This window comes from Lygodium microphyllum, chromosome 12 (genome assembly GCF_053477565.2).
Source record: "Lygodium microphyllum isolate KBCC chromosome 12, Lygodium_microphyllum_v1.1.10, whole genome shotgun sequence".
Classification (NCBI taxonomy): Eukaryota; Viridiplantae; Streptophyta; class Polypodiopsida; order Schizaeales; family Lygodiaceae; genus Lygodium; species Lygodium microphyllum.
Window position 1 is genome coordinate 48,301,754 of NC_141146.1, and position 72,089 is coordinate 48,373,842.

The following is a 72,089-nucleotide window of genomic DNA, read 5'->3' on the forward strand; positions in this document are numbered from 1 at the left end:
AAAGCAGCATTATTCATGCAGTCATACCCCACAATAAAATGGAATTGCAGAAAGGAAAAATAGGCATATTGGAGAGGTATCTCGTGCCATGCTCAATGAAAAAGACATGCCAGATTTTTATTGGGCTGAGGCAGTTGCTACAGCAGTCTACATAATGAACAGAACTCCCACTGCAGCAATACATGGGATGACTCCAGAGGAGAGGTATACTGGTAGGAAACCAGATATTTCTCATTTGAAATTTTTTGGTTGCATTGCCTATGTTCATGTGCCAGATGAGTTGAGATCCAAGTTGGATCCAAAAGCTGAGAAGTGCATCTTTATTGGTTACTCTTTGCAGCAGAAAGGGTATAGATGCTATAACCCTTCTACTCGTAAGTTTACAGTGAGCAGAGATGTTGTTTTTGATGAGATGAGTAGCTGGTATAAACCAGTAAATGTGATTGATAATGTAGATGCACAAAATGGTAATGCTGCACAGAATTCACAGCAGCAGTCACAAGATATTAGTGGACCTGGAGCGTCCTCTAGCAGTGGTTCACATTCTTCGCCATGGACAGGCAGATTGAGATCAGGAGAATCTTCTCAAAGCAATGCAAATAATGGTATGCAGGTATCACGAAAAGGAAAAGAGAAGGTAGATCAGCCCATGTTTGATGTGAATGCAGGTCACTCTTATGTGGATGGTGAATCCAGTGGCTCAGAACAGAGCATTGATGATGAGTTGGGTATTCCTTCTATTGTTACACCTGGAGTAAGGAAGACCAGGGATGTTTTGAGAGCACCTAGAAGTGAGCCTACTTTGCGTAGGTCTACCAGAGCTAGGTATCCAATGGATAGGCTGAAATATGATGGATTTACAGCCATTCACTATGCATATATAGTCAAAGTGATACAGGAACTGGAACCCACTTCTTTTGAGCAAGCCATGGGAAAAGAAAAATGGGAGAAAGCTATGGATGAAGAAATGGATGCCTTGGAAGCAAATGCTACATGGGAGTTGGTACCTTTGCCTAAAGATAAGAATGCAATTGGCTGTAAGTAGGTTTATAAGGTGAAGCACAACGCAGATGGTTCTGTGAACAGATACAAGGCAAGATTAGTAGTCAAGGGGTATGCACAAACATATGGCATTGACTATGAAGAAACATTCAGTCCGGTTGCAAGGATGGCAACCGTAAAAGCAGTCATTGCTATGGCTGCATCAAAGGGATGGTCTTTACATCAGATGGACTGTTTTTAGCCTCCACCTTTGTGTGTATTCCCCCATTGTGCAAGCAAGAAAGCTACAAGTGAGACTCCTTCCTTCTCTCCCACAATCTTGACATCCGCCACATTCAATTGAATGATGGAGAGAATTTTCAGACCTCACTCAAAGTTCACAGGTGTCTTCTTTGATGACATTCTAATATTTTCACGGTCTGAAGAAGAGCATAGAAAACATATATCTATTGTTTTTCAAGAGCTTCGCAAGCATAGACTATAGGTCAATGCTAACAAGAGTGAATTTTTTTTTTCTTTCGGAGGCCATATTGTTTCTCACAATTTGGTGAGAATGGATCCTGAGAAGATTCAAGCCATTGTTGAATGGCCTGAACCTACTTCTGTACATGAAGTTAGAAGTTTCTTGGGCCTATGTTCATACTATAGGAGGTTCATACGAGGTTTTGTGTATGTTGCGTCTCCTCTACACGACCTTACTAAGAAGCAAATGCCTTTTTGCTAGGGATCAAGGCAACTACAAGCCTTTGAAAGAATTAAGTTTCTTGTGACTCAAGAACCAGTTCTCATAGTTTCAGATCTTCAAAAAACTTTTGAAGTTCACTGCAATGCTTCTGGGGATTGCATTGGAGCTGTGCTTAACCAAGAGCATCATGCAATAGCATTTGAGAGCCGACGCCTCAAAGGACCATGAGCTACATGCTCCAGTATATGAGAAAGTGCTTGTGGCAGTGGTACATGCTCTTCAAGTATGGAAACACTATTTACTTGGTGCAGATTTTGTTATTAAAACAGATCACCAAAGTCTAAGATACTTCCTCACTCAGAAGAAGCTCTCAGAGAAACAGATGCGCTGGGCAAATTTCTTATCTATGTTTCATTTTCAAATCCTTGACACATCCAAAACTAAGAATGTGGTAGCAGATGCTCTATCACGGCAACCTCAAGTGAATGCAATCACAACTGTTTACCATAACGAGTTCATGGATTTACCCAAAATGTATGCAACTGATTTTGACTTCTCAACTACAAGGGATTAGCTTAACTCAGGTCAGTCAATTACATCTTACTCGATTCGAGATGGTTATTTGTATCATCACCAAGCAATTTTTGTAGCATTACCATTGCGACACAAGGTATGGATGAAGCACATGCATCTCCATATGATGAACATAGGGATATTCTACCCACTACTCAAGCATTAGAAAGATATTTCTTTTGGCCCACTCTTAGAGCTGACATTGAAAGATATGTCCGCGAGTGCAAGATATGCCAAAAATTAAAGTATGACAGGCATAAACCGCTTGGTCTACTGAAGCCATTAACTATTCCCAATGAGCCTTGGGAAAGTATAGCCATGGACTTTATCATGGAGCTTCCTTGCACACAAGCAGGCAATGATGCAATCTGGATTATCATTGATAGATTCAGTAAGCAAGCTCACTTTATACTTGTGCGAAAGACAATCAAAGCCGATCATATGACTAAGCTATTCATTGTTCATATTTTCAAGTATCATGGCATGCCTAAGTCCATTATAAGTGATCGAGATCCCCGCATGACCAACCTCTTTTGGCAAGCTCTCTTTGAGAACCTCGGGACAAAGTTAAAGTTTTCATCCTCTTATCATCCTCAAACAGATGGGTAGAGTGAAAGTGCTAATTCTATTTTTTTGGACCTTTTGAAATCCCATGTCTCTGATAATCAAAGAGAATGGGAAAAGTACTTGCCTTTAGTAGAGTTTGCATATAATAATACGGTGCACTCTAGTATTGGTAAGGCACCCTTTGAGATCATCTATGGTAAGCCTCATTTACAGAGCAGATGAGTTTGTTAGAGACATTGATACAACTTTCACTCAAGTAAAAGCTGCTATCCAAAGGATACAAGAGAAGCATAAACGCGAAGCAGATAAGCATCGTCGTAAGTTAGATCTCAAGTTGGGACAGTATGTTCTTCTTAAGTTTGAGAAGGCTCGCTTGAAGAAGCAGAAAAACACCATATTGGGGAATATGGGAATTTCCCATAAGTTTGGGACACGTGGTCAAATCTTTTGATTTGTTATAACTTGAACACTATAACTCCAAATCGAGCACTCTATAGCTCAATAGATTCCATTTTTCAAGCGCTTTCCAATGATAGGTCACATCATATGGTTTTGAGAAACTTATGGGCATGTTATCCAGGTGCCACCTTTTTAGTATTCAAAAAATGGGAATTGGGAGATTCCCAGACTCGCTAATATTGTGTTGAACAGTCAAAAGGGTAAAGTGGTTAAGCTTTCTAATCGCTATTATGGCCGTTTCAAAATCATAGATAAGATAAATGACGTGACTTTTTGTTTGGATCTACCAAGTCATTGGAACATTCATAATGATTTCCATATAAGTTTGCTATTGCTGCTGAGCCAGCCCGTTCAAAACAGTACTTCTGTCTAGCAGAAACTATTAGCGACATCCCTAGAACAGTATTCGTATTGTGAACCAATGGCCACTTTTTCGGTCGAAGGAAATGCCTGTCCCTATATTGGAGAACCTCCAATGGAACCAATCAAGGAAGATTTACTTGACATAGAAGAAACAGAAGAGTTCCTTGTGCCTGAAAGAATTTTACACCATCAGGACAATACTCTAAGGTCAAGTAAGGTATTACGGAAGTATTTGATTAAGTTTAAGAATTATCCCCCATTGGATGCTCAGTTTATGACTGAGAGAGAGAACTACAAGACTTTCCAGATCTTCTTAAGGACTATGTCTCCCCTCTACAGTTGAGGTCAACTATTTAGAAGCTAGAGGGATGTCATTAAATTGATTGCTTATTACACATTCTCTTTTTAAAAATCCAATTTTAAAATATCTCGCGATAGAAAAACGATCTCTAAAAATGGGCCAAGTGGGTTATCGAAAACAGTGAGATCTATAACTTTCGTGTTGGACGTTTTTTCATCCAAACAATGCACAAAGAGATATCTCAAAATTAGTGCTGTTGCAGAGTGGAACAACCACATCTTGCACGAAGAACAACTCAACTCTCTCTCCAAGAAGAGAAGCTCTTGAAAGCCTATAAAAGAGACGGCTCTCTTTGGGTGTGAGAGAGGGGGTGAAGGAAGCATCACTTTGCATGTATCCAAGAGGAGAAGAGAAGGTGCAAGTGCTGTGGAAGCCCTGCTGGAATCAAGTGTTGCGGAAGCCCTACTGAAATCAAGTGATGCGGAAGCTCTGCTGAAATCAAGTTCCAAGAGGAGAAGAGAAGGTGCAAGTGCTGCAGAAGCTCTGCTGAAATCAAGTTCCAAGAGGAGAGCCCTACACATTGTTGAGAATCAGCAATCACACTCAAACAGCCTCTTTGTATGGAGTCTCAGGGTCAAGGACATGCAGGCTAACTTATCCCATATGCACAATGGTGCCTACTGCAGTTTCCTACTTTCCTATAAAGCATTGTACTTGCTTCCTTTCTTAATGCAATGATAGTACTCTTTTCATTTCAGTAAAGTGTCAATGTCATTGTCCACATACACAAGATTGTGTTTATGAGTCCAAGTCTCAATCTTGGAACCTAATTCACTTGTGTAACAAACAGTGTCCATTCCATCATGAGTCTACACTTCTCCTTCCATCCTCCATAGCTTTCGGTTATGTCATGCTCTAGATCCCGCATTTCTAACATGGTATCAGAGCCCAGTTGGGCATGGCATTGCTTCTCCAGCCTCTCTTGATTCTTCTGAACCTCCATCCAGCTCAGTGTCAGTGTATGACTTCTTTTCTCAACTCTACTCTCACTGAAGCTTCCATGGCAGCCATAGCCAGCAGCACCCTGTCAGATTGAACTGCTTATATCTCACTCCACAGGTCAAATCTCTTGGAGCTTCCTTCTGGAAAAGTATTCCCCAACTCATAAAGCTTCCCTGTATCACATCAATCCAAGACATTGGACCATCTGGAGCTCAGCATTGTGAAAATCCCCAATCTCTGTTCTGTGTCTGCCATAGCCAGACAGGACCTACCTTGCTTGGAGCTTCCATAACTCTTCAACCAGGCAGAATTTCAACACAATTTCTTCTGGAGAAATGTTCCTTGGCTCAGGGCGCAGCTTCCTGTCACTTTAAACACCAACATTGATGATCTACAGCTCCAGCATTGCTCAAATTCGACCTCGCTGTCCAGATCTGCGCCGATTCTGTTCGCGGCACCTGCGCGCTGTATACTGACCACGATGTTGACAATCTCCATGGGGCTTTGGTAGCCCATGACATAAGCTTCCTAGATATGTAAAAATTTTTGAAAATGATGCACTGTAGCTCCTGCAATCAGCAAAAAACCAGGCCCCTGTCTCAGAAACCCTAATTCCACCATAGCCAAAAGCTTCAAAATCTTGACATTTTTCACTGTTTCTCTCACTGAAGTTATCAACAGTGATTTTAATCACTGAGCAATACTCTCTGAAGTTCGTTAAAGTACTGTCACTCAGATCTAAAGGCATCAGCATCAAATCAAGAAGGGGAAGATCACTTGGAGTAAAAGACTTTTGCAGATTTGGTATTCATTGACACTCAGTTAGTGCTTTTTAGCACTTGTGTCTCTCAATCAATTCTTTTGTTGCTCAAATCTAATAAAGTCTGAAGTTGATTTGCTACTGTTCCCGTAAATCTAACATGGGCAAAGACTCGCCAAATGCTCGATTCAAAGGAGTCGGATTCCACACTTGGCAAACCCGCATCAAGCTCATCCTGATGAAGAAGGGTCTCTGGGCCATCACAAATGGCAAAGAGAAGAAACCGCGGGACGCGGACCTTGCAACTACTTGGCAAAAGAATGATGACAGAGCCCAGGCCATTATCAAATTGGAGCTAGATGACAGTTATATCCATCACGTGGATAAGTGTGAGACCTCACAGGATACATGGAAAAGACTTGACACCCTGTTCGGTGCACAATCTAAATCATCAAAGTATGGTCTCCTAATTGAATTCTTCAGGCTTGAAATGAAGTCCAGCACATCACTTGCCACACATCTTAATTACATGGAAGGACTCCTAACCCAACTTGCAGGAATCAACATTAAAATGGATGAAGATGTTTGCATCGGTGTTCTACTTAAGAGCTTGCCTCCTGAATATAATAACGTATCAACAACTTTAATCAACATGCCAAATCCTGAACTTGTTGATATCCAGGCATCACTGTTAGAAGAAGAAAAGAAGCTAAAAACTAAAGAAGAACCAAGTACCTCTAGAGATGAGCATGCATTATATGTTGGCAACAGGTACAAAGGCAAGAAAGATCAGCTCTTTTGTGACTTCTGCAAAAGGACCGGACACACCGAGAAGTTCTGCCACGCAAGAAAGAGATCCCAAAAGGCCTATCTAGTCGCAGTCAAAGAAGAAGAAGAAAATGAAGCAAAGGAAGAAGAAGATGAAGATCACCAGGATCGGAAGGACAAGACTCATCAGTCCTTGTACTCTCATAATTCTGATAGACTGTTTTAATAGCCTTGTATTTTTCCTTGCCCTAATGCTTCCTGCCATAAGCTATGTAAACTCCTTATGTAACTTGGCATTACAGTCACTGTACACTTTGTGAGGCCCCTGTTACAGCCTCTGGATGTCCACCATGTTTATGGTACCCACACTTAGCTTTTTCTGCGACAGCCTCTGGTGTTTTGCTATGTCTGTGGTATACCCACACTTTGCAGGTGGTTCTCATTACAGCCTCTACACACTTTGTGCCTTTCCTAGTTGTGATTGAGGAGGGGTGTTGAGAATCAGCAATCACACTCAAACAGCCTCTTTGTATGGAGTCTCAGGGTCAAGGACATGCAGGCTAACTTATCCCATATGCACAATGGTGCCTACTGCAGTTTCCTACTTTCCTATAAAGCATTGTACTTGCTTCCTTTCTTAATGCAATGATAGTACTCTTTTCATTTCAGTAAAGTGTCAATGTCATTGTCCACATACACAAGATTGTGTTTATGAGTCCAAGTCTCAATCTTGGAACCTAATTCACTTGTGTAACAAACAGTGTCCATTCCATCATGAGTCTACACTTCTCCTTCCATCCTCCATAGCTTCCGGTTATGTCATGCTCTAGATCCCGCATTTCTAACACACATATTGTGTAGGAGAGAAGGAGACTCAAGAAGGATCAAAAGGTGCCAACTTCCAAGTTGTGCAAGTGTTAGCCGGTTCTATACCGTGCAAGGAACCGTGATCTTGTTTCCAAGATCTACAAGTAAGAACTGGCTTATGTGTAACGGAGGAGCTTGCTCCTTGTCAATAATATAACTCCACAAGGGGGGGGGGGGGGGGGGGACTGGCCCATCTATAAGCTAGCAATCAACATGAAATGAGGTGCCAATTCATGTGATTTTGTAATGATAGTGTGAACCATACATGGAACATTTGTTCTTCCATTCATCACGCACCGCCCAACGTTCCACAAGTATGGCCAGTGGCACAAGGTACTAATTTGACCATAGAAGAAAGCCACATATTGGAGAGTGGTGGGTTTGTTTTACAAAAGGCGGCACAAGAGGCGGATATTAATACAAGGGCTTGTGCAGATATCGAAGAGGTGTTTCACAGGCTATAGGAAAAAGGATAGACTCAGCGTTGGCTCTAGATGCAACTGTGAAGGGTCACACAGCGGTGAAGCCCTTGAAGCATGAGGTTTTAAAACTAGAGACAGCTAACTCAAGTGTCATGCACGAGTATTATGTTGTGCACATTGCAAAGAATCCAACATGTGTAATTGCCAAGATTTCATGGACCATGCCGCAAAAGGAAAAGTGTATTTGGCATGCAAGCACCTATACTATGTGTACCTCCGAATGTTTGGGATGGATGCAAATGCCAACATGTTTATACACCAACCCACACTCGATGAAGAAAACTTGCACATTGTATTTGGAAGTAGAAGAACTTTTCCAACACCACCTATACAGTGACCGGCAATGCAATGCCAACACTACCTCTTAGCACAACCGCATTTTATTTTGCTGAGAAAGTCATCGTTATACAATCCAATTGGATGGCAAGCCTTTGGTGACCTTGTTTCTCTTAATTTGATAAGAAAAAGTACTTTTCCTAGAGTTAGCACAATATAAATGTACATTTGGATTGCTTGTATGAATTGGCTTATATCATATTTGTTGGGGAGAGGAGGGGAGGGGAGGGGAGGGAGCTATCAATCCATTGAAATTAAAGTTCTAAAAACACTGAGTGGTTACCCAAGCATTCACATTATGTGTGTAAGAGAGAGAGAGACATATTTAGAATTTAAGAGAAGTGTTTATTACAACATATGCCATAATCTGATGTAAGGCATTATAATACAATGTGGACTAATCGCATGCATGAGAGAAAGAAAGTGAGAGAGAGAGAGAGGGAGATAAACACGGAGAGTGAATATATATATATGAATATGAGAGAGAGAGAGAGAATTAGAGAGCTGCCTTCTGACGCGCGGACGCGTTTTCCTGCACGGCGCCCTGTCTGACGTCGTCGCGTCGCGTCCGTTCTGCCCACGTCTCGCTGCGCCCCGCTTCTCCCTACCCTTCGCCCTCTGCTGCGTGCTGGACGGGACCCGCCATCCACTAGCGTCCCGCTTTCTGCGCGCGCCATCCGCCTGGAGAGAGAGTCGTCGCCTGTTCGCTTTCCCTGCGCCCCGTTGACGCCTGGACCTGCGCCGTCGCCTGCTGCACACCAGGTCGCTTGGACCTGCGTCGTCGCCTGCTGCACACCAGGACGCCTGGACCTGCACCGTCGCCTGCTACACACCAGGTCGCCTGGACCTGTGCCACCTATCCCGACACCCGGTACGCTCTCGCTGTTGTCCCCTCTGCCCTACGTAAGGTCTGCTGCCAGTGGGTGCCTGCAAAGAGCATCTTGTGGTGACGCGCCTGGAGAGAGAGAGAGCGGGAGAGAGAGAGGATCAGTCCTCCTTCGACATCAGATCGTGATACACGATGGTTGGTTTGGATCTGGATTTCATAGACCAAACGGTGGCAGCACTTGGCCCGGATTCTGATGCTGAGGAACTTGAGGATATGGTTCCGTGCAATGAAGAGATGCCCCCTGGTCCCGACATCCAGCCTGCGGGTAAACGTACCAAGCATACTCCGGAAGAGATCGGTGTTTATCAGGATCGTTCCTATGCTCAGGTGGCTTCGGATTCTGTGGACTCTCAGGATGTTGACTGGGAGCATTTGCTGGAATTTGCCAACACTTTGCTAGGCGATTATGTTCAACATAATCAGGAAGTCTTTTCTGACTCTGCACCTGACGATGTTCTGGAAGCCACCGTGGACCCAAAAACTGTCCTATGCTCCTTTTCGGTGTTTTATGATCGCGTTGTGATACTCTTCTTCACTGGTCGAATCCCGCTGCTTTCCCGTATTCGCCAGTGGCTGCACAGTCTGCTACAAGGGGAATGTGTTGAAGAGATTTTTGTTGGGTCCCGAGGTTTTTTTGAGGTCCTGTTGAAATCGGAGACGCACCGTGCTGCTCTCCTGTCTAAACTGCCTTTGTTTTTTGACCGCCGGTTGGTTCATGTGGTTCCATGGCGCCCAATGGCAGATTTTCAGCGTCTACTACAACGTGAATGCCCTGTGTGGGTAGAAGTGGAAAATTGTCCGGCTGTTTATTGGCCACTATTGAAGGATGCTATGGCCGCTGTGGGCACTGTTCTGGTCCCTCCCACTCTCAGGGCTGTGAATCGCAACCGCTTGTGTATGTTATGGGACACTGCAAGAAAAAGGCCTGCTTGGTTACGCCTCAATTGCTCGGGCATGCATCCGTTACACTTTCGTTTGAAATGGGGCAATTTTGCAGGCCATTGCTTTTCCTGTGGACAGTTGGGGCATTTTATGGCCGAATGCCCGGAACAGCAACACACTACAGATGTTGGCCATGTTGCGCTGCCCATGGAAGATATGGTGTGTGATGCTCCATCGCTGGATACTATCCACCAGCCCCAAGTTCTGGCCAAAGGTAAACAACAGGTTTCGGGTCTGGATTCCAGTGCCACTGATTGGGTTGAAGTATGTGCAAAAAAAGGCAACAGGGTTGTTGCTGGCATGGAGAATACTGTGCCTACTACCTCACAAGATTCCATGCGTACATATATGAGCAGGAAGGAAATGTTGTCTTCCGAGCGCTCTGCTCCTGCTATGGTTTCCTCTGCCCCCCGTCCTCAGCCCGCCAGGAAAATGTATTCGGATCGTCCAAAGGGTCCCCCTACTAAGCTAACTTTTGATACCAGAGGCAACGTCATTACCCCGTGGGACCGTCGTTATCCCCGTTCCAACCCCAAGCCAGCAGATATGCCGTCTACTTCCAAATCTGGTCCTCAGAACTCTTTTGCGGTGTTGGCGGATTTCTTAGACGAGGGAGTCCTGGACATTTTCGCCGACAAAGTCAAATCGAGGCAAGCTATGCCTCGTACCTGATTTTGTTTTGAATACACATGAAAATAGCCACGTGGAATGTGCGAGGAATTTGTTCTCGCCACAAGCAACATGCCATGTGGTCTGTATTGTATGAGAATCAGTGGGATGTCCTGTGCGCTGTTGAGCACAAGAGTCACAGTGAAGCCGGAAAAGTTGTGGATTGCCATGGCTTTCGTTTGTTTTATGCAGGGACACAGGCCATGCATTATTCGGGTGTGCTCATGATTGTACATCACAAATATCAGCCTATTCTTATTAAAAATGATGTTCATGGCCGCTTCTTGGTGATTGAAATTTTATCCGAAGGGGAAATCTTATGGTTACTTGGCCTCTATGCTCCGAATGATTCGTTATCTCGTCGGGAGCTTTGGAAGACTTTGCAGACCTCCTTGTCACTTGGTAGACGGGGCTTCTTCATGGGGGATTTCAATATGTGTGTTGATTCTTCCCAGTCCACATCGGAGCATTCGGTAATGGATGCACCGGAAAGTCGTATGTGGCATGAGTTGGCTCTTGCTGTTCTTAAGCAAGATCTTTGGTCCTGGCTCCACCCGTCTTCTACAGGGTTTACTTTCCATTCTGCCCAGTATGCAACAACATGGTCGCGATTGGACCGTATATATATCATGCAGAATGATGATTTTCTTCTCGAGATGCTCGAAATAAAAGTGTTGCAGCAATATGCCTTGTCGGACCATTTCCCCCTGCAGCTCGAGCTGCTTGCACAACCCATTGCACCTTTCAAGCAATTTCTGGAGAGACTCCCTTTGCGTTTCAATTCGTCTTACTTGAAGCATGCAATCTTTCAGGGCTATATGCAGCAATTGATTGACAGATTCTTCTTGGACTTCTCCTCTCAGGGCACTACGTCATTTGAAAGATTGCTCTCTAATGTGCAGCGGGTTGCTCGGCAGTATGGGATCTATCATGCCTCTCTTTGTCGGCAGCGTCGCCAGTCAGCAGAGGACCTGCTGGCTTTGGTTCGTTCTCTGCTGGTGGACACTCCGGATGATGCATTCCTGCTCGCACTGGTCATGCGGGTGGTTGCTCTTATTAAAGAATTCCAGTTGAAATCATATCAGCAGGCCAAACTGCAACATCTGACGGAGACTTTGCAAGATAGTGCATGTCAGAACCATAAGTTCTTTTGAGCTCTCCACGCCTCTCCTGCTCGAGAGAATATGACTAGACTCGAGGATGCAGAAGGCCACCTTATCCTGGATCCGCAGACTATTGTGCGTATGTGCAGGAATTATTTCCGTGACCTTCTCGGTTCCACTTCTCCACCTTCAGCCCAAATTAATCAGGCCCGTTCGGTTTTTTATGACCTGGTCCGCAATCAGCTTCCGCAGGACATGCAAGCTACTATTGAGTCAGATATTTGTGAGGCAGAGGTTATGGATGTCTTGTTACACTTGCCCAAGGATAAAAGTCCGGGTTGGGATGGTCTCACCAATGAGTTCTTTGAAGCTTTTGCTACCCAACTGGCGAAACCATTGCAGGCTTTGTTTCAGCAGGTGTGGGAAACGGGGATCATGCCTTCCTCATGGAAAGAAGGACTTATTAAACTGCTTCCAAAAGTTCCTTCGCCATCTAAGTTGACACAGTGGCACCCAATTTCTTTGATGGGTTCAATGTACAAAATCTTTTCCAAAGTAATGGCGAATCGGCTCCATAAGCGTCCGGCCTTCGTATCAATGCGCTCAAATCAGCCATTCTCAGCTGCACGGAGTCGGATTTGCAGTCCTTGGACTGGCAGGGTCTGGTTGTTCCTCGTGGCTCCATTGTCAGGCACTTTGGGTACCCGTTGGGTGTTGATGTTCCCCCAAAGCAGCTTCTGCAGTGGATTTCTCAGAAAATGGTGGCTAAGTTTATGTATTGGAAGTCTCAAGCCTGGCCCTTCCATGTTCGCCTCAAAGTAGCCCAGACAATTATGTTGCCAATGCTCACATATTTCTTGCCATTGTTGCCCTGGACTGCTACGACTCTGAATGCTCTTACTCAGTCTATTTGTTTCATGCTATGGAAGAAGGACTCATTGCATGCAGGTATTTCCTGGATCTCTTGGTCGCATGCGTGCACCCCCAAACGCATGGGTGGCGGAGCTATTCTAGATGCCCAAACTCACATGCAGGCACTCCGTTGGTCTCTTTTCCGCGCCATGTGCTCGGATCATCATCCATGGGTCGATATAGCCCGTTATTTCCTTGAGGGCCATGGCCTTCTGCATGGCAATACCCAAATACGGAGTTCTTGGTGGCATGTTCTTAATGCTGATTCGCGGTTCTCCAGTTCTTCTTCGTCGCTGCTTACTCATTTGGTATGTTCCTGGAAACAGGTCCTCCAGAAGACTCAGTGGCATCCAGTGGAGGATCGCTTAGCTACTAACTCTTTTCAATTGGAATTGTTGGCAGTCTCGCGTTTACTTTCATGGGAAGGTAAACATGAGCTTAGACCACAATTCAACCGGATGGCATGTTTGGGCTTGTCTTCAGTTTGCAGATGCCACCCTTGCCAGTCGCAATGTGCTTATATCGTTTCGTACAGCCAGGAGGCTTTTCAGGATCCCTCGTGGATACAGGCCTTTATGGGAACAGCTTTTGAGGGTGCTCCAGAGCCGACAGCCCTTTCCTGCCCTTGCTTCGGATCATCCTTGGCAGGATTGGGACCTACAAGGCCGGCTGACTTTAAGCAAAGCTTTTGCTAACCAAGTGTATCATCTTCTGATTAAAGATCATCAATGGCTAGTTACTAAAGCGAATGCTTTATGGGGATTGCGTAAATCCCGGTCATGGTGGAGGGCGACTGTGATGGAGGGCTGGTTGAACAAGACACCCTTCAAATATAAAGTCTTTCTTTGGAGAGTGATGATTGGTGGTCTTCCGCTTGCTTCAGCTCTTTCCAAGCGACGAATCTCCAATGGCAACTGTTTCTTTTGCACCACTACTGTGGAATCCGCCCGCCACAGATTTATTTCTTGCCCCATCGCTAAGAAAGTCTGGTTATTTTTGTCGGCTGTTTGGAAAGGGGTGGTTGGTTTCACCCTGCGCCCCTTTGATTGGGTTTTCGGGCAGCCCAAATACCCCACTCCGGCACAGCCACATATGAAGCTCATGTATCATTTTCTTCGATATTGGGGCTGTTGGCATAACTGGACCATTCGGAATGCTTTTCTTTTTGACTCCGCCTATAATGTTCAGCGGCATATTGCGAGGCTTAAGGGCCTCTTGTATTGGCAGTTAGATCTTCTACAACATTCTGATTTGCTCTCTAGGGAGGACTTACGTCCCTGGCATATGGCAATTTCCTCTGCGTCTTTGCCATGATGTTGTAACTTGTAGTACTTAGAACCTCTTCACATGATGGCTTAGATTGTCGTCATGTATCTTGTAATCAAGTAATCTTGTACTTTCTTCATAATTAATACAATTACCTTTTACGAAAAAAAAAAAAAGAGAGAGAGAGGTACATAGAGTGAAGGTAGTGGTGGCAATGGTGGAGGTGGTGGGGATAATGGTAGTGGTGGTGGAGATGGCGATAGTGGTGGCAGCGGCAGAGATGGTGATAGTGGTGGTGGAGGTAGCCGTGGTGGTGGTGGCAACAGTGGCAGCAATGGCGGTGGCAGTGGTGGTGGTGGAGGTCAAAAAAATTAAGGGGTAGAATACGTGGACTATGTGGAACAAGAAATGGAGGTTGCCTAAAAAAGCTTGCTCAAAAAGCTCGCTTCTCGCACGCACTCATGTTGTTCTAAATAACTACTTCTTCCTAATGTCCATTAATAACACTTAAGATAGAGGTAGTCTAAGCCTTGCAGTTCGATAAAGATGGTCAAGCTTGAATTATTACATGCCTCCTCTTGACAAGTTACCCCCCTGAACCAGACAATCCATCCTTCTTTTAATTTAATGCTCTCAGTCTTCTCATTCATAGCAACACCATTTTGGGGTTGCAATCTTGCTCGCATATTTTGACTCTCTGAATCTACCCCTTCCAAAGCCTGATCTATCAACTGAGGAGTCTCCCTTTGAGCAAGTGCATACAACATGATTCCTTTGAAAAGCTAGGCTCTGAAAGGCGTTGTGATCAAGAAGCCATTTTCTCTGTAGTGCCCTACAGTTTAACGCATACTCTCCTCATCGACGACCATCTCCACCTCGTGTGATGCCATGTGGTATCTCCTCGCTCCCTCTTTGTTGTAGAAACTTTTCTTTTTGCTTCAGGCAGCCTACTCTTCAGCTCTGCAGGTCCCAACTCCAGTTCTCGGAAGTAGAGCCCTCCCAACTGTGTAACTTCCAGTCGGCCTCTAAACTTACTCCTGGCCTCGTAGTGCTCAGGTTGCGATCATTGCTGATCATGAATAGCAATTACTCTAAGGCTTGGACACCTTCCCATTGATACCTCGATGTTAAGGTCGCCTCCCTGGAGGATTCTGCATACGCTGAAAGAGAAACCGAGCCCTGGGGCCGCACTGCAATCAATCCGACCCCACGGGAGCTCCTGGATCAGCTACTGCATGTCTTCCCAGCTAGCAAGGAAGCAACGTGCTGCCACCCGCCTCATCCGGCTCATGTTGTACGAGTTCTGCCTCTTCATTGAACGCATATATGGGCCTTGCGAGCGTGAACTCTACCACCGTGGCAAGCATCGCTGGCCCCGCCCCACGCTCTCTAGCTTTTCACCACACTCTCCCGACGGCGCACAGGATGCCATTGACAATGACGTGGATCCTCCCTCTTTGAAGTTATAACAGTTCGTCCTCTCCGACCACCTAGCTGGTGCCTCGGCCACACTTGTCCACTAGCTCCAAGCTTGCATTCGACAACGTCCCCGATCACCACTTGCGTCAATCCCTCATGCAAGGGCAGCTCTACGCGCACCGAAATGGTCTGTGCAAGCGCCGACACGTACCGGCACTCGCAGACGTGCACTTGCATAGGCACCTCTATCGATTAACAAACATATATAATAAGGTCCGATCATGGCTCGGCTCGTCGAGCCTCGAGGGACTGTGTGTGGATTTTGGGTTTTTGGACTCTCGATACATTTCGCGCTCCCAAGCTTGCCAGGTAGTGGGGCATCCATTGCGGCGGGTTCGAGACTCGCTGGTTGGGTTGTCGGCTATTTTCTTTAATGGTTTCACTCCAGGCATGTTCGTGTTAGACGTATATTTAGTAAACTGTTTTTCATATTTCAAATTGCAAGTACGTAGTTGCCTTACCGGCTGCGAAAGCCATGTTAGGGACGAAGGTTCCATCCTATGCATTTATATAATATCACATTTTCATTTTGTTTTCAATTTCATACAAGAAGAGGTGAAGTTGTATAAGATGAGCACTTTCTTTTTCTCACGTAAATTGATTACATACAATCAAGTTATAAATGACAAATTATAATGATAAGTGAAAATGTTATTTTAATGTATACATTACTATTGACATATAAGTTGGAAAAAGAAAAGAAAATGAGCAAATAACATTAATAATACCTAAGGTGAGGGAAACGCAAGACCTTTTAGAAGATGGGATACTAAAAACTTGCATGGTTGGGGGTTGAACTCCCACTGCGATGATAGAAGTCCATTAATACTATGCTATTAACAAAGCTACCATGCACTTTGATGAAAAATACATGTGAATTATATATATGTATATATATGTATATATATGTATATATATGTATATATATATATATGTACATATGTATGTATGTATGTATGAGTGTATGTGGAGATGCCCACCATAGAGCAATACAAAAATATATCAGTAACCAAGAAAGTGAGTGTGGGATCTACCGTACTGGATACCCTACTACGCAAAAAGCTTGAGAGCTTGAAATTTATCCAAAGCAGTCACGTAGGCCTAATGGATGGCTACAACAACCTGACGCTATGGATAATAACCCCAATGACGAGCATGGTTCGTGCCACCATTAATACTACAAATATCGATGTTAGCATAGCATGATCAATGCCCAAGGCATGCTAAGAAGAAGTACATATGAAGGGCATGTCATTGCACTAGAGGTGAAGCCATAGGCGATGTCATAGGCAATGAGGATGAAACGATCGCACCTGAGCCAAAAGGTGGGCTCTGGTTCTTGATGAAGATGTGGAGAAATAAGACCATCATGTAGTTGGGCAAGGTAAAGACAAGCGCCATCAGCTAGCTGTATGACAATGTGAGGTAGGCCTCTAGTGTGACTAGCCCACAAGCACCTCCAAAAGCTGAAGCCCACCATGCTAACTCTCCCTACCAATGGTGTCAGCTCAGCAAAGGCATTATACACATAAGAAACAACATATAGTGGCCACCTTGTCTTGTGAGGTTGAGTACAAGGTAGCCTTCAGAGTAATAGTGAATGTGTATGGCTATGTAGATTGTTAGCTTATCTACAAATTTCATTGGAGGGTCCTAGTCTATTCTCTCAATGGATGATCAAAGTGCTATTGCAGTAGCAAAGATGGTGATGCTCTAGAGTCTGGCTATCCTAGAAGGTTTCATCCACCTAGGTTGACTATAAGAATGTTGTGAAGGACATGCCAAATCTACTAGCTTGGACCCTACCATGCATCACATGTCCATGTGGTATAACAATGGCATTGGGCGGGGTGCATGGGAAGGGTGGGTTTGACGTGACTTACACATAACAACGAGGATAGATCTGTCATGTTTGTTGTTTTGCTTGACCATGGAGTAAGGCGGGTCTAATGGGCTAGTTTCCTAAAAGTCTTGTCAAAAACTGGCTGTGGTGGACATAGAAAACAATTAAGTCTTAAACTTAGTATTTCAACCTTGGTCATCATCACGAAGCTTACATGTACTTACACAAAAAATCTTGTCCTTTATATGGAAAGGGATGGGAGTTTGAATCACTAGATGAACTTTTCATGCAATTTATATAGATATTTTTATTCTCAAGATGTGATATTCTAGGTCTTTAAATAGACATAGTAGCTTAAGCTTGCATGCTAGTGCATACTTATATGATTGTTATATATAGATATTATTATTCTCAAGATGAGACCTTTGTACATCTCTAAAGAGAAACTAAAATTTTCGTGTTATAATAAGTATGTAGCTGAAGTGTAAACATATTATGTGTCATAATTATACATAATGTTTAATTTCTAATAACTTGACAAACATACATTGTAATTACCTTGTGACCATATTATATATACCTTTAAGTTAACTTTGGATTTTGGGATGATCCAATAAAGTATCGGTTGTGGGCCTAGACCTGAGTAACATATACTCACAACAAACATTCATCACAATTAGGGGTGAGGATAGATTACAATTTTGTGCACATACAACAAGTATTGAATAGATAACCTTTGGTCTAAAATTGTTAATGCTTATAACTTGGCTGTAACCAAAATGTGACAACATTTTTCACACACTATTGAGACACTATTTCTCTATATTTTTATTATTGCCTACTCTTTCGCTGAAGTGGTTGATCTTTGTGATGGCCAAGAATCTAAGCTCGATGGTGCCACACCTATATCCATTCCCTGCAAAATGGTAAATGAGGCTAAGTGAGATTTATCCTCACCCTATAATTAGGGGCATGATGAAGAACCATCCAAGATACCAATGGTATCAATGCAGCTCCACTCCATTGAGACCACTGTGGGTGTTCTCCATGGTTGCACCCTCAGTATGTAGTGAACCATTATAAGCTCCCTTTGGCTTTGACTATAATGGCCACACTGATTTCCAAGTGTTGAGAAGATGATGATTGATGGTGGTAACTATAATTTTCACAAGCTCATGGTGGTCATGTAGTGTTTCTATAGTCTCCACCACATCATGGTTAAGGAGGGGGAAAGTATGTGTGTATGTGCATGCATGTGTGAGTGTGTGTTAGAGAGAGAGAGAGAGAGATACACAAACATGTATAACAAAAGAGAGAGATTCCAAATCCTTGCATGCATTTAATCATGCATAACATCTTGGAATGTATCATTGCATTACATTACGAGTATATATCCTTGCAATACACTATTGGCATGTATCATTCTAACATCATGCACTAGTAAATTCTAGGGTTTCTATAGCTTCCCATAAACATCTACCAAATAAGATTGCATGAGCTCCGTAGGATCATGGATTGTAATATATCCATCAACAATTTATAATCAACCTATAACTACCCATACATATCCATAAAATGATGCATACCATCAGAACAATGAGACTTCAACTCTTTCGTCCATTTTTCAAAAACATGCACTGAAATTTTGTTGTGCTTTATCACCTCGCTACAATTCTAAAACTTGCTCATGATGCTAAACCAACAAAGCATCATAATCAGTTGTTTTCTCCCTCAACTATTAAGCCAAATCATCAGTTTGCATCTTCTCTGTTTTTAGCTACTGCTGTAAACTTTGAAGCTTGGCCGCAATGCCTAAGTGAGCCCGGTACTACCGCAAATACATCATGATTTTTTGCATCAAATTCGTGGTATCTAACATGCTACCAACCTCAAAAGCATCCCCATCCAGCTTTGTCGAAACCAAAGGAGTTTGGGATGCATGCATAGACTCAAAGTCTTTATGCAAAGCCTTCTTGACAATGTCAAGAACATCAATCGAATTATTTGGGGGTTGCTCATCCACTTGAGGTTTACCCCTAAGCTCCCCCTAAGCCAAATCCTACCAAATTTTTGCTTATTTTTCCCTACCTACAAAGTTCAATGCATCCATTTTGACTTGTGCATCCACATGCTCGACATGATCATCATGTATTTGCTTCCTATGATCCTTATCAAAGTCCATTGCAACCTTATTTGCATACGATTCTTGATAACCTGCTTGCTTCAAGACTTGATAAAATAGCAAATTTATATTTATCACCACCAAAAAGATCAATACCATCCCCACTATCCTTTCCATTACAAGTATCTTCTGTCACATTATTAGCATTCCCAATATCCCAAGACATAGTATCAGGAGTCCATGTCAATAAAACATCCATAGTTAAGCCAGGAATTTGCATGAAAGTATACTCATACAAGGTGGCCAAAAAACAACCCATGCGGGATTTATGAAAAACCTTCTTGGTCTTGAGCACTTTTATCTCAGTCATCAACCTATCATACATCACCCCTGCCCAATTCGGCATATCAACATTCTCAGCATAATATATCAATCCATAGGTTTCTCGAGCAATAGAATCCGTCTTGATAAACATCATGAACCTCTCCATAAACCATCACAAATGCATTTTCCGATCATCATCAATGCGCCTCATTACATATACCTTCCATGGACCTGTAACCTCCCCAAATACTTCATGCATTTGCTCATCTGAGCACCTCCACAAAGTTAGATTAACATTCATGGGCAATGCAAAAACATGGCTGACCAAAGCCGTAGTAAGCTCAAGACAACCAGCAATTTTTCCCTGAGATTTCCACATGATGTTAAGTTCCAAAGAAGCATGGACATTAGCTGCCCATGTTTGCCAAGGAAGACATGCAAACTGATACAAACCAATTTTCTCTAGCTACGCCTTGGTGAGGGCATGATGTAGGTCCAAAGCCAAAGTAGAATCCATAAAAGGTGTTGAAGCAACACTCAAACTGAGTACCTGTGGTAACGCTTTTGGTGTTGCTGCCGCTTCATGCTTGTCTGACTCTCTAGTAGATTCATAATCAATATCGTAATCATCCTCCCTGCGTACCCGTTTCTTCATAGACCGCCATTTAGTTGAAGTGTGCCGAGTGTGTGGCATGGCAGAGAGTGCGGGCTGATTTGCAAATGATGATGGAGAGAAAGAAGAAGAAACAACAAAAGAAAGCTTCTTCTCCATTTCAATGCAAGTTAAAAAAATTTGTACCATTTGCCATATCAGAATGGCACACCAAAGACCACTCCTCATAATCACTACATGGCACTATGGCATTAACAAACCATGGTAATATTAAATTGACCTCTGCACAGTAAGGTTGTACCAATATTTTGAGTCTAAGCCTCTTGCAAATCTTTAAGCAAAAATATGCCCTAACCAATATCTTTAAATATCACAAATGGATATACGTAACATAGTTTTAATTTGCTCGAAAACTTACAGAGTTGGGAATTATAAACCACAACCCAATCACCTTCTTGAAATTTTTTTCTTTCAAATATGCCTATTTACCCAAGCTTGCCTCCACTACTGGGTAATTCATGAAATGTAGACAGCTAGAACCCTATCCTCCTCTAGCTTGAGGAGTTATCCTAATCTATGGTGCACTAACTCCTGAGGATCCAATTTCTGTGTAACTGCAATTCTTAAACTTGGTACCACAAATTCCATGGGCACCACAGCCTCTAGACCATACACCAATCTAAAGGGTGTAAGGCATGTTGTCACCTTATATGCAGTTCTGAAGGCCCGTAATGTTGAATCAAGCTTAGAATCCCAATCCTCCCTATTATCCTCCACAATCTTCTTCAAAATTCGAATTGAAATTTTGTTAGAACTTTCAAGTGTCCATTAGCCTGAGGATGATAAGGAGTAGATTTCTTATGTAGGATCATATGTCTGAGAGTCAATTTCAAAAAAATGCTTTCCTCAATCACTGATCAACTCAATTGGACAACCAAACCTGGTCATAATGTTAGAATACAAAAACTTGGCCACACTAGCTGCTTTATTGTCTTTTAATGCATGAGCTTCCACCCACTTTGTAGCATAGTCAGTGCAAACCAAAATATATTTGTTACTTGTCCTTTTTGCTGCTAGTTTAATGGGCCCAACAAAATCAATCCTCCATTTTTGGAATGGCTCAAGTGGTAGTATAGGATGATTCTGCATTCTATCGCTGTCAAGGGGTTGAGCTTCCTTCAAACATTGCAAACACTCCTTAGCATACTGATGAGCATATTTTAACACAGTGGGCCACCATAAACCTACCTGTAGTATTTTATTGTCAGTAATCTCCCCTGAAAAATGACCACCTAATAGTCTGAAATGAGCTTCATGCAAAACTGTGGGTAGCTCAAATTCAAGGACACACCTTCTTAAAACATTATCAACAGCCCTTCTATACTGTGTATTCATAATAACCTGAAATGATCTACTCTTCAATATCAATCTTCTTCTTTGATATGCTAAAAAATGTGCTAGCATAATCCCTAATTTTAGGAAATGCAACAATTGGTCATAATAGGAATCAGGGTCTAGCACCTAAACCTCAAAGAGTTTAGTATCAAGAAGCTGATCAGGAACCCCTACTTCAACCTCATCATTGTCCAATCTACTTAGATAATCAGCTATAGCATGTTCTTTCCTACGGGTATGAACAATCTTGAAATCAAACTCCTGTAACAGCAACATCCATCTTGCCAATCTACCAGTCAATTGAGGTTTATTTATCAAGAATAACAGTGCTTGATGATCCACATGAAAGATGACTTGATTTCCCAACAAATAATGCCTAAATTTCTACACAAAGAAAACCATTCCAAGTGCTTCTCTTTTAGTAACTAAATAGTTCTTTTCAGTACTACTCAATCTTCTACTTGCATAATAAATGGATCTATACAACTGGGTACTTTATCTTGCATAAGTATAGCTCCCACAGCCAAGCCAAGTCAAATGCATCAACAAAAACATGGAAAGGTAAATCCCATGCTAGAGGTCGTAAGATTGGAGCCACAACTAACATCTTTTTAAGAATACTAAAGGTTGTCTCCCAGCTATGCCACTTAACTTGCCCCACAAACCTCATGACTTCTTGCACATTGCTTGAAGCCTTAGCTTTCTAAACAACCACAATCTTTCTTGGATCTATACTCATACCTTCTTCAAGCAAGATATGACCTAACAACACACCCCTTTTTGCTGCAAACACTGACTTGAAGGGATTTAAAGACATGCCAAATGTTCTACATCTCTGAAAACATAATTTGAGGTGTTTCAAATGCTCCCTCTTGTTACCAAACACACAAAAATCATCACTAAATACTTGCATAAAGGTTGATAGATATGGCTCAAATGTCTTATGACCAGCTCCCTGAAACCCAGGAGGTCCATTTTTCAAACCAAAATTCATAACTGTGATAACATATGCTCCCCACTCCGTGATAAAGACTAGGTCTTATCCATATCTTCCGAATGCATCCTGATTTGATTGTACCTTGAAAACCCATTTAGAAAACTGTACATCTCATGGCCTTCCACATCATCCAGAAGAGAATCAATAAAATTAATTGGGAAAGGATCAATAATAGTAGCTGCATTTAATTTCCTATAGTCCACACATGCTCTGATTTTTCCATTCTTCTTTGAAACCGCAACAATAGGAGATAGCCAAGTGACTTCATTAATCAGTTTAATGAAACTAACTCGTAAAATCTTCTCAATTTCTTCCTTAACCTATTTAGCATAGTTAGGGTTCATTCTATACCTCTTCTAAATGATAGGCTTAGCATCTTTCTTTAAGTTTATCATGTGCTGACACACAGCTGGTCCAAATCCTTTTACATCTGTATAATCCCGAGAAAAAACATCATGAAACTCTCTACACATCTTAATAAGATCTTGCTTGAATTTTTCTTCAACAAAAACACTAACCTTAATAGGTTTAGGCTCCCCATGAATATTCAGGTTAACCTCCTGAACCTCATCCTCAACTACCCATGCTGATCTTCTCATTGTATGCTCATATCTCAATTCAACTTGAACAATGGCTTGTTGTCCCTCTTCATCCAATACACCAAAATTGTCCACACCAGTTTGCTGCTTTTTAATTACTTTTTGCTTAAAAACTTCAAAATAACTAATTCTTGGTCCTGAATTAATTTATTCTACTCATCCCCTAACCTATCCTGAAATTCAGGATACTCTTGACCTTCAAGAATGCTTTCAAAAATTTGTCCTAACTGGTCTTCAACTGCAGTTTGGACTGCTTGGTGTTCCAAAGCTTCAATTTATGCATTTTTAAGAGCATCTTGATACTCTTGAATAATACTTTCCACATCTATTTCAAAGACTGGAACCACATAAGAATTTTCTTGAAGAAATAATCCCTCCTCGTCATCTTCTACTTCAACTCTACAAGATTAATAGTTTGAGCTACAACAAGTCTAGAGGAACTCTTCAAGATAACCTTATTAACTATAGATAACCCGATTTCCTTGAGTCCTCTCAAGTTACACACATAATCATTCCCCCAATCCTACTTCAGTTTAGCCAATTTAAACCATGGTGGTCCCAAAAGCATTATATAAAAATCCCTAATCTCTGACATTCTCAACATAACAAAACTCACTCTTTGAACTTCAGACCAGCCACTCGGATTTGTTGATTCCTTAAAATACCCAAGGGCTATAACCTCCTCTGATCTACCATCCTAACCTGAAATGGGCCTGGTAGTAACTACTATTGCTTGGTTACCAAATATGTATGTTCTGGGAGTCTATTAACTCCTGAACCCCCATCCAATAGAACATCATCATGATTTCTTCCTACATACTTGACTTCTTGAATGGTAGGCACCTGGTAATCCACAACTTCTTGTTGGGTTGGTATAGCTGCTTGACATTCAAGAATTGCTTGATCTTGAACTAATGTACTTTGAAGAACTTCATGTTGCTTTTTCCTAATCTTTAAAAGCAGCTTCTCCTTAAACCCTTGTATCAAATCCAAAATTTGTTCCAAGGTGAAATGCAAAGAACACTTTGCTAAAGCTTGAAATAGCTCTTCTGAACCTCCTTGTTGTAATTTACTACCAACTTTACTATCAGGAATTGTTCCTGATGTGATCAGGAAACTGATTCTACTGTACAGGAAAATAATCTTGATGTTCAAGAAGTTACTCATGCAGTTCAAGGCTCTGTATTTGTGGCTTCCCTTCATCATCAATTCATTCAAATTCAAATTATTCAACAAGTTTTTGCAACTTTCTAACCTACTCTGTTGCCTTTTTCCTTATCTTCTCTTGTTCCTGCCAATTAAGCTTCATACCAGCTTGACTTCTAGTTACTACTAAAACCATTGCCTCCTCTTGACAATACTTTACTTCAATAAAATTAAAATAATCACAATGAACATGCATAGTTACATCATTAGTCTTACCTAACACCTCCTTTGCCCCTTCTTGAACCTTTTCTTCCTGAATTTTCATCCATCCAGTAGTACTTGTACCTTTAGGAAATTGCCTTTTCTCATCTTGTTCAGGTTACTCTATAAGGACTGCTGCAACTAGGGAAAGTGGATGTTGTGGATGAGATACTCCTTCAAGTCTTTTGTCATTGCAGGACCTTGCTACTGGCATTCCTCTCTTAGTCCTATGCCTCACCCAAAGTTCACAGTTTGGTCCAACAAAGTGCCCTTGACCTCCACAATAGTGGCATGCTCCTGTTTGGGTAATTGGCTGTTGTGCCTAAAAATTTCCCCAAGGCTATCTTGCCTGCATTCTTCTAGGTCCCTTGAAGGACCTCTGAGGTATGGCATCAGAATAACCTAAATAATTGAAGTTGGTTGAATAGGTCTCAACCTAGGCTGCATCATCGGCATTTGCTGTGCCATCCTAACATTAGGATTATACCAACAAGTCCTAGTCTCATGGCCCTTTCTCTGATATATCTCACAATACTTTTGCTTCTTCTTAGTATCAAAAAGACCCAAATCCTTCAACTTTTGTTTAATTCTCTTATCCAACTTGCTATCCTCCCCCTTTTTCTTATCTTTATCCCTTGCCTTCCTCTTTTTAGTCGTGGATGATCCCGATTTTTTCTTTTTCCTTCTATTGTTCTTTCTGCTAGACTCATCATCATTAGAGTCACTGGAATCATCCTCTAAATATGAGCTATAATCATTATCCTCATTATCACTATCTGTATCTAGATCTAAACCTGAATCTACATCAGAATAATCTGAATTTGACGAATCCTCATCCTTACGGGTCTTTGATCTGGAAGTACCAAGTCTCCTCTCCACTCTCATAGTAGCCCTAATCAATGTATCCAAAGTATCATTTTGACCCATCTCCACATTGGCAATGGGGTTCCTAATCTTACCCCTCATGCCCTTCATAAAATAAGTGATCTACATTTCCACTAAAGGTGCATCATTAGCATCCAGCCTATTTAACAAATTCGTAAACTTCTGGGCATAATCTTCCACCAACATAGTCTTTTGATGAATCTCTTAATCTTCCTTAAAATATGTCTTGGATTTTTGTCCTTACGAAACCTACCTAAAAATGTTGTTAAAACATCACACGTATTGAAAGCTGCCATACCATAACTAGCAAACCAGTCCATTGCCTTTCCCTGCAAGGTGGTAGCAAATTGTTGCTTCTTAACCTGATCCCCATACATCTCATTGAATCCACTAGCTGTCCACCTCATCTCGAATTGTGCCACATGGCAATCAGGGTCTTCCTTCTTCTTGCCTAAAATTTTAGATGATTGGACCTTCAGATTAACAAGCTAATTTGGATTCATTAGGTGTTGCTTTGTTGGCTTCCTTTGAGGTGGTAAAGGATTAAAGCTCTAAAAACCTCTAAGATCGGATCCTAGCACTCCGTAACAAACCATGCTCCCTAGTACTAAATGATATAACCTCTCAAATGCCTGCCTAGGGGGAGTATCTTGTTGCCCTCATCATCTGACAAATTTGGAGAATCTGCTAAAGCAGCATGTGAATGAAATGTTGTCAAGGCACCTGTAGAGATACCTCGTTTCAAAGAAGTCTTCCTTGTAGCAATAAACCGCTCTTCATCGTCTAGCCTGTCTAGGCCTTCTACTCCACTCTTATCATTCAACCCTGTAATTGGTTGTTGCTGTCTCACAAGGGCTTCCCTGAAGTCTCGGGATCGGCTCCTTGTAAGGATAGGATTGGATAAATAAGGGTACTTGTTTGACATAAATAGTGCCCATATAAGGCACCAAATCCAATCTCAATGCAATCAGCATTTCGGCCACCTAATCCAATAACTATTGATTCCAAGCATGTGCCTTAATCAAGGAATGATTTCAAGTCACTAGCAGAATCGCCAAAGTGTTCTAGCTATCCAAAATCAAAGCAGAGAATATACAAACACATGATTGTGCTAGAATACAGAACATAAACACAAACATGATTCATGCACAAACTCCAATAGCCATAACCAGTAACATTTATAATTTCCTAACTTCATACACAAAGACTTAAACACTCAAAGAATATGGCACAGACATTTAGATCAATCAGCAAAGCAGCAACTATCAAGACATAGCGATATCCATTCTCTGTATTCCAAATTCATATGGCTCATAATCTAGAATACAACCGCCTGCATACCAGAATGAGCGCCTCACATACAAGTAACATGTCTCATGACATTTGTGGACACACTTACATAGGCTGTGATCTCCAACGACTATATTCATATATTAAAGTAAGAAACTAAGACAACTATTGGGATTCAAGTTCTAGGGATTTGTGCCCCTAACAAAGAACCAAGTCACACATATACAATTTCAAGAATCTCACATGGAGCTCTACATTAAGAATAAAATTAACTCAAAAATGGGCCTTTTGGCCCCCCTCCCCCCCTTCTCCTTAAAACAAGGAAAATAGGAGAGAAGAATAGTAAAATAATTCTTTTCTCTCTCCACTTTTGCTATCTCATTTTTTTCTTTTTTATATTATCCTCAAAGGATTTTCTCAGATTCCTTTTCTCACCTCATTTAAGAATCCTTTTTCAACCAAGTTTTATATTCAAAAGGGAGTTAGTTACAAGAGTGTGGTGCTTGGTTTCAATGCAAAATGATTAGTGTATTTTAATAAAATATGAGAAAAAAATTAGAAGTTCTTTTAAAGATATTTTGAAAATGTTTTATATCATAACCTTTGGTCAAAAAACAAGTAAGAGAGATAGTGGTAGTAGAAGATCAAAATGTCTTGATTTGGTTCATAGTAATTCATATGGGCCAATACCAAAGTTTCATTGGGAGGAGCTTTATATTTTTTCACTTTCATATATGATGCCATTAGGAAGGTTCAAGCTTACCCTCTTTGCAACACGAGTGATATGTTGGTTGGATGCATTTTAAAAGCTCTTAAAATTTACAAAGAATTAGCAAAGTGTAAGTCCTTAAGGATTGATAATGGTGGTGAGTATACCTTGCATGCCTTTATAGACTTTGATGTAAGCCATGGTATCAAGAGAGAGTTAATATCTCCTAAGAATCCTACTCAAAATGGTGTGGCTAAGAGAAGATGAACAATACTATTAAGGAATCGGTCCATGGTATGCTCTTTAATATTGGTCTCACTAATGGATTTTGGACTAAAACTCTAAAGACAAGAGTGCATTTGATCAATAGGTCTCCTACTAAGCCATCAGATGGCAAGCTACTAAAGGAGTTGTGGTAAATCAAGAGACCTAGTTCTAATCACTTGTGTATCTTTGGTTGTAAGACATTTGTGTATATACCTAGGGACAAGCAAAGGAAGCTTGATCCTACTTCCAAGAAATGTATCTATATTGGCTATGGAGAGTCATTTGAAATGTGCTATTGCTTGTAGGATCCTCAATCAAAAAAGATAATATGCAACTATGATGTAATTTTCAATGAGGATAAAATGCATAAGCAACCCATAAAAATGATTGAAATCCATAGAGATGTGTTTCGCGCAAGGATGGGTAACCGGTACATAAGCATAATGTATGGCTTGTTTCACATGATGAGGGCTTGAATAGCTAGCAAATGCTAAGGTGGGAATGCCATGGGATAGTGGGCAGCCTCATACCTTCCAAGATACATAGGTAGGAAAGCTAGGGGCTCATATTGAGCTAGTTTTATATAGGTCTATGAGGGTTTCTAGACATTCAAATAGATACACTCCATCTCTAGATTATATCATGGTTATGGATTGCGGTGAGCCTAGTTATTATGTTGATGCTCTGACCAGGGATGATAGTCATAAGTGATATAGGTGCCTATACAGTTGGAGATTGATTCTTTGGAAAGAATTCCACTTGGGAGTTAGTCCCTTTGCATAAGGGTAAACATGTGCAACCATGTAAGTGGGCTTACAACTGTGGAGATTGATTCTTTGGAAAGAATTCCACTTGGGATTTAGTCCCTTTGCATAAGGGTAAACATGTGCAACCATGTAAGTGAGCTTTCACTCAACTACCAAGACCCATGGACCACTTATTGCTTCAAGCATTCCAAGCGAGCTTTCATGGATATCTCTCACCTAGCTGACGCATTGTCGATCCTCTCGGGGTGTAGTGAGCTTACATTGATGCCGAAACGAGTTGCCTCCTCCCTCACACAAGTTGGTAGCTCCACGATCCTAGATGCTAGCTCAAGCATCCTCAAGCCTCCTCCATCTCCAAGCTCCATTCTCCATAGCCATGTGCAAGGTAAGAGAAGGGAAGAGAAGAGAGAGGAAGAGAGAAGAGGAGATGGTGAAGAGCTTCACCCTCTTGATCCCTCACTCTCACACACTCCCTCACACTCTCATACTCCCTCCCTCAAGAACACACACACAAGCAAGAAGAAGAGAACAAGAGAACAAGAGAACAAGAGAGGACTCTTGTTAGCCACACATCAAAGAATGAGCTTTCATTCACTTTTTGAACTTTATATATACAAACCCTAAAACCCCCATGGGCGCCCATCCCTTGTTACATGACCGGCCATTGTGGCAAGGCCCCTTTTTCTAATTCCCTCTTCTTGCTTCATGCCCTAAGCCTATACCCATCTATTCTTTTACAAGTGGCACAGGAGGGAGCTTGGCACTCTTTTACAAGAGTTTTTAGAGTTTTTGAAGCACCTTTCCTTTAAAATTGCTCTTTTTGCCTCAATTTAGTTTTCGAGGCAGCCTCTATGCCTTTGCTCTCTTTATGTTCTTTTTGCACTTTTTCCTTTATTTTTCTGCCATTCCGATTTGAGGTTAACATTAGTCCCCCTCCGAGACGGGTGCCAATCCCATGGCACATTGAGCTGTTTATTGGGGAAGGGCAGGCGGTTGGCAAGTTGTTGGTCAGGTGATCATAGGGCCATATGTGGATTGGGCTGCTGTGGGAGCATGGGCAATATTGTCAAGTGGGTGATGGGGCCTCCAAAGTTGATGGTTTGGCACATCTTGCAATGTCTGCGAGGAGAAAGTGTAATGCTCTTACCTAAGGGGAGTGTCTTTTTTACTGTGGGGTGCCTTGTGCGCATGCTGGTGGAACAGGGAGCTGGGTCTAACCACAAGTAGGCCTGGGTGATGTCCCACACTTAAGGACCCCATTCGTGTGGTAGGGAGGTGCAGTGAGTGTAGCGTAGGGTGACAGGTCTAACCATAGGGGAGTGTTACCTCCCTAGGTGTGTCCTGCCCTTGGTGTGCCCTAAGCATGAAGTGGGGGCAAAAAAGGGCTAGGGGGTTAGGAGAGGGGCCCATCGACCGCGGTCACCGGATGCACCTAACTTAAGGACCCCTAGGTGGAGGTATTGTGAGCAATGTGCGGTGACTAGCGTGCGGATGCTTTTTTTTTTTTGGATTGGGTTTAGTAGTAGGGAATTGTTAATCCTCGTCCTCAGGGGGGTGGTGAAGGAGATTTAATGGAATGGCTCAAAAATTTCCAACTCTGTAGGAAATTCTTAAGGTTCAAGCAAACCTAGAGGGGAGTAGTGGAGAGAAAAAGATGGCTACAACGAGTGAGCCGGCTGTCGCTCACGTCTTCAAGAATAGCGATGCAGAAAGAAGGGAGGAGGCTGGCTCGCATCATGAGGCGGGTCATCACGTAGCTGTCGATTGCATTAGGATAAAAAAAGAGCGGGGGAAGGCCACGTTCGGTTGGGATGGGGTCTTGTCTAAGTAGGATTTTTAGGAGCCTAAGACATTTACAAGTGGTGATGAAGGTGGGATTCGGACAGGAGGAGAAATCAGCAATAAAGCATGTCATGGTTGCATCTAAGCTGTCGGAGGTGAAGGTAAGGGCTTGGGCTAAAGTGGTGGTATAGGGGCTGTATATTACAGGAAAATCGTAACGATTGTGGGCATTTGCATCAAAGTCTACTCCTATTCGTCGAGGGTATGCCATGTAGGCAGGGTCGTTTCTCTCTGAAGGGAGACTGTTACAGAAGGCCATCCATGCGAATACATTGTCGTCGTAGATGCGCCTTCACCACAGTGGTTGGCACTCGTATCCAAGCACAAACTGAGGCACTTCAAAAACTTTATTCTGCCAGTATTCCACATCCTCGGTGCCCCAGAGGGTGGGATTCTTCTCTCTTTCCTACAACCACTGTTTGCTTAGGTGGCTTCTGACGTTGATCACCTCAGAGTATGAGTTCCGCATGAAAACTGGGGGGCATGTCATTTGGGCATGGCGGGAGGGGTATAGAGGGATTGGCCATAGGGTTATCTCTTAATCTTTGTCTAGCTTCTTCCACCAATTTCCTCCTCTTCTCCCTCAGAGTGGTTTTCCTCTCTGCAGATGTGTCTGTTGGCTGCCCTTGCCCTTCAAGATGAGGTAAAGGGGGTTGTGAAACCACTTCTTCTTCGAATCTGCCTAGGTCGATGTGCAGTTCTGTCTCACTCCTTGGAGCTCTTGCTGTTGCATCCCTTTTACAAACCCTAAGGCATCAATTTCCTGGGGGTTTAGGCCGAACGATATAGCAGATACCTACAGTGTTCCCCTGGGCTTAGCCCTACTGTAATGGGTTGGGAGGGCATGTGTAGCCCTGCTCATAGGGCTCTGCTCATAGGTTTCTTTTTTACTGCTTCCATGGATTCCCCTTCCTCCTCATGAGTGGCATCCATCAAGGTGTTCAGGAAGATTTGTTGCTGAGTGTGGAAGGCTACTTGGGTTGCCTCTACTTTGCCTTTTGCTAGGATTTTCTCTTTCTCCACAAGAGCCAGGCGATGTGCCAAGGTCTTTACTCTTTGATCATTCTGGCTTGCCCACACTTCAGCCCTTTTCTTCATCTCTTCCATGCCTTCTCCCTATCTTTGCACCAAGGCTAAGAGCCTCCACTGCTGATCTTCAACTCTCTACTCATTTGCTCCTGTTCTTCTCTTTCGAGGCTCAGCCTTTTAGTCATTATTTCCATTTCTCAATGGTGGTGCTCCTCTTCTTGTTTCCTCCCTTCCTCCCCTGCAATAAACTCCTTCATGCCCTGCTCGATCTGCCCTATCTTCACTGCTAGATCCTCGTATTGCATGATCAGCAGGTCGTATTCTTTTTGCATCTTCTCGAGCTCTTGATTTTCATCTATGAGCTATCACCGCCAACTTTGCTCCTTTTCTTATTTGGTCTTTAGTTCCCTCTTCAAGTCGAGAATTTCCTTTTGTTGCGCAGCCATTTGCTTTGTTTTTTTGAGCTGAAAGGCCGCTACCACTTCCTTTTCTGCCTCTAGCTCGGCCACTGCAATCCTTCTTTCCTCCCTTGCCCTTTCTAACTGCAAGAGCAATTCAACAACGTATTCGTCAAGATTTGCATGCGGCATCATGGTGGTAGGGATTGGGGTGGTTGAGGCTTCCATTTTTTGGCCTTTTGGCTCTTGCCTGGATTCGGGATTCGTAGTTGGCCTTTTGTGCCTGGTGGCTGTGGCCTCCCCGCTTCTTTCTTGTGCTAGTTCCTTATTGATAAAGTATTGCATCCACACCACAAAGCTGTCCATGTCAGTGCTAGTCGGGATGCTAGGGATGGTAGTGGTGGCTTCATTGTCATGTACCAAGGGGACCGGAATGGGATGGAGGGGGGTCTTACCCTTGCCCTCGATGACCGTGGACGGCATGGCTTTAGGTACTTGTGTGCTTGAGCTGGGTCTATCTTCCCTAGGCGGACTTAAGGTCCCTAGGCCATCAAGTCGGCTCTGTTGTTCTATAGACCGATGAATTGCTTCGGCCATGTCTTCTTCCTCTTGTCTTCTCAACTCTGCCTCCTCTTCCATAGCTCTTCTTTCTCTCTCTTCTTCTATTTTCCTTGTTTCCTCAGCCAACCTTTCAACTTCTTCCTTCTTCTTCTTTTTTCACCTTGTCACCTCTCTCAGGGATTCCTTTTTTGCTCTTTCTAAATCTTCTTCTTCCTTTGTCCTACCCACCTTTTGTTTCTTCTTGTGAGTTGCCTTCCCATTGAACTCCTTTGTTTTTCTTCATCCGAATTGAGCCTCCCACTCCTCCTTCTCCATCTCGATTTATGTCCTCGATTGCTCCTCTTTTTGATGGGTCAGGGACCTATCTGGGGTCTCATGTGCTCCTTTGCTTCCCTGTTGGGCCCCTTTCACAGCCTCCTGGATGATGGCCATCAGTATGCTTCCATACTCAATGAAGGAGGCTTTCGAGGAAGGTTTCTTCCTCTCCGTATTCTTAGATGAGGGGGATTCTCCACCTACCTATTTGTTACCCAAGGCGTGCTTTGGCCACTTGGTCTATTGTTTTGCGCACATAGCCATTCCAATCCACCTCATCCAAGGTGGAGGCTGCCACATTTTCTAGCATAGGCACATTGATCCAATGCATGAGGGAATTGTAGCGTTGACTAGAGAAAAGGGCATGCACCAACTTTGCCTGTAGGCGAATCTCAGCATTAGGGATGTCTTGTAAGCTGATGCCATCATTTATCGAGACTTCTTTCCTATTCATCTTCAGCAGGGCATACACATCCCTTTTACATTTTTTCCCCACCCTAGCTTCTAGTCCCAATGCTTTCTCCACCAAGGCTTGGGTTAACGGTACGTCCACTTGCCGGGCATTGTCCCCCCTTCCCACCGTCTCCATTCCGCACTCTCGGTTAGGGTTGTACATTCTCAAGAACTCCACACACTTCATGTGGCCAGGTTCCTATGCAAACTTCTCTAGGCACTTGTGGAGGTGGCACTGTTCCACTATCCTTCTTGCAGCCTGCTCCTTGGCCACCATCTTCTCAAGATTGTGAATGCTGTGGAATTTTAGCTGATTGTAAGCTTGATTTTCCAGGTTGATGCCATATTGCGCTCTCTCTTCTTTTGTGAAGGGGAGTCGGTGGGCACGGTCTTGTTGTGACATCTCTCGTTCCTGTCATGAACCATACTTCCCATTAGTGCTACAATTAATATACATACAAGAATTTGGTGAAAAGAAAGATTTTATGTTTGTTGAATGACAACATTAAGCTCCAATACAAATTCTTCCCTTCAGACTTGTTTTGTGACATCCCTCCTACATCACCCGTTTCTTAGGTGTTTATTGCATTTACTTGATCTTGATTCACCTTCACCCTATTCACCTTCACGCTACCCTCGTACCCTCTCCCCTTCCAGATTGAGAAGAATCCTTCCTAGGATTGAAGGTTAGGAGATCCAGGGCATTCAGTGTTCGGGATAAGGTTTACTTGCACATGAGCCAAGTATAGAATTCTGGGTTGTATTCCAACTGAGCCTTGGGGTCCAGAGTGAAGGGTCGGGTACTTACATGTGTGATGTAAGTGAGGACATTGATTAGAAAATTGTCAGAATCGATGTGGCTAGCAATGTGGAGCTCTTCCTCGGTCAAGAGGCAATCAAGATATGGGTGTCCCTTGACGTGCTCTTCCATGGGTCGGCCACAAAGAGTGGTTAAGACTCTATATGAGGTGGATGCATGGGTCATACTTCAACGTTTTTATTACGTGGCATTGCTCAGCATTGGTCATGATTTGGCACCCTTCGAGTTCCCACGGCAATCGCAAAATATACCAGTTTCATAAAAATGGGGAGTCGGTATCAGCTAACACTTTCAACTCCTCAACTTATTTGTCACTGATGGAGGAAGTCACACACTTATTGTAAGACGTAATGAGGCATTGTTTGATGGCTTGTTCTCTTGATATCTCAGTGCGTAGCAACTCAACATTGAGTGGGGTGTTTTGACAAATGCGAATTCAAATGTTTCCTAGGAACAAGGCATCGTGTGAAATTATGTCACTAAGGGCTCTTGCAACATGCCTAAGTCCAAGCGGTCATAACTTAGAGCCAGTGACATGAACGCGGCATCTAAGCGTCTCTAAGACAAGCAAAAACGTCATCCCATGTGTCTTCGGCTAGGTCTATGGCTAGAGTTAAGAATGATTTCCACTCGTAAGATGGTTTAAGGCTCGTAGGTGGCTGGGGTTTGATGGGGCTAATAAGCACGGCAACAGATGGTGGTAGTTGCCCATGAAGCGGTGGTTTAGTCCCGTGGATAAGCATCAGAGTAGTGGCTGCTACGGATGGGCTGCTACACTCGGATTGGGTTTGGCAAGTCTTATCGTCATTAGCAAGGGTTAAAGGGGGTAACATTGTTTAGGGTTTGGGCTGATAGTCTTGCTCAACTCTTTGGAGCTCATGTGTGGGTGAGCTGGTAGGAGGCGGGTTTGGGAAACGCTGCGGCTTCTGGTTCCAAGGTTCCATAGGGCTCGGGTTGATTAAATGAGAGGATGGCGCTTGAGTGATGCCGTGGGCCGCTCTGGCCTTAGGGATCCATAGCCAGGCATTTCCCTCATAGTATCCTTGCACGTGCAAGAGGGCTTTAGAAACCCATCTTGGCTTGATCATGCTTTGATTTCTGTAACTGCGTCTCAACCTCCTGGGTTTAGAGTTTCTTCAGTTACAAAGATGTGGGCGTCTACTCCTAGACAGCGATCGTAGTTGTTTAGGCCTCCATTGAAACTCGGGTTGTTGGGCCTTAGCTTTTGCAACTATGAGCGGCGGCCCGTGAGGCTTGGTGGATGGTGGTGGCTGAATGCTACCCCCTTCCGTAGACTTGGCTGCAAGTATTTCTACTGGTGGCCTTGCAGACTTCAACGGGATCGCGTAGCCCTTGCTGAAGGTTGTATTAATACGGATGTTGCCTATGGCAAGGTGGATGCACTGCAACTCATAATCGACATTGCATTGAGTTGCTTCTTGAAGGTTTGCCCTAGCAGTGACTCTGTGCTCGCGTCTTTAGTGTTTGGCAACACGTAAAATATCATTGATACAGTCTCAGACTCGATAACAACAGCGGTCCCACTTGCCGAGAAGTGCGTATGAGACAGTCTCAGACTCGATAACAACAGTGGTCCGGCACTTGCCGAGAAGTGCGTATGAGCAACCCCCATATGGATTTAATTGGGTATTAGTGGGTTGTAGTGGTGGTCTACCAAGTTGGGTCCAATGATCATGAGTTAAGACATTGAAATTTGCTCCCTCATTGATCAAGGCATTGAAAGTGCATGTTTGCTTGGCAGTGACCGTGATGTAGAGGTACGCGTGTTCTACGGATTCCTCATCCTCATCACCAATTTTCGTAATTGTGGCGACTCGTACCGTGATAGGGGGTTCCAACATTGGTGGCTCATGCAGCGGATATGTGTTCGCCGTCTAGAGTCTCGAGCTCAACATTGCCGATTCAGTTGATTGCACGAACCTTGAAAGGCCCAAGACCTCTAAACTTCATTTTCTACTTATTCCCTTTAACTAAGTACAGCGAGATCACCTATTCCCATAAGAACTTGGCAGTCATTCTAGCGTCATTTTTTTGTGTCGCTCTCGCTTCCGCCCATTTCATTAGGTAGTCCATGGCCACAATGATATGTTTGGCCTACAAATACTGTGCCGCAGGACGAATGGGTCCTACAAAGTTGATTCCCTGCTTTTTGAAGGGTTGTCGTGCAATGATTGGGGTTAACTCCATTTGATCCTTGTGAATCGGTACCTTTGTCCATTGACACTCATCACAATGCTTGACAAATCGTGCTGCGTTGCAAAAAAGCATGGGCCACCACAGTTGAGACTGCAGCACCTTGCGGGGTGTCGTGTCTCCGCTAAAGTGTCCTCCAGCAATCCCGCTATATGCGCCTTTGTGAGCACATCCTGCATCTCATGCTCGCACATGCATCTACGCAGTAACCCGTCTTGCCCTACGTTTACGACTTGGTGAGATTCCAAGGGCTTGGTAAGCTAGGTTTCTTGTTTCCCCTTTTTCTTTGGGTTAGGGTCTGTACCCTACCAACCCTAATTGTCCTTACCTTAGGTCTCCTTGTAAAGATAGATCATGGACAACCCCGTTGTCCTTGGTTGGTCAACTTGCTGGTTATCTCCTAGATCCCTTAAAGTACTTATGTACCTTTATCTTTGATCTTAATTGATCAAGATTGTCTATCCCTTTGACCATGGTTGGTCAAGATGGTTCTGTTTAGAACAATTCCTACTCTGACTTAAGTATAATCTTCTTAAGCCCTCTTAGTAATGCTCACAGGCGCTTAAGCTTTTATCTACCCCTCTTGAAGTCATCAAGGACTTTGACATGGGACTCATGGATCTCAGTTCCATTTGGTAGATTACAAACAACGTTGAATTTTCCCAACAACTTTAATGCACGCAACGTAATGCCATGCCTTCTTTCAATGCTTACAATTTTGATATAATCCACATGATATTTTATGCCACACATGCGAATGTATCTTCTATGCATGCAACCTTAACATTATCCTCTATATAATTATTTACACGATCTATAACCTTCTTGAATGATCTAACTTTATGTGATCATTGTATGAGTCTAGCTGCACTTTAATCTTTCTGCAGATTATTACATGTACCTTAGAATCCTTCTTGCGATATGGAGATGCACTTTGTTTCTTTCAATGTCCTCTGAAATGCATTTTAAGCAAGGACTTGTGCAAGGAACAATGCACTTTATGCAAGAATTCTTGCAATACGTTTTTTGTCATTTACGATGCAACTATCTAATCAATTTCACCTATTATGATGCCATCTTAATGGAAATTATCTTGCTCGTTACATACATCACAACTAAGTTCATACCTAGGAAATTATCAAACACGCAATTAATGTGATGCATGTGAATATGATTTTTTGCTGTGATGATTATAATCTATGATTTAATAATAGAGCAGCCTGGGTTTGGAGTGATGCCATGATTCCCGTGGTATTGATGCTTGATGAACCGTTTGCGGTTGCGGTGCCACCTTGATTCGAACTTCCATCCACACTTGCAGGGTTTCCGTCCATCTTTGTAGAACTATGCTTCGGGGCCATACTCAAAGACGCATGTACGAGATAGAGTTCTCACACTCTCCTATGCAAGATTCTCACCGCCTCTCCTTGAGTGGAGGAAGAGATTGAAGGGGGGAGGGCATATTTCCGGAGATACCAAGAGGGGTGTGTGACTTCTCTTTAAGGAGGGGGGAAGAAGAAGCTTCCAAAAGCTCTCTCTCTCTCTCTCTCTCTCTCTCTCTCTCTCTCTCTCTCTCTCTCTCTCTCTCTCTCTCTCTCTCTCTCTCTCTCTCTCTCTCTCTCTCTCTCTCTCTCTCTCTCTCTCTCTCTCTCTCTCTCTCTCTCCTCTCTTCTTCTTCTTCTTCTTCTTCTTCTTTACTTCTTCCCCTCTGTCTCTCTCTTCTTCTTCTTCCTCCTCTTCTTCTCCTCTCTCTCTCTTCTTCTTCTTCTTCCTCTTCTTCTCTTCTTCTCCTTCCCTCTCTCCCTCTCCTTCTTCTTCTTCTTCTCCTTCTCTCTCTCTCTTCTTCTTCCTCTCTTCTTCTCCTTCTCTCTCTCCCTTCTTCTTCTTCTTCTTCTTCTTCTTCTCTCTCTCTCTCTCTCTCTCTCTCTCTCTCTCTCTCTCTCTCTCTCTCTCTCTCTCTCTCTCTCTCTCTCTCTCTCTCTCTCTCTCTCTCTCTCTCTCTCTCTCTCTCTCAGATCACGGATGGGGGGGTTCTGCCTGACGAGGAGGAGGGGGGAGGCTACTGCCGATGGCCACAGGGGGGCATTCCTGACGATGGCCATAGAGGGGGGGCACTGCTGACGACCAGGGAGGAGGGGAGGCGCTGTAGCGGACGACCACCAGGGGGAGGGGGGCTTCCTTATATGGTGGGGGGAGGAGGTATAGGGGGGGTGGAGACGGCTGTCGAACGGCTGCCACCCTCCACCTGGGGGGCTACATGTCCCCCCTCTTCTTTTCCTTTACTCCCTCTCTCTCTCCTCGCCATGCAGTCGGTAGGGGGAGAGAGAGGGAGAGTAAAAAAATTTAAAAATTTTGAAATTTTTTAAGGGGGGATTTCGCATGGAGGAAGGCACTGGGGCACGGGGGATATTACAAGTAGATCCAAAATGCTCAAATACATATGAAGACGAAGCTCCAAGTAGCTGTCAAGCATGGGCAAACCAAGTGGCATCCATATCTGACCAAAGCATAAATGCAAGAAGCCTAAATGTCAAGCAATGACAATAGGCATAGACTGGCCCAAAGCATGCCAACTAAAGCCAAATGCCAGTGATGATGACCAAGGCAGATCCTATTCCAAGCTCAAATGCATTCCGAAACCAAGAAGAAGTAGTTGACAACCTCCAAATACATCTGTATGATCATTCAAGCCTCCACTGTGAGCACCCTGTATCGATGAACCAATACATACACCAAGTAAATGAGCTTCAGCCCACTGTATTATAGCAAGTAATTTACTATTAAATGAAGCTCAAATGGTGCTCAAATCTACTCCAAAACAATCCCAAAGCATAGACATAGCATCCCATAACATACGGGCATCACTGGGTATCAATAGGCATGAAACGAGCAATGCCAAGAAGCATTAAACAATAAATGTCAAGTGCTGCTCACCGGGAGTCAAGCACTAATGCCGAGGAGTCAAGCAATGCTCAAGAAGGTTTCCAAGAGTGTTGGGAAGATGAGGAGAAGCAGGGAAATGCCAAGAACAAGTCAGCCCAGCCCCCTAAAAATGCGCCAAAAATTGTGTTGCTTGTTCCTGGGGGCTAGGGGTCTTTAACAAGTCTCAGGTGCACTTGGCAATGTCAAGGGGGCTCCAATGTAGCCCGGGAAGAAGCCAATGAAGGTCTAGAAGCTCAGGGAGGAGACGGGAGATCAAAATATACCTGCAAATGAAGGTGCCATGGCTGCCATTGAAGCTCAAGTTGAAGCTCTTCAAATTTGGGCTAAAGAGAATGCCGGGAAAGCTCCAATGCCTTTTGTCTGATACCAGTTGAAAGGGAAGTGGAACCCAGGAGGGAGAAGCTTGGCGGTGAGAGCTATTGCGGATGGATAGCAAGAGCCAAGAGAGAGAGAGAGAGAGAGAGAGAGAGAGAGAGAGAGAGAGAGAGAGAGAGAGAGAGAGAGAGAGAGAGAGAGAGAGAGAGAGAGAGAGAGACTCAAAAGTGGGAACTCCAACAATTATAATGTGTGGTTGGGCCTTCCTTTATTCAAACTGTCACTAAAAGAATAAAGAATAAGTGACTATGATGGGCGCCCGCCACTTGCAGTGTGCAATGGCAAGTACTGTCAGTGTAGTAATACATGGGCAGCTAGGTGGAGGTGCCTTTACCCCCAACAAATTCCTCATCTTATTACCCTTAGGCTAATGACCAAGCTGAGTCCAAGAACAAGATTTTAGTGAATGTCCTAACAAAGATAGTCTATGCTTCACACGATTGGGATAACAAGCTCATGTGACAGCTTTATGGGCATATAGAATGGCCTACAAAATGGCCATAGGATAGATCCCATTCAAATTGACCTATGGAACAGAAGTGATTCTACCAGTGAAATTCTTTGTTCTAAGCTTGAGAATAGCAATCCAAGAGAGATGGGAGGGCAAAGAAACATGGAGAAGTTATTTGGTAGAACTAGAACGCTTATACGAGACTCGCCTTATTGCAAGCCATGCCCTAATCTATGAGAAGGCATGACATAAGAATTGATTTGACAAGCATGTCAAACAACAAGACCTCGAGTAAGGAGACCTAGTCTTGCTGTACTTTGTGAAGGGACACAAGCAAAAGATGAAATTCAAAGGATTGGGACCCTTCAAGGTTCTCAATATTAGTAGAACAAGCAATGTAAAACTCAAAATCCTGGAGGGAGAGAACATAGGCTTTTTCAATGGAAGTTGCATCAAAAGGTATTACCCTTCATCACATCCACTCCATGAACCTCGAATGATAGAACCACCAAGGAATGTGAGAGTTGCAACCATCACTGAAATAGAGGTTGAGGATGAGGAAGTAGTAGTGTTAGCCTACCTTTGTATAGTAGTGACCTCTCAGAACTTATATACCTTTGACTTGCTAATTGATGAGGGAACTGACTCTAAAATCTTAATGTATGATCATTGGACCTTCATGGGTTAACCCCAATTGCAACCAAAACCAACACAAAACTTAGTCCATTTGGGGGACAGTCCTATCTACTCTTGGGAAAAGTGCAAACTAATGGTTTCTATTGAGATTGAGAGCTTACCCATTCATCTTTTATGTGCTACCTAACAAACAAGATATTGGCAAGGAATCATTGTTGGGTCACATGTTCAAAAAACAAATTCACTGTAATGTTGACTACGACTCGCAACATATCCACCTTACCATAGGCAATGTTAAAATAGCAACCGCTTTCAGCAAGGGTAGCACAACCATCCAAATGCCTAGAGTGCCACTAATAGTTAACCCTAGTATCAATCCTAAGGAGCGGGTAAATGCACCACAATATACACCCATTATAAAGTCCCACTAGCATCTAGAAGCCACATCCAAAGCTACGGATCAAACACTCAAGTGGGTCCCCAAGCGTAGATCACAGCCTCACAAATGCCGATCATTTGGACCTCATAGTTTCCATGTCTCACAGTTTAGACCTAAACGAAGAAGTTGGTGCCACTATGGTACACAGGTGACTAGGCCGCACTGGGTCCCAAAAGCCCTATTATGTGCCCAAGGCTACTATGAAGGTAACATCTTGGTGTAGCTACCCAAACTCACAAGTACTATGCATGATCCTCAATCTCATGCTCTAAACAATAGGACTCAAAAATGTAAATCAAATCAAGGTAGGAGAAAAACCAAGAGGAAGGATGCTCAATCCATGAGTGCTCTAATGGTCTACCGACCAAAAGCTCAACCAAGTGTTAATGAGCAACCATGCATCAATAAGCTCCCAACACCTAATGACTCTGATGATGTGATCAACACTAAAAAATTAGATGACAAAGTGTTAACCAAACTCAAAATCTAATCAACTTCTTAAACCATGCTCACCAAATTCAATGAGAATTTCAATGTAGAAGTACCATGCACCAACTTGTCTAGTCCAATTAAACCAAAGCCACTTGTAGGCCTTAAACCATTGCAGCAAATCCATTCTTGAAGTCACTTCCAACATGGCCCTAGACATAGGAGATGACTTAGTAACGTCCATTCCCAATTAGACATGGAGATGCCACCTAGAAGAGCGAAAGTCGAACTTAGCCCAAAAATCGTGGAGAAGGCCTTGGGGCTAGTGGACAAGCCATCCAAGAGGCTGAAGAGAGATGTTTATGGGATGTTAGGAATGGACAAGAAGAAAGTCTACACAAATGACAAAATCAACTTGGTTGATATTCCTGAGTCCTCCATCAGATTGTAAGCAAAGATGGTCCACACCCTCTTCTCAAGTCAAAGATATAACACCCTCATGATGAATAGAATAGGAGTACCTTTGCTTGAAAACCTTGTGGAAAATGCATTGGATGAGGTGAACTGGAATGCCTACATCCAAAAAACAATCAAGGCATCAACAAAGGTACTAGCAATAGCACCAAGGGTAGCAGGGGGGAGAGTCTCTGGCTATAACAGCAAAGTCAGAGAGAAAGAAACCAGTGTCCAACGTGTCAACTATAGGGTCCAGAGGGGTACTAAACGGCCATAATCTAAGAAGCCTTGGGGAAGGTGAAAAGATAAGAGGTAGTAGAGAAAACCCCTAAACAATCACCAATCCAAAAAGAGCATCGCTCCCCCACTCTAGTGAGCCCTCCCACTTCATTATCAATAGGGAATTTGGGGGAGGAATAATTTAACAAAGTTTAGTAGGAGGAGACAAAACAAGCTGTTAGAGGAGACAAGCCAACTGCGCCACTCAACATCAAGAAGCCTCTAGTGAAAGGACGATCAACAAATAGTAGGGCTTAGAGCCATCAAGCCAAGGGGAAAAAAGAAGAATCATGCTGAAAATTCTTATCAAGAGAACCAAGTCCACCACAAAAGAAAATAGAGAATTGCAAAGGGTCTAAGAGAAATCTAGGAACTTTGGAGCATAGAAAAAAATAAGAGGAAGAGGAAGAAAGACTGAGATAAGAGGAGGAGGAGCATATAGCTCTTGCCATTAGAAGAATAGTGGAGCAACACTCTTGATCTCAAGAGTTGGCTATGATGAGCCCCACATGGGAGGATGTGCCAAGTACAAGTGTTGTCGTATAAGAGGCAAAACAAAGGCTAGTGATGGAAAGCAAGGGAAAGGCTCCTCTGCATCCAATCCCACTAGTCATGGCCACCCCAACGTAAGGAACCACTGAAGGGGTGGTCAATGAAAGTAATGTCATGGCTTGGGTGCATTACCTAGTAAGCAAAGTTTGAGTCGTAGGGATCAAAAGGCTAGGAGTAGCAACAATTGATGCTGAATCACACCAAGGACCGAAGGTACCCCACCTAGAAGTATCAACTACTTCAATGCCGTGGGCCATGAGCAACACAAAAGAGTGTGAAGAACTACTAAAAGAGCTTTAAAGCCAACATGATAAGATGAAAGAAGAAAGACAAGAATGCCTTTGCAACCTACCGCCTAGAAAAAAAAGATAGATGACCATAGTAATGAGGGAGAAGATGGCATTAAAAGAAGCAAGGTAGGGCAAAGAAAGTCTAAAAGACCTATACGATGAAGAAAGGGAGAGCTGCGTTGTCCTAGAGGCACGATTCGCTCTCATATCTCAAGATAGGCAACGACTTGAGGAAGAAATCAATAGCTTGAAGCAACAAAGAGAATAGATATCCAAGGAGCTACAAGAAGCAAAGGCACAAAGTGAGCAAGAAGTAAGCAAAAAGGTGGCAAAACTACATAACCAACTTCATGCAACACTCCACAAGTAGGCCATCCTAAGGGAAGAGGTAGAGCGTCAAAACCAAGAAAAGGAAAAAATGAATATATTATGGCTAGACCAGGAGTAGGTGATCACTACCCTAGTCCAATAATAGAACCAAGGTTTGGAGAAGATGAAAGGGAAGGTGGAAGAATGGGTAGCCAAGAATGAGGACAAAATTAAAGGCTTAGCTTAATGACTGGCCCACTTAGAGAGTGAACGCGTTATGGCAGAAAAGCAAAGCTATAGCATAGTGGAGACAAGGACGCTAGAGTAGCAAAGAGCCTTCCTAAACACAATACTAAATATCACCCAATCAAGAGAAGAAGCAACAATTGAGGAACTCAAAAGGAAATTGGAGTTGGTAAGGAGAGCACTTCAACATGGCCTCCATGCCAAGGTGCCCAAACCTAGCACTAGCTTAGGGGTTGAGGAACAAAGAGCCCATTTTATTACAGTTGGATTAATTATGTAAGAACTTGAATTGCTAGGGTTGAGGAACAAAGAGCCCTTTTGATTATAGTTGGATTGACTATATAAGAACTTGAATTGCTACGAATTGGTGGGGAGTCAGAACAATGAGCACAGCCTCTCCTTGAAGAGCCAAGAGGCCAATGCACGAAGAGGGGCCAAGCTTGAACTTGACCACATTTAGAAAGAGTAGCTGCATGAATAGATCCCCCCACTACAATTGCAAGCACAAGCAAAAGAGCATAGTGAGGAAGTCTTGTCCCCCAAGAGAATGGTAGAAATGAGGCACAAGTGGAGGGAGTAGGTAGAGCTAGCACAAAGAAATCTCCAAGCCAAGATGCTATAAGTTCCTCATGTGCCCATCCCTCAAGAAGAGGAGTATGATCCATTGAACTAGACCCAAGAATTGGTGTGGTATGGGAGTAGTGGGAGAATTGCAATCGACCATTTGAATTTTCCTTCACCTTTCCTCAAACACTGGATAGAGTATTGTCTCCAATGGTGGTGGAGGAAGTGATAAACCTCTTGGCTAGGTTAAGAAAAAGATGGTTGGGAAAGGGAATTAGACACCCGATAAGATGGAAATAGGAGCCTATAGATTACTAGGAGGACAAGGTGGTGAAGTTGGTTAGGAAAGTGGAGGGGTATGAAGCACATCCATGGGTATTGGAAGTCCCAAATATGGCAGGTTCTGGTGCATAAGTTGCAGATTAAGCCCTTGTGTTTCAAGGGTGTTAAACCTAAGGATATGGATGATGATGTTTGGATGGAAGTTGATGAGCTATGCAAGTCTACCATTATTTTTCCACTCTCAGAAGATGTCCATCATAATGTTGTTGAAGATGAAAATCAGAGTGCATGGGATTTATGGGCAAAGATTTAGAAGCTCTATGCGTAGCAGAGTTCCGCGTCACAGATGTATTGGCTGAAGCAATTAATGGACCTTCGCATGAAGGAGGGGACCTCCCTTTCATCTCATTTCAATCAGTTTCATGCTATCGTGAAGAGTCTATTGTCACAGGGTATTGAGTTCAAAGACAACTTGCACCCGTTGTTTCTGCTTGGTACCTTGCCTGATGAATCATGGGATGTCTTCCGTACTGCCATATGCACGAACAAGCTTGATGGGCTGAAAATCAAAGATTTTGAGAGTGCTTTATTGATTGAGGAAATCAACAGGAGAAACCTCTCTCTCTTCTTCTTCTTCCTCCTCTTCTTCTCCTTCCCTCTCTCCCTCTTCTTCTTCTTCTCTTCTTCTCCTTCTCTCTCTCTCTCTCTTCTTCTTCTTCTTCTTCTTCTTCTTCTTCTTCTTCTTCTTCTCTGTCTCCCTTCTTTTTCTTCTTCTTCTTCTTCTTCTTCTTCTCTCTTCTCTCTCTCTCTCTCTCTCTCTCTCTCTCTCTCTCTCTCTCTCTCTCTCTCTCTCTCTCTCTCTCTCTCTCTCTCTCTCTCTCTCTCTCTCTCTCTCTCTCTCTCTCTCTCTCTCTCTCTCTCTCTCTCTCTCTCTCTCTCTCTCTCTCTCTCTGATCACGAGGAGGGGGGAGGGGGCGGGGGCGGGGGCGGGGGCGGGGGCAGGGGGTTGTTTTCTGCCTAATGACGAGGAGGGGGGGGAGGCTGCTGTCGATGGCCACAGGGGGGGCACTACAAGGGCATGGACTCTCAGAAAACCAGGTCCAAGTCACGTAGTCGTAGTAAGTCCAGTGGACGAAAGTCTGATCTTACTTGTCATGATTGTGGGAAAGCAGCACATATTAGGCCGCAGTGCCATAAAATGCATGATGATAAGCGCAACGAAAAGGGAAAAGAAAAAGTGCAAGAAAAGTTTTCTGAGCGCAGTATTCTACCTAAAAGTACAGTGTGAAGATAGAAGAGGTTAATGTCATGCAAACCAGTGATTCAAATGATGATTACATACTTGCAGCTTCTTCATGCGATGCCTTACAGGCTTTGGAGATACATTCTATGTATGCACAGTGCTGGCTCTTGGATTCGGGTGTGTCCTTTCATGTGACACCGTGTCAAGATTGGTTTCATACCTATCGTACCATGTCTAGTTCTGTGCGTCTTGGTGATGATAGGTCTCTTGACATTGTGGGCATTGGAGATGTTAGGCTACAGTTTCCTTCTAGCAGTTCTTTTATTTTACATGATATACGCCATGTACCTGCGTTGACTCGCATCCTTATGTCAACTGCACAGCTTGATGATGCAGGGTATTTTGTGTCTTTTGGAGGCTCTGCATGGAAGATTACTCATGCCAGGATTGTACTTACAAGAGGTGCCAAGTCTGGCAACCTCTATCCCTTACTTGTATCAGGAGCTACCTTGGATCATGTTTTTTTTGTGGGTTCTATTCCCCATGTATCCCTTTGGCATGCTCGTTTGGGGCATATGTTTCTTAAAGGAATGAAAAAGCTCCGTGCTTTGTAGTATCCTCCGCCTTTTGACTCTTCGCATTTTGATTCTTGTGATCATTGTTTATATGGCAGGCAGACTAGAAATACTCATAAAAAGTCTGGTAAGAAACGCATGGGTGAGCCCTTAGCTCTTGTGCACTCAAATGTATGTGGGCCCATGCCCTCTCAGTCACTTGGTGGGCAAAGTACTTTGTTACTTTCATAGATGATTACTCACATAAGGTTTGGGCTTATCCCATAAAAAGAAAATCCAATGTCTTAGACACATTTCAGCGTTGTCTTGCATTGGCGTAGAGCCAGACTGGGAGAAGGCTCAAATGCCTAAGGTCAAATAATGGGGGTGAGTATGTATCACATGCTTTTGAGCAGTTTTGTGATGAGCGGGGTATTAAGCGTCAGTTGACATCCCCTTACACCCCACCCCAAAATGGTATGGCTGAACACATGAATAGGACCATTCAAGAAAGGATCCATAGCATGCTTAGCTAGGCTGGCTTACCACAGCACTTTTGGGTTGAGGCAGTTACTACTGCAATGCATCTCATTAACAGGTCGCCTAGTAATGGCATAGATATTCAGGTTGCAGAGGAGGTATGGGCAAGCAAGTCCCCCCTCTTATGATCATTTGCATGTCTTTGGATGTGAGGCATTCTGCCATGTGCCCAAGGACAAACTCAATAAGCTGGATCCTAAAAGTGTCAAATGCATTTTCATTGGCTATGGAGATGCCACAGGAGAGATGGGTTACCATCTATGGGATCTGCAGGTGTAGAAAGTGATCCGCAATCATGATGTCATCTTACATGAGGACAAAATGCATATGCAGCCTAAAAAAGTGGTTGAGATAAGCAGAGTTATCTTTCAGGAGGAGCCACTTGCTCCCGTTTATCCCGCGGTCCATGGCCAGCTAGACAACATGCAGCATCACCTGATGCTCATGGCCCAGATGTTCAACATGCTGATGTTAGACAGAATGTTGGTCAGGTAGCAGAGCCTCAATTGAGGCATTCTACTAGAGATAGATGACCTCCTGACCGTTTTGCACCCTCTATGGATTATGTACTGGTTACAAATGTAGGAGAGCCTCTCACTTATGATGAGGCTATGCACGGGGGTGCTTGTCACTCTTGGGAGAGGGCTATGCAGTCTAAGATTGACTCCTTGCATAAGAATTAGACTTGGGATTCGGTTTCCTTGCCTCAAGGTAATAAGGCTTTGCCATGAAAGTGGGTGTACAAGCTCAAAAGTACCCCTGGACACCCCAAGTCGGCATACAAGGCTCGATTGGTTGGTAAGGGTTTTAAGCAGGAGCATGGTGTTGACTTTGATGAAGTCTTTTCTCTTGTGGTCAAGATGACCACCCTATGCTTAGTCTTGGCCTTGGTTGCACATCTTGACCTAGACTTATACTAGATGGATGTCAAGACGGCTTTTTTACATGGGGACTTGCATGATAAGATTTACATGGAGAAGCCTAAGGGCTTTGCAGACCCTAGCAAGGAACACCTAGTGTGCAAACTAAGGAAGAGTCTATATGGCTTGAAGCAAGCACCTAGGGAATGGTACCATAAGTTTGATAAATTCATGCAGTCACTAGGCTACAACCACAGTGCTATGGATCTGTGCTTGTACACGAAGAAAGCCCGTGATGGTTCTTTACTGATTTTGGTACTCTATGTGGATGACATGCTTTTAGTAGGGACAACTCATGAGGAGCTAGATGCTCTTAAGGCTTAGCTCAAGAAGAGCTTTGAGATGAAAGATCTGGGACATGCCTCTCATATACTTGATATGCGCATTACATGAGATAGATCTCAGGCAATACTCTATCTATCACAGAAGGGAGTACATTCATAAAGTCCTTGAGCGCTTTCGCATGCAAGATGTTGAGCCTATAGGCTATCCATTACCTTCTCATGTGAAGGTTTCACAGGCCGGCAGAGGGCTGAGATGGCCAAGATTCTCTATGCATCAGCCATGGGTAGTCTTATGTATGCCATGATAACCACCCGTCCAAATATTGCTTTTGCAGTTGGGGTTGTGGCACATTATATGGCTACACCTGGCAAGAAACTTTGGGATGTCCTGAAGGGTATCATGAGGTACCTAAAGGACATCAAATATGTGTCTTTGTTATGGTAGCCAGGATACAAGAGTCGTGGGTTACACTGACTCTGATTATGCAGGGCACGCAGATAGTAGAAAGTCCACTTCTAGCTATGTGTTCACTTATGCTGGAGGGGCTATCTCTTGGATGTCTAGGGCACAGAAGTGTGCAACTCTTTCCACTACAAAGGCTGAGTATAATGCATCCACAGAGGCTTGCAAGGAGGCTATCTGGTTAGGTTGTTTGATTGCATACCTTGGTATGACAGATGCTATGCCTACAGTGCATTCAGATTCTATGAGTGCCATTTAGTTGGCCAAGAATCCGGTCTTCCATACGAAGACAAAACATATTAAGGTGAGGTATCACTTCATTCACGAGGTTGTTGAGGACAGGTCTGTTGACCTTGTCAAGATTCCAACTCAGCAAAATCCTGCAAACTTGCTCACAAAAAGCCTCACTATCGAGCACTTTGCCTTCCTCAGGAGATTGATGGGCATTGGATGAGATAACGTCTTTTTTCTCATCCTATTGTACCTATGTACATGTTGTACTGTTTTTTCTTTTTTTCTCTCACTGGGGCAGATTCGCCTTTAAGTGGGAGGTTGTTGGGGGTAAAGGCGCCTCCGCCTAGCCGCCCGTGTATTACTACACTGACAGTACCTGCCATTGGCACACTGCAGGTGGCGAGCGCCCGTCACAGTCACTTATTCTTTATTCTTTTAGTGACAGTTTGAATAAAGCCACACATTGTGGTTGTTGGAGTTCCCATTTGTGTTCCTCTCTCTTCTTGCTCTTGCTCTCCACCACCATAGCTCACTTCCAAGCAAGCTTCGATCCTTCTCACCTTTCAATTTGTGGGCATCAAACCTCTTATTTGGTCCATCATAGATCTAAGAAGTTTAGAGCTCTTTTTAAAGGATTTGAGGTTATCAAGGGAAATTTATCCCCCTTTTACAAAGCTTAAGTACAAGAGGCTTAAATTCATGATGACATTCAAAATATAGATTAATATATCTATTAGCCTTTTTTCACAAAAATAGAAATCTCAAGCAAGAGATAATTTGGTGCAACTCAAAATGTATGAGATTATAGCTTCCTTTATGTCAATCTTGAGAACGTCACAAACAAACTATGTAGTTCTTGAACACTTCTCATTGAGTTTTATTACTATAACTTATATAGTTTTTAACCATCCATTCCTTAGTTCTCTCTCTCTCTCTCTCTCTCTCTCTCTCTCTCTCTCTCTCTCTCTCTCTCTCTCTCTCTCTCTCTCTCTCTCTCTCTCTCTCTCTCTCTCTCTCTCTCTCTCTCTCTCATCATATTGCTTGTATTCGATCTTGTGTATCCATTATTTCATATCAATTTTCAAACATATTTGGCAAATGACACTAATATAACATTTTTCTTACATTACACAATCACATTAGTCTCTAACTATGAGTCATTCAATTTGAGCACACGATCAATGAAGAGACCAAGTCTGATAGTTCAGTTTTTTACTTCACAGCATCAATGGGACTAAGGCAATTACAACAATAGCAATAGTCAAAGGCCAGTTGTAATATTTTGCCGTCTGTCATCACCATAAGGTTTTTCCCTTTTTTTAAACCAATAAAAACAAAAAAAAATTATCACCCCCCCATCAGTGCCATTGGTTGGCAGAGGGAGGGGGAGTCGAACTCCAAGTCGACGGGAGTGAGGGAGGGGGAGTAGAGACAGGAATGAGGGAGGAGACGATAGAGGTAAAGAAGGGAGGAGAGGAAGCTAAACATGTAGTTCAGGTAGGAGAAGAGGATGACGAAGACGGCAGGAGCTGGAGTGGGCATCGATGCCAAGAGAGGGCAAGTGGATGACAACGAATCCGATGGGGGGGGAGGGGCACACGTGTGCCACCTCCAACCCCCCACTACCCCTTTTGGCGAGGCCACATGGCGATAAGCATAGGCCACCTCAACCCTTATAAATCCCCCCCTCCTTAGCGAGGGTAGGATAATTCTCTTCCTTTCCCCCCTCCTCCTTGAGCAGCAACCACCATTCTTCTTTACCCCCTGCTGCTAAGCTTGAGAGAGAGAGAGAGAGAGAGAGAGAGAGAGAGAGAGAGAGAGAGGGGGGGAGGGGGAGAGGGAGAGGGAGAGGGAGAGGGAGAGGGAGAGGGAGAGGGAGAGGAAGAGGTAGTGAAGGAGAGAAAGAGAGAAAGACGAGAGGGAAGGGAAATCTAGAATAACAGAGGAAGAGAGAGAGAGAGAGAGGAGACCCAAGGACAATTCCTTCCTTGGGTGAAGGCTCTAGTACCCTCTCTCCCCATCGACACTTCCCAATATCTCTCCATCAACAGCCTTTAAGTGGACAAGGAGATCGTGAAAGTCAAGACAAGGCGTAGGGAACTCTGACACCAAGGAATCCTCTGAGAGAAGTGAAGGCCGTATTCCAAAACTTCGTGATGACCCCGAAGCGCAAACTCTCGCAAGTAACTAGAAAGGTCACAACTACGGAAGGAGGATCGAGAAAACATGCCACCATGAACACGAACGGGATATCAAGTGTAAATGCTAATTCAACACCCCGAGATCAAGTACCGCTACTGTGTCTAGTACCTTGAATGGAATATTAAAGCTTGGACATCATTAGGAAGAAGTCATACTTTGCATCCGTAACTTGCATAATGCGAAAGATAGTTGAAAAGGCTTAATAACCATGAATTGCCACGAATAGACTAAGCATCTACGGATTGTTGTAGTACTAAGCCGAGTATTAGGCTCGAATTCTTTTGCAAGTGCATCTTAGGTTGCCAAAGTATACAAATATACCATGTAAGTCAATTGCATCCTATAGACCACTGGAATGAATTATCTCGCATTTACGATAGGTATGATGAAATCATGTATGCCGCACTTAAATACTTAGGTCACGCTTTATGATCTACTTAAATGCACTAGAAGAAATTTTCATGAATGGGAATTTCGCAGTCGGAGGGGTTTTTGTCGAAAGGTCGAATCCACTGGGGATCAGAAGTAGAAGGAAGTAGAGATAGGAGATGGAAGAGAAGATAGAGAATATCCAAGTGGTAAACACTACAAAACCAAATCACAATGAATTGAAACAATATGTATTGAAAGAACCTGGAATCTTTGCACTACTCAAAAGCAATATCCAGGCATTAGTTCTCCTAGAGCTCCTTCGTAGACCAAAAACGTGGATCAAAAAAATCAACTCTTTCTCTGCTGTCGAGAACCCAAATTTGATGGCTCCGTTGGCTCCGAAAGGAGGGTAAAACTTCAGGACACCTGCTCACGGATATCCCAGATCACTCCTTCTTCTTCTTTCAGTTAAATCTGTAGTTTTCAGCCTGTTTACAGCAATCGCGACGTGCGCGATTTCTTCAATCTGTCTTTTTTATGAAAAATCTCCTAATTGGCTGAAAAAGCAACTAGCTTTTTGCATGTCATCCTAATCTAGAAGCTTTTTTTAACTTTTTCGAATTTTTACAATAAATAATATCAAAAAATAGACTAAAATTATCCCAAAATCTAGTATTTTCAGATAATCCATGCAACTCACACTAGTATTAATGGCTTAGATCACATTGACTCTCTAGATCAATAGAGAATTCGGATGATGATGCATTCCATACTTTTTCACACTGTGTCCTCATAACATCACAACATCCACCCCCTCTGATCCTGCACATCCTTTGGTATGTGCCAAAATCCTAGTTGTCACTGAATTCTGAGTCCTCCTCATCCTCTGCAACCATATCCTTTACTTCTTCATCTTCCATATCTTCCTGGCTAGCCCCTGTATCATGGCCATTATTTTCTTCCAATTCTGGTAACTCATAGCCAGTAGATTCCTGCCTTTTGAATAATTTGATTCTTTTCCCTGCTACCGAAAGTTTTATGGCTGTCCCATCCAGCTCATTTAATGCATAAGTAGCATTACCAAACACCTGTCTTACCACATAGGGTCCAAACCATCTTTTGGAAACTTTACGCATGGCACTATGATGGTTATCTAAACTGCTATCATAAACCAATACCCAATCCCCATCTTCTATGGTTCTTTGGTCTCAGACTATGTCTTTCGTCAAACCGTTTCTTGTTCTGTATCCTTGCTTCCCTTAACTTTGCAGTTGCTGCCTCTATGTCTTCTGACTTTCTTTCCAACTGTCTAATGCATAAGGCCAACAACTCCTCTCGATTCAACTCCTCCTCCTAAGGTAACACACTCCACATGACTGTCATCTCTTCTATCGGCATGATAGGTTTTTGACCATACATCAATTCTGCAGGCATATACCCTGTAACAGCACTATGAGTTGTTCTGTCAGCCCACAAAGCATAAGGGAGCAATCATGCCCACTCTTTTATCTTCTCTCCGCATGCTTTTGCCAATGCCTTCACAATAGGTGGATGACCTCTTTCACCTTTGCCGTTTCCTTCAGGGTTATAGGCTGAAGTTAAAGCAAGCTTTATCCCCAACCGTGCAAAGAAATCATGAGCTTCATCTGCATCCAAGTCACCCCTATCTACTGTAATTTTTTCCACATAGCCATATCGACAAAAGATCTCTTCTAAGAGAAAAGTACATATGGCATTTGTTGTCTTAGTACATAGAGCTCTCCCTTCCACTTGATTAGTCAAGTCTTCATGAGTAAGCACAAGATACCTCATTTTCCAAAGACCTGTAGGCATTGTGACCAAATCCACCACCCACTTAAAATGAAGAGACAATGGATATGTGGGTTGCAATCCATCCCGATGTCTCACAGTTGAATACATTTGACATGTTGTACATGTTTCCACAAAGTGAGCAACATCCTTATACATACCCTACCACCAACATCTTTCTTTGATTTTTGTAAAAATACCCCAAACACCTCTATGACCAGCCCACAAGCTTTCATGAAATTATTGCATTACTTTTACTTGTGAAGCTCTGTCACCCAAAACTCGCAATGGCATACCCTGTTTCTTTTTAGGATGTTTCCATAAGTATCCATCTTTTAAGAAAAATCCATAGGCTTTCCTCTTGATCTTCTTAAACTCCTCATCTGACCATTCATCTCTCTTTGTTAATGTACTGAGATATTGACCAATTCTCAGCCACTCTCCTGCATATTTGTCTTCCAGAAACACTTTACACAATATGCAAAACATCTAAAGTGTCTTCTCTTTGTTGTCCAAGCTTCTGTTAATGCTACAGCAACACCTTGCATTGCTAAATTCACTCTTGCAACATCATTTTTAGCCATAAGAAAGTCATCTTTTTCCTCTTCATCCATCATCCCATCTTCATTCTCATAGCATGCTCGAGATAACATGTCTGCCACTGGGTTATCTCTTCTTGCAATGTGCTGAAATTCAGGGTTCAAAGATTTGATGTATGTAATCCACTGGAGCATAGCAATGTCCGGGGTAGCACAATTAGTAATCATACCCAATACCGGCAAACAATCAGTCTCAATGACTACATAAGCACCCATAAAATACTCCTTATCACATTTAAGAGCTGTCACAATTTCCCATAATTCTCTTTTTACCTATGGATATCTTCTCTATTGTTCAATCAATACTTTTGCACCAAAGCGTATTGCATACCTTTCCCCTTCCTCATCATCTTGCCCAATTGCCCATCCAATCCAGATTGGGCTTGTATCAACAGTAATAATGATAGGCTTTTCATGTGAATAGTCAGCCTTTCTCAACATAGGAGCAGATTTTAAGAGTTGCTTCAATTTCTTCATTGCTTTCTGATGCTTCCTTTCCCTGTGAAATTTTTGACCTTTCCTTAGAAGCTGATAAAGAACATTGGCTACATGTGCAAAGTGAGGAATCCATATCAAATAGAACACACATGCACCCAAGAATCTACGCACCTCTGATACATTTGTGCATACATCTCGCATTCTATCAATCCCATCTATTTTTGTTGGTGATGGCCTTCGCCCATAAGGCCCACACATATGCCCAACAATCAAAACCTCTTCAACTCCAAAGACAGACTTTTGTCCAGAAAGAGTTAAATGCACCTCTTCTAGACGTGTCAAAATCCTCTCACAATCCACAATATGGTCTGCAACAAACTGTCTACATCCATGAGCATCCATCTCTTCATTCTTTTCATCCACTGCACACCCTTTGATTAGAACATCATCCAAGAAGGGCATAGTCAATTGTGGTATGAAATCCCTGAGTACCCTATTCATACCATTTTTCATGTGTGCCACACTGAGTTTGTTGCACCCTGTGAGAGAGTACACATCCGTACTAACCCCAAAGGAGTCTTCATATTTGTGATATCCCTGCTTTTAATTGCAAGCTGAAACTGATCATACCCCGAGTAAAGATCACCCAAAGAATAGATCGCTCTGCCTGCAAAAGCCTCTACAAATTCATCAACCACAGGACCTGCGCCCACATTTCTTATGGTCACTTTATTGACTGGTTGCATGTCTTGAATAAATCTCAAAGCCCCATTCTTTTTCGGCACAGTAAACCAACGATTTGAGTACGGGGCTGAAGAAGGCTCCAAGATCTTCATGCGAAACTTTTCATTTAGCAAATCCATCAGCTTTGGCAAGTAAGCTTTAGGCACTGGAATAGGCCTCAAGTTCCATGGTACATGTGGCACAATAAATATGACCATAGGAGAGACAACATTTGGATCCACACAACCTATTTCACTTGGTTGAAATGCAAATACCTTCCCATGTCTAGCCAACATCTGCATAAAACAATTTCTCTCAGTAGGCAAAAGAAACCCTTCTGCACCAACTTTCAATTCCTGTAATGTTTCATATGTAAACTGATGACCTATATCTTTAGGATCCCGTAAGCTTGGCTACCTTGACACTTTTTCATACATACCCTCACTCTCTGATGGAAGTGGCAAAGCAATTGGTTTCACCTTTTTGTCAATTGTCTTATACTTTGTCTCCACAAGTGCTTCAGCCCATTGTAATCCTTCCTGCTGAGCAAACAATGCTATAACATCATACATATCCAAAGAACATACTGACAACACTCTGTTTTCAGCCTCATTTTCTACATGTATAGTTGCTAAAATTTCAACCATAGTGTCAGTAATATTCAGCCCATAAAAGTTGCCTGAAATGCCATCATTTCCAGCTAACAGCCCCAATGATCTCAGTTTCTTAATAAGCCGTTTCATAGATATGCATTCAGTCCTACACATAGCTTCCATATGCTTAAACCAACATGAACTGTTTGCTATAAATTGAGAATTACCAATAGTAAATACATGCTTCATTTCATCAGGAAGCGATTACACCCTCTAAACAGCACTACTGTAGCCCCGCATTACAACAGTGCTTAATGAAAATCCAAGTCTTTGAATTTCCTTGCATTTGGAACCAAAGGAGACTCTCAAAGTGTATCACGATTTCTAGGATGATTAACACAAACAATAAGAAATTGGACTGCTTTTCTCCCATCCTTGCTTCTGACTCTTGCATAAGCAGAACCATCATCGAGCACCTTTGTTTCCATACGCACACCTGTAATATAGGGCTGTCCCAAAATCACTGCATATGAGGAATTATCTTGCACAAAGAAGTGTTGCTCTTCCTGCACATCACCAATTGTCACTTTTACATTAGGACATGCAGCATAGAGCTCCCCTGAAGAATTATTTGCAGCCCTCATATGCCAATCATGATCAGTGTCCACAGGCCATGCACCATTTTCATACAATCCCCACTCAATGACATTTATCTCAAACCCATGGTCAAGTAAAGCAACACAAGGAGTTTCACGCTCCTCTATTTTCACTACCATTTCAATGGTAGCTCTAGCCTAGTGATTTCTTGTGTAATGACTTCAAGGAATAAATCCTAGAGTCTCTTCTCCATATTGTTGCATTTGCCTTACTCCACCATGCATATTGCTACAAGACAATGCATTTTCAGCCAATTTCTTCTCTTTTCCACATGTTGTCCACTGATTAGTAGCATCATGCATAGATAATCCAGTACTTACTTCATGCTCATATTCTGCCCGAATACCCAACAAACCAGTTTCCTCTTCAAATTGCAGCAATGCACTAGTGGTATCACCAAGAAATTGACGCTTCCTTTTAATTATGTCAATGATCTCATCATGAAATTCTCTCTTGGCAATGCCAAGTACCTCTCCCAAGTCAAATTCCACCCAACTATTTAAGATCCGTTCTTCAAGAACCTTCTTAAGATCTGTGGGTGTCTCAATGTCAGATTGCAACTTATATATTGGCTACTTGCCCTTATTTTTGCCCTCTTATTTGTTATCCTGTTTTTGCTTCTGACTGAGCTCTTCCATAACATGCTCGGGAGGTGGCTGATTTGCAGCTTTAGGCTAATCCACACTTCTTCTTGTCATTATTTTAGATGCCCCTACAATATCTTCATCTCTTTTTCATTTTTCTTCCACAAGTACATCCATGTTTTGTACCTTTGCTAAATATGTATACACTAAATATGCATCTATCGGTGATTCCCAACCAGTTATGCCACGAATGTCTTGCCCTGCATGAGACATTTCACTATCAGTGACCTTTCTCTTTTCAACTACATGTAAAGCATGTGTCCATAGTTCAGCCTTTGGACCTTTGGCCATGCATTCTATCCAACTGGAGACCAAAAGTAGAAGCATGTACTGCTGCATAAGCATTTCGAACAGCCAAGTCTTCCAACAACTTTTGCATACCTCCCTTTCCAAAATTCAAAGCAAGAGGCAATCTCGTTTCTTGTGCATGGATCTTGGCATCTTCCCAAAAGATAACCTGTCGTGCCAAGGCCTCCTGATAGGCAACACAATCCTTTCTCTCGTGCTGCAAACTGTCACACCACATACATCTTTTTCCATGCTTAGGGGCTGCTGCCCGTCCCCTTTCCTCTTGTCCTTTTTCATCCAATTTTGTAACCTTCAATTGAAGATCCCACATCCCTTTGACCAATTCATCTAAGACATCTTCCCTAGCAGAGGGAACAATAGTAGGTACGACCATAGGGTTAGCCACATAAGTAGGTGGCTTACTGGATACATCAACTGTCTTGCCCGTAACAGCGGGCAAGCTAGAGACATGCAATCTTTCTCTTCTTCTATGCTTCTTCACAAGCGCAGTAACAACTTCCTTGACATGTCTCCACTCTGTTTTCAAACCTATCTTTGTAGTCTGATCCTCCAGCAAATCATCAAGCTTCTCTTGAAGCTCAGGATCAACTGCCTATAGAAACAATTCAATTTTGTGACTTGCAAGAGCTTGCTGTTCTGCAAGATCCAACTGCTCAAATCGACTTTCAAATTCTCTTAACAATTCCATAGCCACAAGACCCTTATTGGGTTGTATAACCCACTCCTGAAAAGTCTTGCATGTAATCAAACTGGTGTCCTCAATGTAAAATTCTTCCCTGAGTGTCTTCTTGAAGGCTACCCAGTCTACATCCAACAAGTATAATTCAGTAATCCGTGCTTTCAGTTCATGAACAGTAAAACGTACAAAATACCGGCTCCATGCAGATTGAGCCACTCCAAAGAATTCCATCTTCTGAGCATAGGTATGTACATATGCAGATACATTCCTGCCATTGAATAACTTCACCTTATGCTCAACTGCTTGCAAAGCATTCATCACAACACTTTCTGTTTGAGCTGAAGCTTGCATCACCTGTTGTTGTTGTTGTACCTGCATAAGCATATGCATATTTTGCACCAACTATTGCAAATCATCACTAGAGATTGTATTCAAAGGTTCTCCCATATTATCTTTCCTTCTTCTGTGACAACCTTTCACATCGGGTTCACCAAAAAGTCGGAGGGGTTTTTGTCGAAAGGTCGAATCCACCGGGGATAAGAAGTAGAAGGAAGTAGAGATAGGAGATGGAAGAGAAGATAGAGAATATCCAAGTGGTAAACACTACAAAAACAAATCACAATGAATTGAAACAATATGTATTGAAAGAACCTGGAATCTTTGCACTACTCAGAAACAATATCCAGGCATTAGTTCTCCTGGAGCTCCTTCGTAGACCAAAAACATGGATCAAAAAAATCAGCTCTTTCTCTACTGCACGAAACCCAAATCTGATGGCTCCATTGGCAAGGGGGGTAAAACCTCAGGACACTTGGTCACGGATCTCCCAAATCACTCCTTCTTCTTCTTCTTCTTTCAGTTCAATCTGCAATTTTCAACCTATTTACAGTGATCGCGATGCGCACGATTTCGTCAATCTATCTTTTTTATGAAAAATCTCCTAATTGGCTGAAAAAGCAAGTAGCTTTTTGCATGCCATCCTAATCTAGAAGCTTTTTTAACTTTTTTGGATTTTTATAATAAATAATATTAAAAATAGACTAAAATTATCCAAAAATCTAGTATTTTCAGATAATCCATGCAATTCACACTAGTACTAATGGCTCAGATCACATTGACTCTCTACATCAATAAAGAAGTCGAATGATGATGCATTCCATACCTTTTCACACTGTGTCTTCATAACATCACGACACCGCATTGTATCATCAAATACTTGCATCTAAATTTATGTAGTATCATGGACAGTTTTGGTTACATTGCATGGTAGGGATTCATCTAAAAAGGTGGATTTAAGATGCGCATGTGAAATGCTAACCTTAATTGCAAGGGCCAATTTGATAAAGGAATTTCTACATGATAAGTGAGGCCAAAACTTAATTCGACTCAACTAAGGTTCTAATCGCAAATAGGTCAAGTTGTCCTTACGACCATATTTTTGACTTAGAATCAACATGCTCTTTGGTCTCTATCCCAATAACCAATCGCGATGAGTTCAAAATACTCTTGGAGATATCATTTTCAAAATATGATACACCTCGAAGCTAACTCAAGTAAACTTGAATGGCGTATCCACAAGAAGAACGACCATTCGCCATGTTACATTCGATGTTCGAAACTATCCAAGGATTGTAAATGAGCTTGGTTTATGCTTGACTTATGAGAGAAATGAACAAAAGTCCCTGCTATCTTGAGGGAAGGAAAAACTAGGGTAAACTTAGAACCCTGATAAAATTTCTAAGGTGGAAAAATGGTTACCAACTAACCAATCAAAATCCTAGTTGAATCATGTAGATCTAGACCTTAAGATAAGAACCAAAGGTTAGCAACTTAGGGAAGCTACCATGTAAAAACTATTGGATAGCGTAATCGCTCTCTCCTATTACATAGGAGTGAGGTCAGAAAGAGGGTATTCCCTATCTCTCAAGAGATAATGGAAATTGACGCCAAGGCAAGAAAGTCCCAAGACGGGCATCGCTAAGCGTTTAAAGGTGGAAACTCCACCTTAGCAAATGTCATAAGCACCCGCTTTCATTGTTGTTTGTGCTTGTAGACCTAGATTCAATGTATGTGAAAGGAATGTATGACCCAAGATCACAAAAGAAATTTGAAAAATGAATCAAGTTGAATTCATGGAGGGCACGCGAAGCTACCCCTAGCCGGCCACCAACCCTAGCCAAGGGTATTCTAAATAACCATGATGGAAACGTGGACCAAACCCGCCACGAGAGGTCTCTCTATGGGTTAGTTTGAATGTAGGAGGATGCTTGGATGCCAGGGGAACTCTGGCTGTAAAGTCCCTGCCTCTGGGTCCTACTCAAATGATCTATGTGACTCAAGGTGGATTTCTCGAGGCCCTGTTACTAATGCAAGGGTGGAAACTTGAAAAAAATAAGACCCATCCTCATGGATTGTGAAAAATGTCCTTTTTGGACAAGATTTTTATCTCAGTTAAAAATGCTAATATAAAGTTTGCCTCCAAGGAACTTGTTTGAGCTGTTTTCATGTCAGTGTAGTAAGTTACGTAAACGAATCATGTTCCCTAAAAGGCTTAATTAAAGAAGCTGATTTTAAGTGTCACACATAAATGTGGAAGGACCTAATTAGATAACTAAAGAATGCCTATTGAGGAAAGCGGGTGGGTGGAACCCCCAACGGGTCCGTCCTTTGGAAGGGTGGTCCAAAGGACTACGAGTCTTCTCACAAGGTTCTACAGTCGTACGATCTCTAGGTAATATTAAGTTAGAACCCAATTCATGCTGTTTTAGGGGACCAGAATGGGACTATGCCCTATGGGCAGAGAGGTTGAGCGGCGCATCCCTCTTGTTTCCCATTCTCTTTGAACCAAGTGCGGCATGGGTCTGCTTCAGCTTGGGTATCTCTACATAAAGTAGGATACCTAAGACCCGACGCTAGAATATTGTCATGAGACCTTGACCACTTGAAACCCAGATTTTAGGTCGATCCTAGTGGGTTTTGGCCGCGAACGTTCCATTGCAATCGACTCAGGAAATCCTAGGTAACAAACCCTGGAACATTACATGGGGGTGCCAGGCGACGACACTTAGATTCGTTTCTCATGGACAGCCGATAGTTGGGCACATTACACCAATAGGGCAAGTGAGGGAACGATGTGATGCAAGACAATTGATCATGGCATTGCATACATTGTCCTCCATGGATCAACTAGGGATTGCTCTACCTAACACTACATATCTAGCCATTTTTAAGGTGTGTAGCAAGCCTAAGGCCCTTATTCATACCAAATGTGCTTATTTTCATTTTTTCTTACATATACTGGAGCTCACAAGCCTCGTAGGAGAGCACTTGGTGCTAGACCTAGCTCACTCTAGTGCTCTTGAGGATGCACATCATGTGTTTTTGTCCCTGTTTGGTCGAAATTTTTTTCCATGTATAGCCATGATATCTTGCTAGAGTGACCATGGTCAAGGTCGAGAAGCACTACAAATGTATCACTCTATGGAAGTTTGTGATGTGGTCCCAAACAAATACAATTATGTTAGTCTGTTCAAAGTATGTTTAACTTTGTTGGACTTGCAAGAAGCCTAGTATCTATTGTTGATGTGGAGATGAAGGACCTTTCTGATATTTATTTTTTTTGGAAGTAGCTTAATGATCGTTTATTCCAAATGTGGAAGCCTTGTGAAAGCTGAGGTAGTGTCTGACTATTTAGTGGAGTAGAATGTGGTATCATGGAATGCAATGATATCAACTTATTTTGAACATGATGGAGAAGTGAAGGCTTTGCTATTATTCAAACGGATGATGAGGTAATGGATTTGGATCAACAAATCTTTTTTATGACGATTCAAGAATGTGGTACTCTTGGAAAGAAGGCTCAAAGTTCCATTCGTGAGGACCGATTGAACTTTGTCATGTGCATTGAAATTGAAAGGCTTTACATGGTGATGCCCAAAAGAGTGGATTTACTTCAGATTTCTTTGTTTGTACTACACTTCTAAACATAAACAGCAAGTACAAAACATGCTAGAAGTAGAGAATATGTTTGATAGATTGTCAAAATGCAGTGTTGTGTCATGGAATATAATGCTCTCTGCATATTCTTAGTAAGGCCAACAATAAAAGGCTTTGTAATTTTATAGACAAATGCATGAGAAATGGGTGATCATAACTCAAGAGATAGTTACAATTATATTTTCTCAACACACAAATAAATAAGCTATTGGAGTAAGAATTCACAACATCCTATGCCAAAATGGGATTTAGTCAGGTCCTCCTATTATGCAATGCCTCAATCTTTTATCGCTTACAATACACTACCTTGAGCTTGAATGAATACACTTAATATTGGAATCAATACAAAAGATATGGCAGCCATGAGAATAGTTAGGGAAGATTCATGTAAGGTCATAGACTAAATCTAGGCTCATAAGTTTATGTAAGATCAATCTTATGACATACATAGATACTTTAACACCATCCCATGAGGGTGGCATCTTCCCAAACCAACTATTGTATTTTGAGTACTAAAAACTCATTATCCACATGCATGAGCTAGATATAAGCTATGAAACCTACATAATTTGTCAAATCTACACCAGTAGAGCATAAATAAGTCATCCATCAACATTAGATGAGAAGCACAACCAAAAGATATGCTAGGTGAATCAAAAGCCATATCAATTAGAATCAAAATATATTTGTTTTTTCTTCTCTCTTTTTTCTCATATCATTAATATTAACAATAACAATCATGGAATGATTATGATTGCCCATAATTATTGCAAATTTTTAGGCCACCCATTTCTTTCATTTATCTTTTTTGCTCTTACCATTGAGAACACTAATTATGACCTGATTATGATCACTGCATCACTTTAGACCTTGCAAGGCATTGGGGTCACTTTTCTCTTTTCCCTCATAGAAAATATGAATGTTTATTTCTCCTTTCTTTATTTGTGTGACTACTAAGAAGGCTTGTACATGCACATACACTTTCAATTTTCTAAAGTTATTGACATTCATTTTCCAAAGAACACTAATATTCATACTTCCTCTCTTGCTAATTGATCTAAGGTTCTTCGAAATTGCCATGGGAAGTCCCAAAATATTCTTGACAACTAGGTCCTTGACAATTTCCATTACAATAGAATAGCCATATCTTTAGGCCCAATCAAGCATTCATAATCCAAATAGCACTCAACATCACCCTCTCCTCAAAAATCAATATCAATACCACACTATTTGATCACTATGTCCACATAATTAAATGGATTATTGTGAACACATTAGCCCCATCTAAAATTATTCTTCTCACACTAGCAATTGTCGGGACTTGTTTCATGCTATGGCCACATGCCAACAATGAAACACATATGGCTTACTCAATCTAAGTGGATGCACCCCCCTTTTTTCTTGGTGTGTGGAGCTTCTTCGGTCCATAGGGTAGTAGGGTCGTGTGAAGACTCTTGGGTTCACAAGGTAGTAGGTAAGCAATGATTGAATGATACGGAAGTGCAACATAAGGAATGAGCAATGAGCAGTGAGAAAAGATCAAAACCCATCATGAACACAATGCGCAACATAAGGAATACAAAACCATTTGACAAACCTTGTAAAAAATGAGCACCATAATCGCAAAAGCTCCCTCATTATCTGGGAGTGTGCAAATGAACCTATAGCTTGATTATCATTGAGAATGAGGAGGATTTGTGGCTTGACGACCTGCATTTGAAGAGAGAGAGAGAGAGAGAGAGAGAGAGAGAGAGAGAGAGAGAGAGAGAGAGAGAGAGAGAGAGAGAGAGAGAGAGAGAGAGAGAGAGTGTGTGTGTGTGTGTGTGTGTGTGTGTGTGTGTGTGCGTGTGTGTGTGTGTGTGTGTGCGTGTGTGACACGTACACACAAAGGCTCAAAGGCTGAGTTAAGGTTTAGATACTTCATGGACACATTCTTACAAATATGGTATTCACTTACTAGTAAGGACATTGTCAAGAGTTAGCAAACCACACCATCAGCCTCTTTTAGCTAGAACCCAAACATGTATCGTATCAACACACCAACAACAAGGCAACCAATAGCACTTTAGGAAACCCATATCTCATCTTGATCACCCAGCCAACCAACCCAAGAAATTGAAAAGGGCACCACCCTTGAATATTGGCAAGGGACCAAACCTAAATCAATATGGATTCACAAGGCAATGCATACACATGAGGCAAGGTTTATGGTTTTCCTTCCTTATTTTACAATAGAATTTTACATCATTTTGATCATCATGGCAAGGTAAGATACACGATACATGCTCTTATCTACATGGACTTCACTTACATCAATAGTTTTGGGCTACACTAAAGGAAACATGCATATGCTATAGTGTTACACATGATCCTTATAGTTATCATTAAGACAAGAAGCCAAATAGAGAAAGAAAACTAAAACAAAACAAAACCCATCCATGTAGCTCCTTCAAGATACAAAGGTAGAACTGATCAATAGCTTCCAATATTTAAGAGCATTGTTTGGTTTATCACGAACATGGTAAGGTCTCCAAAAGTGGTTGTCATAGTAGATTGAATTTTTGTCTTCATAGTACTTTGGCACATTTTCTCCCTTAGTGGATTCGATGCTCCAAAAACTTTCATGAATCTAGAAGCAAAAGAAGGATAAGGGTAGCCCATGCTCATTTTCATCGTGGTTGGAAAGAGAAAATGGGTGCTTATGTGCCAAGGGTTTGTGTCAACCTTATGAGGTGCTTATGTGCTTATGAATAGTTTTGGGCTATTGTGCAACTACATGCATGTTATTGGCTAAGTCTTAGGGAATGAATGCTCCTAAACTAATGCTAATGGGAATAGTCTAATGTAAGTGGCCAAGGTTTATGAGTGTGTCTAGGATTAGAAATAGGTGCCTAGAGTTTGGTCAATTATTTTGAGTTGTGGGATGGTTGTAGTATTGGAGTATGTGTGGTTAAGTGCCTAGAAATATCAAGTATGAAAGTATGCCACTTAAACTAAGAATAAGATGTGCAGCTTGTAAGAATGATAGCTAAACCTAATGTAGTTCCTACTGTGTGGGTTAATAGCCAAGTGCATGGTGCTTATTTCTACCTTACACCTACGTGTGGGTGGCTCATGGCAACTCTAGCTAACCCAAGGGTTTGATGACATTTGGAATGTACATCCTTGAACTGGATTGTGAGTGTATCCACCCTAAGTGCACGTATGCATAGAGTGTTAATATACCTATGAAAGTCAAGAGTGGCATCTAGCCATGTGACTTTAAAATAAGTGGATGTGAGTCTACACACTAATAGGTTTCCCTATGCAAGGGATGAGTGTGTGCATTATGTTATGATTGAGCATGCTAAGGATTTTTACAATTTTAAGAGAAAGGCTAGCTACTTCTATTTTAGCATTCTTAAATGCATTGTGCCCTTGGATTTTAGTGTGGATTTCACTTTTTCTTTTTGTGTCATTTTCTTTTGGCTTAATTATAATACTACATTTGAATGAATGTCTTTATATCTTTGACATTTTGGATTCATCTCAAGAGGAAATAAACACAATTGTAACTAGCACACCTAGTGGGAGCAAGTCAATTCAAGTGTGTGTTGATGGAGAATATCATTGTATGGAGGCAGATGTCAATGAATTGGAGGTGCATAAGAGAATGCCTTTGGAGAAAGCTATTAATGTACTACATGTTGATAGTCAAAATGAAGAAAATACCATTTTTGATAGCAAATTGGTTTGAATTAAGAGAAGCATAGGAGCTAGCTGAATAAAGAAGCTATTGGATATGTATAAACTCTCAGTCTAAGTTGATGAACTTCCTATTGTATATAATGGTACTATGTGTTTTTGAGCTACCAGCTACATTTGGAAATAAGAAATGGATGGTTGGAATGGAACAAAAGTTTGACAGTCTTGTTTAGACTAGGCCTTCACAATCAAACATGGCCATACAGTGTATTGTGTGCTTGCTCTATTGTTTAGGTGGTCTCAAGTGTCACAAGATAACATGCATGTATTATGCAAATTAAAAAAGATATAATCACACTTATTTTCATGGCCATGTGGATAGACAAGTGAGCAAGGGGTATCGTGTAGCTGAAGGCAACATAAGCATTACTTGTCACTATTGTCAAAAAGTTGTGTCTTGCATTGCATTTTGTAATTGCATGATCTACTATGTCCTACCATTGGATGATAGCATGATGTGTTTGGCTATACATGTTGGAGGGCATTCATAGTGTCCAACAAGGAACACGAAGGGAAACTATTGAGAAAGAATGAAAGCTTGTAAGCATAGTATTGAAGATTGAGAAGTGAGGTCCTTTCCTAAAGTTCAGATGTCAATTGCACATCAAATGTTGTTCCAATCTATTACCAACGAAGATGACTCATTGGCAACAACTAACAAAGATCTCAATCACTTCCTCGAAGAAAGAATGCCACTAATGCAAAACAAAGGGTTAGATCCAAATGTTTTTAACATCTTTTTTGCTACTATGTTGTGGATATTGGTAATTCACAGGATCTTTTTTGACTCTACCAAATAGTCTTAAGGGGATAATCTCACAAGAAAATGCCAAAACAAGGTACATTAGTTGGTGATAACGAGTACAACAATGTACTACAACCGCAAGGACATTGCTTGTTTCCATTTTTCCATGGAAGCAGATTTCCTAGTTAGAGAGGAGCTACGAACAAATGCTATTTGTTTAAAATGTCCACAAAAGGTCCTAGTTCAAGGGTGGATTTAGTTAATTGCACTAAATGTATAGGCACAAGGGATCTAGAAATGCATGGGTGCACTTTGATTACACTCACCATATAAATGGTTGGGCAAAAATGTTGTGCTTAGTATACAATCCTTGGTGAGTATCCCTTAGGCTTCTTTGATTAGCACTATTATGTAGATAATATCTTTTCCTATGAACTAATTTGTAATTTTTTATATTATGAGAGCATTACATGTAATAGAAATATGTGAGATAAGGGAGGATTGTGAATCTCAAGTGTTGTTTTGGAAGACTCTAAACAATGTCATGGAACAATGTGGGCATGACCCTCCTCACTTTGTTGGATGAGGTAGGGGAAAATTAGTTGGCTATAAGGATAGTGTATAATGAGAGGCCTCGGAATGTAATGGAAGGGAGAGAGTTGTCTAGTCTTTTTCATTGGGAGTAAATCCTATAGAAATACACCAAGAAATTAGTTCCTTCAAATAGGCAAAGATATCATATAGACTTTTGCAAATCATGGAGGCATGCAAGGATGACTCAACAAGCTACTCAGTAGGCAAATGTGATTAAAAATTGGTGGGTTAGCCATATGACTTTGTAAAACATGAAACCCTTACAAAGATGGTTAAAATGGTGGGAGCAACCAATTGCATATTGGGGAGGAATTGGATGTAAATTTGTGTGTTGGGATCTCATGTTATGCATTTGATGTATGCATTTACATATCTTGAAATCCTAGACCTCTATACAAGCTAACATAAGTCCTTAGGATCATTCTCAAATTCCGAGTATTAACCTCTCTAAGAGTGTCCATGCTAGTTGGTTATCCAGTGATGGTGGAAAGAGGAAGATATTGCTATATGATGCATGTGTCATAGATGTTTGATTATGGTCAGATGGAAGTGATTATATCCATGATGAGGAGGAGGATGAAGAGATACTAATGAAGCTCTTTGCAAGTGGAGTAAATGCACCAGAAGCACAAACATCAACCTATGTAGAAGAGGTAGAAGTGGCATGCGAGGAGTGGGCTTTATGAAGGATGCCACCTAACTATGTGAGAAAGTGTTATGGTGTGGAGAGTAGAAAGAGTCATAACACCAAATTACAAAGTCAGTGAGTGGGCTAGTGGTGCCATGCTTTTGGTCTGAGAGAGCCAATAAGGACAAGGCCATTGTACAATGGACATGGTTTTGTAATCATGACATCAGGCATACAAACACTATGTAGAAGCAAGTGATAGTATCACCAATTGTTCCATCTTTGTGGCCAGTTGATACAAGAACAAATATATCAAAGGAAGAGTGTAGTAGCTTAAAAGAGGCTAGTTTCAAGTTTGCCTACTTTGCAACACCATCAAGGAACAAGAAGATAAAACCTCGTACTTCTGGAGAAGATGGTTCAAGTGGAAGGAGACTCAAGTGGAGGCATGGAATCTCCAAAGATGCACAAAAGAGAATAGAGCCAACTATTTGCATGGTTGCGACCTTCTTGGAGGAGATAGTAGAACTTAAGAGGTAGCATTCAATATTTCAAGTCTTAATGAAAAGCTAATATGATGAACACATCAAAGAAGAGCCTAGGTGCACTTGTCCTGATTTTTAAAAAAGAGAATCTACCCAAAAGGCATTTCTTTCCTACAAACATATGTATTATGTGTACATGCACATACTTGGCCTTCAACCCAAGGAGTAGATGGTCATAAACCAGCTTGTACTAACTCCCTCTAACCACCTTTCCTTTGTGTTAGGGTGGTAGACACATAAGATATGCTCTGTCATGTAGGAAAGCATGACTTGTTCATTGTTTTGACCCACTCATCAGCGTGCTCACACCAATAGTGTGTGGCATGTCAGTTTTTATTGCAAGAAGATTAGGGTGTAGCAATCTTGGAAAATTTCTAGATATTGTACTCTTTTTGGGTGATGTAGAAGTTGGAAATATTTTCTTTTATAATGATAATTTAGTACCAGTGCTTCCTCTATTTTGGATAGTATATGTTTTGTTGGGATCTCCCACACAATGATGCATCTATGATATTTCTTATATCTTCATGTTGAAAAAGAGCAGTAGTGTGTGGCATCGTGAGACTATTGTATTTGAATTCTCATTCTACCTTTATTTGGTGAACAATAATGTTGATGTCATTTATAGAAAAAATCCAAGGTTGTTTCAAAAAGCTCAAAAAATCAATTTCAATTGCAAAAGCACGAAATCGAAAGCTCACAAAAATAACACACTCAATTCACACAGGAGGGAGCATGTCGCTCTTTTGCAAAATTTTAGTGGCGCCCTTGCATTAAAAAATGTGCATTTGCCTTCAACTTGACCTTTGTGGTCACCCTTGCGCTTTTGGCATTTCCTCTTTTGTTCCTTGTATGGCTACCTATTTTCGCATTATTTCATATTTTTGAATTTTCATTTTTCCATCTTGCATTGGAGTTAACATTACCCCCTCCTAGATAAGTGCTAGTCCCATGACACTTGCGAGTCTGTGTTGATGAGGGTTTGATGATCTAAAGGGTGGTTGTGTGTGTCGATGATGATGGGGCCTCATGGGGATTGGTCATGGGGAAAAGATAATCAAATGATTGAGGTGGTGGAGGTTGAGAGCAAATTGAGTGGACGTTGGGGCCTCCGAAGTTGGTGGTTTGCAACTTTTGTATTTACCTGAAAAGAAAAGAAGGTGCACTACCTAGGGGGTGTATCTACCTACTGTGTGGTGCATTGTGCTTGTGCTAGTGGAACTAGGAGCTAGGTTGAAGCCTAGGTTGTTATCCCACACTTAAGGACCTAGTTCGTGCATAAGGGAGGTGCAGTGGGTGTAGCTTAGGGAGACAGGTTTTAATCATAGGCGAGGGTGACCTCCCTAGGTATGTCCTACCCTTGATGTGCCCTAAGTGTAAAGTGAGGAATTGAAAAGGGGATAGGGGGTTAGGTGAGCAGAGCCGATTGACTCAGGCCACCTGACACACCTAACTTGAGGACCCCTAGGTGCAGTGACTGTGGCCTACATGTAGTGAGGTGATTCATTTGCTTTCTCTTGTTATTTTCTTCTCTTGTTCTCTTATCCTTTTCTTCTCTTTTTCTCATTTTTTTCCTTTGTCCTAACTTTTCTTTTCTTTTTTCTTTTTGTGTTTTTTTTGTATTATAATGAAGAACTAGTCTTCGTCGTCATGATCATGTGAGGGAAAAGTTGGAGGCTTAATAGATTTGCTAAGAAATTGTCTAGTTTGGATGCATCCTTTTAGGCCCATTCAAACGTTAAGAGGAGTGATGGATAGGAATGGGTGGTTACATTGAGTGAAGTGGTTGTCATTCATGTCCTCTAAGAGGGTCATGCAAAAGGATGGTAAGAGAGCAGCTTGCATCATCAATCTAGACATGGCACAGCTATCTATGCTGGCATTAAGGTCAAAAAAAAGTGGTGGGAGGCGGTACTCTTGCGAGGTAGGATCTTGCTTTAGTAGTACTCTAGGGAGTCTAAGATCTTACAGTAGTGAGGAAGGCAGGGTCTGGGCAAGAGGAAAACTTGCTAATGTAATGGTCAATAGAAGCATATAAGTCATTCTCATTGAAGATCAGGGCGTCCTCCGATGGCCTAGTGTCATTCACGTTGTATATTTTTGGAAAATCATATATGCCATGGATGTCTAGATTATAGTCCATCCCGACCCTTCTAGGATATGGCATGTACGTAGGGTTATTTCTCTCAAAGGGCAGGGTGGTTCAAAACGACATCCAGGTATCCATGTTGTCATCTCAAATTCTCCTCCTCCATCTTGGCTAGCACATAGGCTTTTAATGTTCTAGGCACTTCCAGGACCTTATTCTCCCACTAATCGAGAGCTTTTATTCCCCATAGGGTAGGATTATTTCCTCTTTCAAAGGTCCATCTGTCTCCCAACCTCCTTCTGACATTAATTACCTTTTCCACCACCTTGATTGATAACACTCTACTCAATGTGGTGGGGAATTGGAAATTAAAGTCGAATGGTTCATGGCCATTCTCTTACTGCTCCTAGACTATGAGTTCTACATTCCAGTTTGTTGGGAAGCAATCTTCTCTTGGCGAGATTAGCATTGTTGGAACCATTGGCGATTGAGATTGCAGCCTTTTTCATGCCTGTTCTAGCATTCTCATTATCTTATTTTTGAGCTCTACTTTCTTCTCAGTAGATGTCTATGCCTTCTATTATACTTCAAGCTGTGGAGAGGGAGGTGGTGGGACTAGCTCATCATCTTCTTGTCCCATCTCATAGCTTGGTCTTGCTCCTTTCTCTTCTCTGGTGTATATTTCCAGGGCATACATTTCTTCTTGTATAGTCAAGCATGTCCTTAGCAAATAGTTCCTCTGATCCTATAGGCTTAGGCTAACTCCTGTTGCTTGTGATGGCATATGCAGCCCTTGTCTTAGAGCCCTGCGAGTGAATCCTAGCTTTCTTTTTGATGACTCAACAACCTCCTCCTCCTCTCTTTGGGTGACATCCATGATAGTGTTGAGGAAGTCACGTTGTTGGGATTCTAAGCTTACTTGTGCGGCCTCTTCCCTGCTCTCTGCTAGCACCTTATCACCTTCTGCGCAAGCTAGATGGCATGCTAGGTCTTTGACTCTTCTTTCACTTCTTCCCACCGATTCATTTGCTCTCTTGTTTATCTTTTCCAAGCTTTCACCTTGCCTTTGAGCCAAGATCATTAATCTCTACTCTTGTTCCTCAATTTCTCTTTCTAATCTTTTTCGCTCTTCTAGCTCTAAGGCTATCCTCTTCTTCAAATTTTCTATGTACTCTTGATACCTTCAGCCCCTCTCTTATTCTATTGCTCTGTTAACTCCTTTGCAGCATCATGGACTTTTTCCATCTCCCCTTGCAAATCTTTATGTAGCACTACTAGATCGCCATAATGCCATTGTAGACTCATGAGATTCTGTGTCTCTTCAGCAAGTCTTGCTTGCCATCTGTCTTCTTCTCCTTCCTTGGCATTGATTAGCTTGGCTTTAAGCTCACTTATCTCTTTTTTACACAAGGCCACTTGGCGGGTTTTCTCAAGTTGGAAGGCTGGTAACGTATCCTTTTCAACTTCTAGCTTAGCAACAGCCACCTTCTTTTTGACGTAATCATCATAGTTGGCGAAGGAAGGCAGTGTTGTAGGAGTAGTTGTTGTGGATGCTTATATCTTCTGTGTCTCTTGGGATCTTGTCTGGATTCCGCATTCATAGCTGCCATGTTTTTGCTCCAATCACTGGGGTTCCTCCACTTGCTCCTTGAGTTATCTCTTTATTGACCAGAAATTGCACCCAGGCCATGAGGTTACTAGCATCTATTGTGGTAGAATTGCCTTGGGTGGGTGTAGAGACTAGGTGGTAGGAACTAGGATAGGTGGAATGGGATCAATTGAACCCTTGCCCTTGCCCTCTACTACTAGGGATTGCATGCTTTTGGGTACCTAGGAGCTTGTCCCCGAGTGTTCTTCTTCATGAGGGCTCATGGTAGCTAGCTCCTCCTCTCTGGAGGGCTGCTCCACTGATAGGCGGATGGCCCTGGCTATTTCTTATTCTTCTCTCCTCCTAATCTC